Genomic DNA, 57,676 nt, shown 5'->3' on the forward strand with positions numbered 1-57,676 from the left:
TCCCAAGTGCTGGGAGGAAATAATTTTTCTGTGTTTAAATTTTATTATTCAAAAACTGCCAGGGACTGCATCAAAAAACTCTGTGGGTTTAGCAGAAATTTAGTCTACATTTTTCTCGCATAGTTTTCACTCTGTATTTGGATTTCTCTGCCCAGTGTGCATGGCGGGAAAATGGGTCAAGTAAGGAAGAGGGTGGGGTGGGGTGGGGTGGTGGGGGGGGCAGAGTGGGGCCCATTGGTCCCTCAACATCCTTGTGTTGAATATGAAAATATATTATAGCATAATGTGTTCAGTATGCAAGCTTGAAGGAAACCATATGAAAAGATCCCAGACAAAGAGCCCTCTGTGTTCCAACTGACCCCCCCCCCCCTCCCCCATCATCCATTTGCTTCAATCAGGAGAGAGGGAGAGGAAGAGAGAGAGAGAGAGCGAGAGAGAGAGAGAGGAGAGGTAAAAAGAGGGAGGTGTGTGTTCAAAGTCGTAGGAACTGAAAAGGGGCAGTACACACGCTCGCTGCTCTCACACAGCCAGACCCACCGGAGTACAGGTGAGCAGCATGACTAAACCAACACACACCAAACAACCAAACAGGAAGGAGTACTGAATCCTGGACTTTAAACTGTCACTGCTGCAGACTTTGTCACCTGCAGCCAATTATTTTTACGGGGTAAGACACTACCTTTGTTTAGAGAGATAGAGGGAGATGGAGCGGGATGGGGGGGGTGCATTGAAGTGAAGCAGAGGAGGAGGGAAACTTTGAAAGTCTTTGTTTGAGTAGATGACAAACATCTGTGGCTGTTGTTTTTCCCTCGGTGGTGCAGGCAGACTTGCAGAGGGGGTTGGCTGGCTACATTAGCATTGTGGTCACTGATATGTGAGCCTATTGTCCTGGCTGTGTGGAGCCTGCTGTGTAGCCAGGTTATAGACTTTACTTCACTTTGTAACATTAGAAGGTGTATCCAATTAAAGACCTGGCTGGAGCTGTATTAACTTACATATATAAGTAATTGCTTCCTGTTAACACAACAGGTGAGGCCCATTAACTGCTTAAAAATGGAGCAACTGTGGATTTTACTCTGCCATCTATACATGATACCTAGTTATACCCCTTTAGTTTGTGCTGACAGAAAGTGAAAACTACTTTAAAATGTAGAAAATAACAACGATGCTACAGCAATTATATTAAATGCTCACTTTTTAAATTCTTAAATGTGCTCATACTTTCTCCCTTTGATGTCTAACAGTTTTCAGATTACGACTCTGATTGTTTTAGACGTTTCCTCCCTCTTGGCACAGGATCATATGCACCTTCTTCAAGTATTTATCTTTGCATCTTGAAGTTTTCCACCTGTGACTATGAGAGTAGGATGAGCTGCACATGAAGCAGACTCATCTTTACAACATTTTTGTCTGCGTGTTTTGTGAAAGATAGAAAGATTCCTTAAAGTTAAAAGAGAAATAGACGAGGAGGAGAAAGAAACGTACTTTTATTTCATTCTCAGCCTTGCAGTGTTTCAGATGTCAGTCATCAGCCAACACAAGCTGAGGCATGTCGAATATCACAGACTCCCGAGGAATTATAAACCAGGAATGCCAATTTTGGAACACTACCCAAAATTATTTCGTAGTGCTGCAAGGACCCTTCAATGGCTCTTTGTCTGAGTGCGAGAGAGTAAAGGGCCCCACTAAAGCCTTTAACATTTACAGCTGAATGATTTTACCAAACCATGCAGAATCCAGGCAAAAGGCAAGAAACTGCAGATACGTAGCAGTTCTGCCCTTGAAGTATTTAATCATAAAGGCATGCCTGTCAATGTCATGAACAGATGCCTCATTATAAGCCCAGGAACTGAAACATTTTTAAGTCTTACAGTAGGTGGAATGCATGCTCACCTGACATCCACACATCTGGCATACCTCAACCCATGTGCGCCCAGAGCAACCGATGATGTACAGATGCCATGGCAGAGGTGGAAATGCATACAGTATTTGAGTTATTAGGTGGCTGACATGCTTTCTACAAGTTGGCTATTGATAGAGATGTAAATAGACAAGAGAACGGCCATAAGGGACAAATGAATAATTACAGTTTCTATGGCTGCCAAAGACATTTATTTTATGTGTCATCACCATGTGAGACATGCTGCAGAGATGTGTTGGATAGATCCACAAATGAATCCATCACATGCTGATGATGTACAGGAACCCTGTGATTACACACTGAAGTGGCCTACGGGCCAAACGGTAAATGATATCCTTGGTTCTAATCATAGAGGTCAGTGGGTGGCACAGGAAAACTGTGCGGGGGCGGTGGCTGAGCTGGACAGGTGGGCCCTGTGAAATACATTTTTGAACTTCAAGGTAATTGAAGGTTGGAGACATGACATCAGGCCTTAGGTATGGCAAGAGGACGCATCAGATGGAATGGGGTAGATATCACCAGTATGTTTGGAAGAAACGCAACACTCAAGCGTGCTATTAAAAAGCTGGGACCAATGAAAGAAAAAAAAGAACAGATTGTGGCAAATGAGGATTTTCTTAGAGGAGTCCATATGTGTTTTGTCTTTTGAACCAGAGTTAAGTCTGTGTCTGCATATTTAATCATTCTGGTACAACAAAAACAACTGTGAATAAAGAGAATGTAGCAAGAGCAGGTAGTAATGTAAAAAGACAATGTCAGTCAGTCTTCAAATGAGCTCCGGATTGATCCAAACACATCTTGGAGAATCAAAGAGCTGTTGTCACAGTGTCCAAACAATAATGTCCTTCATCTCCTCTCACTTGACACAACCATGCCGGTACTCTAAATTGTGGAGGATTTTTGTTGCTTTTCCACAGAGAGGCGGGGCAGAGTTTTGTTTGGGTTTATTGTGTTCAGGGGGAAATGAGCAGCCCTCCTGCAGACTGTCATGACTCAGCTGTCATGTCACAGAGTGTCTCCACAAAACACAGTTTTCAAGGGATGCTAACAAATTCATGGTGCTTGCACACCTTCAGGAGAGATAAATGTGAGCATGCTTGCTCTGCCTGTATGGAATCACAAAAGGCATTTCAAAAATAAAGACTGCATGTAGTTCTCTGCACAGCCGCCCCACTCCTGAGTGTTACAGAGGTGACTCTCAAGCAAAAACAAACCCAACTGCGATTTCAGGGACAGGCAAGTCTGATCAAGGACATGAACGTGAAAACACAGGTTTATTATTACAAACTTTGCCAGTGGGTCGTATTAGCTTTTACAGGGAAACGAGACACTTCGGATCTAACAAAAATTGTTTATCAGATAAGAGGGAGGGATGCAAGAGCCTTGATATCAGTATAGGACACTCAAATCTGTGTTTGTCTCTGGTTAAACAGAAAGCTTCAATCCACATTCACTTTGTGAGTGTTCTGCATCAAAATCACAGCTCCCAAGGCAGAGATAAATCTGTTTTCTTTGGCAGGTTAATACAGTGTGTCTGACCTAAAAGCCTCAAAAAATTGTTGCCGTCCGAACTTCTTTGGAGACAAGATTGAGTTTATCACGTTCATTTCCTTTTCCACCCCTTTAGCCCAACTACAGTTCAAAGAGAGTCTTCATCTTTGAAGACAGAGTTTGGGGCTTTCATTGTCCAGAAACTGGACATAGTTTGAGATTTATACTTTCTGGAAATAAACCAGTGTTCATTACAAGTATTAGATGAACTAAGCCGAGTATATTAAAATATTCTTCAAGCCGTTTTCTCAAAAACCCATTTCAATTTGTAAAAAATGCAGACTCCATGTCAGCACAGGGGTCAGGTCTTTTGGACTGCTTTCTTGAAACCATTATGCATAATACTTCAAACCCTGTACAGAGCAGAGGATTGAAATTTGTGCCATTACACAAAGGGCAATGATAGAAAATCGAGTAGGATCCTTGTACCAGCTGTTTGCCAAAGTTGCGGTTTGCCAGAGTTGTGGGTAGATGTAATATCCAGCTGGAATTTGGGAGTTGGAAGGAAATGATGATTTTCAACCTGCATGTATTTCTTTTTCAGGTGGTTCTGGACAGAAAATGGACATGGAGAGGCATTAGATAAACTACAGCAACCTCTCATTCCCTGAGCAGTCCCTATGTACAGCTGAAGCGCAATCCACCAAACTAAAACACTGACAGATTTAACTAACTTTAATTAAATATATTTGAGCTCCGGATACAAGCAAGTCTCGGGAATGACCTTTCATGAGTGAGATGTTATTCGTCACATGCACCCAACAGCAAGAAGCGACCATATGCACCATTGCCCTTCACTTCACTGTACAGTTATGATCTCCAGGATAAAGAGCAGATCCTCTCCTCTCAAAGAAAAGTAAATTGTACTTTGGAGATTGAGATGCAGCTTGTTTTGGTGACTAAAATAGCAGAGGAGAAAGAGGAATGTCTGAGAAAAAAGGGAGTATTAGAGAGATGCAAAGGAGAAGACTGGGCTGATTATCGTCCCTCGTTGCCAGAATTTTAAGAGAACACAACAAACTTGTGCAATTTTTATGGCGCCTGTCCATGGGAACACATCCAAGGCACATTGGAGCTGACCCTCCTGGGAGGTCCTATTAGATAGATAATAATACTTCATGAATACCAAAGTGAGAACACACTTCTTCCATCAGATTTCAGCTGACTACAGGACAACATTTGGAAAGATTATTGCTGAAGGCTGAGCCGTGACCGGAAGAAGCATCTTGGAAAACTGAGCTACTCCTTTCCTTGTCCCGTTTTGCTTTCTTGTTGCTCTAAACCTATTCACAAACAGCCAGTAAGGACTAAATCTTCCATCTTCCAACTGGACAGGCAGTTTCATCTTATCAGAAAAAGATTGAGCTGACTGGAAACATTCGCATATCCTCCTTCTGAGGGCTTTTGTTTGTGCTGCTGCGCAAGCATTTTACTGTGGGTAGCAATGGAGAAGGGACATACGCCTATCAGGAGAGGGGTGAGCTGGAGTCCAGGAGGACTGAGGAAACCTCTCCAGGCAACGCAAAACATGCACACTCCTGGGACAGCTTGCAGTGCATCATGGGAGAAGACAGGATTCAACAAAGAACAGATGAGTCGGAAAACAAGTAAGTGTTTGTTTATCTATCATTTTCTGTCCTTATATGGAGGCAGCCCAAGCTGCAGCAACAAGGTGTATTATTACTGTTTTGCTTCCTAACGGAGAAATGTTTTTGTGAATACATTTCCAGTGGTTTGTTTGTGGTGCTGCCTTAATGCTACAGCATAGCTTAAACTGCATTATCATAAAATCTATAACTAAATAAGCCTCATCAGTGCGACTTGACACAGTGAGGTTCTCCATGAAACATCTGTTTCTATGCCGTAAAAATACAGGCTGCCCCAACAGCAGCGGAAATGCAATCATGCATCACTGCTAAAGGGTGGACGAGCTGGGATGTGTTGCACCAACAGGCTAACTTGTGGTAAAAACTTCTTGGAAACTTCGTCAGGACTTTCTATATGCTTTCACAGCTGTCAGAGTATGAAAAAAACAGGAGTTCACGTACCACCATAACACCAAAACAATAGGCTGCTAAATGCGGAAAAACAGAAATAATACTTAACTGGAAAGATAATTACCTCTGGGCTGTGACAAGCCTGTCAGACGCAGTATTCAAAAAGAGAGAAAAGACATTGTGCTGTGAGGAAGCATAACAGAAAGGTCATGGCCATCAGATAATTGTCCCTGATATAGATCTAGCCTCTGTAGCTCCAACACTGTTCTCATCACTCATTACTCACTAATTGGTTTCCTCAAAAGAAAGAAAGAAAAAAAGCACTGTTTATAGTCAGCTACATCTCTGCAGAGACACAAATGACGAGCAGCAGGACTTGGTTTCAACCTCTGAGCTGGTCTTTTATTTCCCCCACGGGATCCGCTGAGAGTTTAGGTCACATTCAGCCCAGTAAGATCCCAGGACCTCTGTTAATCCTTGTCTTTCCATACCACTTCACACATCACCCACAGGGGCCGGTGCTGTCATACCGCTCACCCCACAGCCATCACCCAGAGAAAGATAACATCCGACAGGGTAATCTGACCTTTGATACACAAATGCAGTGTTGGCCCCCTGACTTAAATCCTCCCTCTGTGAGGGAGTTTAAGGGTTTCTCTCGCCCACACGGTGATGAGGGGATGGGACAGAGGGCAGAGGGATCAGACAGAGAAAATTATAGGTAGGAAAACTGGTGGTGGACAATGAGATGTGCATCATTAAAGAGGGCAGAGGTTTGTCTCTGCTGGGCGACAGGAAATTCCTATTCTGCCTTTGCAGGTTGGAGCTTAGGGCTAAGAGGGTTCAGGGAGGTCAGACTTAGGGATTGTGCACACACACTCTTACATTGTGATATCCAGACACACATGGAGGGCAGCAGAGGTCAGGTGCTGGATCTCTTGAGTCTCAGTCAGTCTGGTCTGATCCATACACAGACAATCTGGAGTATCTCTTGTCTCCCTTTCCACTTCAAAGACTGCAACAAAATGTCAGACACTTCCCTGCCATCACAAGACATCAGACAGAGATAAGCCGCTCAATATTTGCCATTGACTGGACACCTCTGCAGAACTGTCAAAACAAAGTGTGTGCTAACTGCTAAAACATCAATACTTTCGCAACAGATTCTCTGAGCTCCTCTCTCAGAGGCAGGTCTTCGTCTTTAAAAATTAGTGGAAACACTGTGGAGGTGGTGGAGCACATTTGAAAAAGTGAAACAGAGCTGGAGGCTGTGCTGTCTGTCATTCAGCCTCCAGCTACAGACCTCCTCCCTCCTTCCCTCCCTCGCTGTCTGCCTGTCTCTGTGCTGGACTGCAGAGAAAAAGAAACCCGATCCCTTGTCTCGCTACAGAAAGGGGGTGTGAAGCTGTCAGACGCAGTTAAATTGAAAACTCTGGTGGAAGTACTAGAAAAACAGCGGAGCTCTGAATTTGACACAAGAAAGGTAAGAGATTAGTCATTAAAGCAGATCCAGAGAGTTAATTTTTTTTAAGTTAACTCATAAGTGGTTAGGAAAGTTTATAGCCCTCAATTTAAACTGAGGAGGAACTTAAGCTTGCCTGTTTTGTGAAGAAAAACGACTTGTTTATATTGTGATGTTTTGTACCTGGAAACTCCAGCGAGACTACCGACCATAAATTAGGTCATTTCTTCCTGATAAGGTAAAGAGTTTCCATTGAACCTTTAGCCTTGCCTTGTAATCTGTACTTTATGAGCTGTGTAATATGTGCTGTAAATCAAAAAGGACATTAATAAGAGCCTGATTTCTTCATCACCTCTGTGTATCCTTTTGTTGGTTAATGATTAGAACATGTTCAGTAGGTTCATATTATGGGGAATGTTATGACTGGTGTCATTTAATCAGATATTCATCAACGTTTGTTTCACGTTACTAGAAGATTCACTGAGAAACAAAAAAAGAATTTCACAGAGTATCATTTGATTTCACAAAAATGTCATGACATTGATCACTGATGAGATTTGCACCTGCGTGTTACTTGATGCCAGTCTCGTTCCCTCCAGTGCTAAGATGTTTACAGCGAAGACGCTTCATTTCAAGCCTCACTGCTCTGGCTCTGGTATATTCATGTAGCCTGAATTCTAAAAAAAATAATAAATAAATAGCTAATAAAAAATGTCATTGGGGTCTGCGCTGGTATTCCCACCCATATTGACAACCTTGATAAAAGGCACTGAATTTAAGTACCTGTATGATAGGTTGGTTTATTTCTTTGCAGCATTCTATAAAGGAAGACAATTTATGCTTGTGTTAATAGTTGGGTGAGGACTGCTTATGTTTTAAAGGGCTGTGTGATGTTTTCTTCAATAGACTGTTGTCACAAATATGGAATGATGGTTGTAATATCAACCTTTTATAGTCTCACACCCTGTCTTTTCCCTGTGAGTGACAGTTTGACTGATTTACCACAGTTGTTGCTGACACTGATGTATGTCCCTACAGACATAACCACTGCCATCATCAACAGATATTTTTATTGTAAATTGGCTGCAAATGCTTATAATCCAAATCCTCCCTATAGTCCTTCTTTATATATTAAAATAATAAGACAAAGATCATAAACTAAAATAGGTTTATGTAAAAGAAGGTTATCCTACAAAGAGTTAATTCAATTACTGTGAGGGTAGTCTGTAAAATCAATGACAGATGGATATTATTCCTTTTACTGGGGGAAATGATCATGTTAGCTTTATTCTCTTTGCCAGGAAAAACTGCCTGCAAAATGAGGTCTATAGGAAAGCTTTAGAAGTGATTGATTTATGCATAATTATTATGATTGGCACATGATTGTATCAAATAATGTAGCTGTCTGGTTCCATCACCTTATTAAATGCAGAAAGTGTCACGATTGTGCCAGCTGTCTGAGAAACCTCCTGGAAGGACGTTAAATATCTTCCACCAATCGGACTTACATGAATCAGATGAATAATCTACCAGATGTGTCACTGCAAGTTATTCCCCTTTAAAAGTCTATCAGAGAATATATGATTTAAGCTTTTTATTCTGTTAAAAACGTAACAAGTTTGCTATATTTAAGATGTGTACACTTGATTGTATAGTATGTTTATAGACAGCAGTCAAATGTTGTCATTTTTGGAAGCCAAAGCTTATAAAAATGGTCTATCAAGGGTTGAAGCTGCACTATTGCACAAATTAACTACAGAGAGAAACCAAAGGCATGTTGGAAGCTCAGGCAGGGAGTTTTCTCAGTGGTGGAGGAATGCTCAGGGAGGGACTACTGCAGATGGCAGAGGAAATAGCTCCACTGCCTGGAATGAAGCTCTTAAGCTCAGAAAACAAACTGTAATTTTAACACAGACGTGTCTTATTTTATGATTTTAAGGTAATTAGAAAAAGTGCAACATCAGTGGTGGGAAAACATATTTTTGATATAGACCTTTTTTATTCTTATTAATTTTAGTCAGCAAGCTTTTATGTCTTTCTTGTTAAAATGTTTATTTAAAAATTTTCTGCACCTGTGTCTGTTAGTCAGTGGTCTATAGCTGCGATCTGCTGAGTCAAGTGTCCACAAAGCTGTATTTTTCTTACTGGACTGTAATAGAAAGCACTTCAAAGAACAATCAAAACCATATGGCGCTGAAACAATTATGTGGGTTTTAAAGAGAATATTAAATCCCAGACTTGTTAAAAATTTGTCCTTGCTGGTTCTCTCGATTTGTACATAAAAGCAGTGTGGTGAGCTTTAATTGCATGTTGAGGAGTTGTCTGTGTTTGAACAGTAGATGGAGCACACTGCTAAGTCTCCCAAAGATGGGGTCTTTTCTATTTATCATTAATCAAACAACATCTCAAAAAAGAAAAAAATCCCTTGTTTGTGTTATTGATCGAGATGTCCATTCTCCCCATGTCTTTCACCCCAGATCTTTCACGGAGCGCCAGTTTATCAGAGAAGGAACTAAAGGAGGCTCGTGTCAGGAGTCAAATCATTGCTGCTCAGCTCAACATCCCTTCCAACTCAAGCTCCAGAGGTGTGCAGCTCTTCAACCGGCGCAAGCAGAGGGTTAACGCTTTCACTCTCGAAAGCTGTGGAGAAGGGTCAGGGGAGGACAGAGCTGAGAATGTGAAAACCGACCCTTCATCTAACAAACTAACATGGGCAGAGAGGAGCAGTGAGGAAAAGGACAGAGACCTGAACTTTAAAAATAGTGCTACTAAGCCACTGTCAAAACCTGGGAGGGTGCTTTTAGTAGGTGAAATCACGGAGGACCCAGATAAGGATTTCCACAAGGAAGATAACATGGAGGACTGTGTTATCCAAGAGAGACATTTCCTCCCTGTCAAGGAAGAGCAGGAGGAAGAGGAAGAGGCAACAGATAACATCTACGAGGAGCCTGAGGACAAGGTCAAGGAGATTCCCCCTGGAAGTAATAATACTGATCCAGTCCCAATTGGACTTGCTGAAGGTGAAGCAAAGATAAATGGGGGCCACACAGGGCCAGTTCCTGCTGGAAAGCTTCTTAATGGCAGCCGCAGTACCTCTGGACCCGAGAAAGTGTCTGTGTCCACATCCAAGCAGACAAGCACCATTATCAATAGAACTGCTAGGCCCTTTTTCTCTCCACTGACAGTGCAGTCTCCAGAGGCAGTTAGCCCTGTCATGGACATTCCCCCTCCTCCTTCTTACGCCACTCCTCCTCTTCCTGCTTTCACTGCTTCCCAGCCTGTGGTGCTCTCACCTCCACCTCCTCCTCCATCATATCCCACACCTCCTCTCCCAGCCTTTACAAACCAGCCCCCGCAGACCTACTACTCCAGTCCATCTCCGATCTCTCCCGTCATGTCCCCTTCATCCCTTCCACCACCTCAGTGTCCTGTTGCTTCTCAATACCCACCCTCACTCCACCATGGTCCTCCCACAGCTCCAAAGCCCTCCACCTTTGTTCCTCAGTCTGCTGGAGAGAGGAAACCAATAACACAGATTAAAACAGGAATACTCGAGGAGGGCGCTGCTAGAAGGGCAAATAGGAAGTCAATGTTCACTTTCAAAGAGAAGCCAGTGGTACCTCCAAACCCCGAGCTGCTCTCTCTGGTTCAGGGAGCTGATGAAAGGAAAAAACATGGACAGAGGTCTGTGCCTGAGCCATCATCTGAGGAAGAGTTGCTGGCTTTGGGTGCAGAGGCCTCCAATTTCCTTGCCAAGGAAGAGGACAGGACCGAAGAGGCAAGAGCTCCAGAATGGGCCTCTTGCCTCAAGAGCTCCAGGACCCGACCAAGGGCAGAGCACAGACCAGAGCAGACCCTCACCAATGTTTCAGGAAAGGGGGCTGAGCTGTTTGCCAAGCGTCAGTCCAGGATGGAGAAATATGTTGTTGAGAAACAAAACACCGGACAAATTAGGTCTCCTTCTCCCACAATGTCTCTGCCTCCATCTTGGGTGTACCCATCAAATATGCCTGGCAGGGTCAAGGCTATTGCTAAAAACTCTGACATGAATGCTCAGCTTTCACAAAACCTTAAGACCCAACAAGCAGTCAAGCAAAAACCAAGGCAAAAAGCTCCAGCACCAGAACCAGTTCCAGAGCCTCCTCCTTTAGAGAATGGTTGCTCCAAGATAGAAATGGACCTGTCAAGGCACCAGCCTTACCAGCTTAACTCTTCCCTGTTCATCCTTAATCCAGTTAAGGACCCGATCAGTACCCTCCCCAGAGGAGCACCTCAGCCCAAGAACCAGATTTCTACCCAGCCATTCTCTAGACAGACTTCCTTACCTAATCAGGCTCCTTCTCATTTCAGTACCCAGTGTATGTCCCCACAACTGTCTCTTAGCCCTATGAGAGGAGGATCAGAATATCCACCAAGTCCAGTATCTGGGCAACTGAGGATCAGCTCTCCCACGTCTGCCTTTTCTCCAGAGCGAGTGTCCTCTCCTCGGTCAGGGGTCCAGGCACCAAGGCCCACATTTTCTGCCAAGAAGGCAGGGATTGCACCACAGGTGTGGAGACCCTCTCTGTATCATTTTTAGAAAATATGTTTACATCAGGGTGAGGGGGTTCTTTTGTAGGGATTATACACATGATTGGAAAACTAAAACAGAGATTTGGTAGTGTCAATATTTACAGAATATTTAACTTTTTTGTTCAACTTGTGCCTTTTTCTCATATTATCTCTTGCATTGTAGGTAAATTACACAGTAGATTCTTTTTATGTGTGAAATGTTTTTATTCTCACATGTATCAGAAAAGAACTGATCTACAAGAAATGCAATAGTAATTGCATCCAGACCTTGCAAAATGATCTAAGAGAATTCATCTTTATTGTGTAGTGAATATACAAATGTATTTTTTCCAGAGTAACAAACAGCAGTAATTGCCATCAGATAAAATAAAAATTCAGCTTGATGTAATCAGTTCCATGCCTAAAGCCGCTAATCACGTCAGCACTAAAAAACTCCAAATTTTAGGATGCTTTAAAATATGATGAGAAACAACCTCACATTTTTTCCACTTTGTCTTCCAATTCTGTGGGCACCAGGGTGATGCTGTTTCACAGAGCACTATAACAGATGGTCTGGCATCTGCTTTATGATCTATGATTTGCAATTTAATGCTGCTTACTGACAAGAGCAAAAGAACTCCTTTTATGTCTTAATGTCTTCAGGGTAATTCACTGTGCTTTAAAACATTTTTACCTAAATATATCATGTGTGCTCTGATTCTTTGATGTTCCAAATCTGCATGCTGCATACTAATTTGGACCTACATATATTGTTTTTGTGACTGAAAGAAGTAATTCCAGAGGAATCACAGGACATCATCAATCACTGTTGTTTTAGACTGCAGGGTTTATGTATGTTTCTATTCATAAAGCTTGTTTCACTTCTCTCTTCTGTTGTTATGCTGTCTGCTATGATTTGTGTGTGTGTGTGTGTGTGTGTGTGTGTGTATGTGTGTGTGTTAAAGTGAATCTTTCTTTCTGTAATTAAAGCTTTATGCTAACTCTCTTCTCTGACCTCTTTCTTCTTTTTTCTTATTTCCAGACTTCACTGGCTTCTTTCAACCATTAATTTCACTGTTAAGTGTTTGTTATTTCACTTTCCTGCCTTTCTTGCAGAGGCATGCCCCCTTTAAGTTCATAGATAGGTTGCCACAGTAGACATGTCTATTTTGGAACACAGTATGTGACAGTCCAGAAGTAATTATTACAGCCTTACACTGCAAGACATTTTACATTTAACAGTTTGCGTTGTGTGTATCATGATTAGACTTGACCCTTGAGACCTCAATACCTTTGCCTTGAAGGGCTCAGACATTCATACAAATCAAGTGACCCTTGACATGACTCTAGCTTCTTTCAGAGATGCCCTGAACTGTGGAAATATGACCAATAACATTAATCTTAAAAGACCGGGAGTTCTCTGGTTACTGATCCAAGTGGTTCCATCTATAACTCTAAAGTCAGTCTTCATATTATTATCACATGTGGAGATAGATAGCATGCTCTCAGTTAATATGTGCTTAAGATGGAATGCTACTCTTGCTTTAGTCAAGTAACTTCATATCCCTGTAAAGGTTAACCACCTCAGGAAGACCAGATGACAGTAACTCGAGAGAGAAACTAAAGACTAGACCTATGTGTGCTGGTGGCTATGCTTACTTAAGAAAAACACAGAAGAAAGGAATACACAGATGACCTGAATGCCACTGGGTCTCAGACTGGGCACATAAACACCCAAACAAACTTGCTTGTTAAAAACCAGACTGTTATAATTTTAGATTAGGAAGGCATTTATTTATTCCGATGTTCTATAAGTACAACAACTATAATCTTTTATTTTGCAAGTTTGAGTTATGTTTTTGTGTGTATGTTTCCAAGAGTCTAAAAATCATTATTTGTCATGATCTAACAGACACCAAAGGCCTCCCCGGTTGAAACCCCCAGTGAAACTCCACCTCCAACCAGGACATCCAGCCTCACCAGATGTTTCAACAGTCCAGAGGGCCCCACCACTGAACACTGGGCTCCCAGCCTCCAAACTAATTGCCCCTCCACTTACACCCCCACATGCTCAGTTACTTCCCCTGTATCTTCTCCCAGGGGTACAGGATGCCAGTCCCCTGTGACTAGTCAGAATATCCAGTTTTCCACAGTAACCTCCACGGCAACATCCACACCCTCCCAAACATCTACAGCCACCACTTCACGTTCTCCTCCTTGGAGTTCAAGGTGTCAGTCCCCAATGATGAGCCAGAATACCCAGTCTTCTGGCATCTTCTCCATTCCTAGTTTCAAACCTGCCCAAACTTTTGTGACTACTTCACCTCTTTATCCTCCTTGGGGTTCAAGGTGCCAGTCTCCTGTAGTAAGCCAACACACCCAATCTTCCCCTGTCTCCTCCACACTCACATCCAGACCCTCCCAGAGCTCCACAGCCACATCCCCATGCTCTCCTCTTTGGGGATCAAGATGCCAGTCCCCAAAGGTAAGCCAGAATACCTCTACTGTTGTCTCCATTTCCACACCCAGACCAAACCAAACATCTACAGTCACATCTCCTGTCTCTCCACCTTGGGGTTCACGTTCCCAGTCTCCTGCACTTTCTCAGACCAGTTTACCCTTCTCCACTACTAGACCTCTGCACACATCCTCTGCCACCTCTCCTGTTTCCCCACCAAAAGACAGCCGCTGCATGTCCCCCATCATTAATAACCTAGACTCTAAAGCTAACCATCGCCTCCTGGCCAAAAACATCATCAATGCAGCCAAACGTAAAAACAGTCCCTCTCCTGGAGCACTAAACAGTCACAGTCTCCCCATCTCACCTTTGGGGAATTCCCACCATGGTTATGACTGTCACAAACCACCTATCAGCCCTTTCCAGTCGCGGTCATTGGGGGCTCAGTCACCTACCTTCACCAGCCCTCCTCCCACCCCAACGCAGAGGATCTGCTCCCCCGTGAGGCTCTACAACACGCGATCCCTCACTGACTCTGATGCATCTGTCGAGTCTGAAGACTCAGGCCTCCGATCACCTGGCCTGCACTCCTACAACACTTGTCCCCGCGGCTGGGGTGGTAGCATGAGGGTAAAGAGAAGCACCGTCTCCACTGACCTGTGAGGATTCTCCAGCCAATTAAAGCATTATTTAACTTTTCATAGGCCTTTGTGGCATTGGTTCAACCAGTTAAAGAGTTTCTGATGGCGGTTTATCAGACCAATATTAGATAAGTTATCTTTCTGTAACTTTGAAAACTGATCTTATTGTGTCACAGTAGAGTTAGTATTTCATATGACTCACATTCTTAGTATGGACTGACAAGAACAAGCTTTTACATGCTGTGGCTTGTACGCTTCTTACATACCAAAAAAGTGCGAAAGACTCAAAATAACCAAAGATTACAATGAATGTTATACTTTTTATATCTTACACCAACAAACATACTCTCATAGCCACTGTTCTAATTAAGTAGAGTTTGTGAAAAGGGGTATTGGTTTTAAATATTATTAATGAATTGTTATGTTTGCTGGTCTGACGCAAGTCAAAAAAGGGAGAGACTTGAAGATTTTAAGGCATAGAAGGGATTCATGGAATGAATAATCCATAAATATGTAGCACAATGGACTGTGCACTGCTTTGGTCTCTTTGTACTGTAATAGTAAAGGATCAAATTTAACTATACATTGAACACTGATTTGCATTGGGTAAAACAAGTTTTTCCATGACAAAAAACACAGCGGTAGGTGGTAAACATGCTATTCATATTATCATACATCGTCAAACAGACTATTTCGCTTTTTAATCAATGGAAAATAAATCATATGCATAATTGTTGCAGTGCAATAATCAGGATGTATATACTTTGCTTTTGTGTACTGCATTTGCTAAAATGAATGTAAGTTTTACAGGCGGAATGACAGAATGACGAAAAAAAGGGAGTGTTGAGTATGAAGAGTTATGTCAAGGTTGGATGGGGCATTGGCGCACCTGCTCAATTGAACACTGATCACGTTCAAGACAAAAAGATTTCAAAATTTTTACGAGTTGGACAACAAACAAATATTAGCTGTTAATGTGCAAATTTAATGGTTCATTGACTGTAGTATTCATATTAGCAACTGATGTATGTATGCCAAAGTTTTGTTGCTTTTGCTGACCACAAACAGTGACTCTATTCCAAATAAGTAATGAGGAACAGATTAGCATATTTTGTGGCTGTACTTATTGTACAATGTGTCTGTTTGAATGAGGTGTAGAAGCAAATGTGTATGTGACACAAGCAGAGAAGGTACAACAAAACGTTGTTAAACTTTCATAGCAAAAATAGGGTAGATGAATGTTGTATGTTTTGAAAGCATTTGTGAGAAAAGGATCAGAGGAATGGATTCTATTTTACATTCTCTTTAACTTCTAAAGGTTTTTATACTTGATTTGCACTTGTGTTAATTCCATTTCAATTGTTTAAGGCATTGTTTAATACTTGATTTGCTCAAGCAGGTGTAATTCATAAATAAAACGTGATAATGTAAATCTCAGAACATTCCTGCACAATTCAACATGTTGACGTGCTGGTGGATATTAGCAGTAAACATGACTGCTGCCTGCAAACCACATGGCTTTCTGTTTTAAGTGTGGGCTCTTTGAAAGCCATTTTATTCTGTTCCCAACATTCCCAGTCCTGTAACAACACACACAAAAAGTCATTCCTTCACTACCTGACATGCAGGCCAAAAGCATCAGCACATTTCTAAATATTAACTTCTGTGTGTCATTTGAGTGACAGGGACACCTGCTACATGGTGACCTGGCTCCTTCAGCAGAATTTAACCTATCACTGTCATAGATTGGTTTCAACCGGGGTCACCTCTCGACAAACCAAACACTGCTGCATCAAATGCAGAAAATAATCCTTTGCTGTTTTAAATTTTGCAAGCAGGTTTTGGGGAGCTCAGTGATTGCATATCTGCGTTTTTGAATACAGCTAATTTCTCCTCTCATTTCGCAAGTGTATGATGTCTGAAAATTAAAGTGTTGATGCACCAATTTAAATAATGTGTCATTTGTCATTTGTATTATTTTTATTATTATACTTCCCCTTTCTCTCATATACCTAAATGAAACATTAGTGGGTGATGGGATGCACATACACGACACATTTATCCATTTATATAGTTTAATTAGTCTTTTGAACATTTCATTAATTTACCATTATAGTACATTGTAAATAATATAATAAGAGACGTTAATGCTGTTAGTGCTGGGGCCAGAAGGGGTAAAAGTAATTATTTCTGATCTGGAGTCATTCAACTGCAGGAAATTTTTGGACATCCAATACTTAATTTCAACAAGGCAGGACATAATACAAGATACACTGGTGGTACCAGGCTTTATTGGCACAGACATTTGCAGAGAACATTGATATTATGTCTACACATGATTTGATCTAAGGTTAGCATATGTATAGTAAATAGGAGGGAGGGGACCCAGAACAGACTAAGGGAGCACCAAAGAAGACTGAGGAGGAGAAGCCGTCGTCAAGCCTAACAGGGAAGTACCTGTTTAAAAGATTGGAGATGAACCAATCCAGAGCCATGTTACTGCTGCTTAGATTGCTGTAATAATAACTGTAATAATAACCAAAAGACTAAATTCATCACTAATAATATACTATACACATGCAGCCTAGAAAAATGTATAATTTCCCCTGTTTTTAATGCTGCTTGGCTTTTGAATATGCTTACAAGTTCAAGTTCACTCAAAGTCCTAAGTTGTGTACAAGATAAACCTCTGCTGCATTTGAAGACATATATCTTTGGATTAACAGTCTTTACAGTCTTGTGTTATGCTTCAAAGTCAGTGCAACGTACTACATATTTGTGGTGATAGTTAGGGGACCAAAATGTCCCCAGCAACAACCCCTCAGGGTGAAAAGAAAACCAAAGCCACATTTATCACAGGCTCATAGACTGCCATCTGTAGGACTCCAGACAGAAGTTCAAATGAATCAACAGTGAGTGAACTGATTGTGAACATGGAACTGTTTCTCAAAATAAATATGTCAAATACAGTCTGTATGTTTTTTCTTTCCAAGAATTTATCACAGTACTGAAATCAGGCAATTTGTCCTGAATGAAAATGCTGTGGATTAAACTGTGGAAATGAGAAACAGTTTCACTTTAATGTTAGAATTAAACATGTGTTTTTTCTGCTAAGTGAGATTTGTATTGTGAAACAATCCTCAATAAACTCAATAAAACCAGTATCAGTGTCATGACATAGATTATGCTTACACTAACCTTTCATTTTCTTTCACAATAGTGTGAGCAGTATACAGTCTCCTGGTCATCTGAATCTTTACTTATTACATGCCATCGTTACAATGATTGCAATTATGGCAGAGCCACTTTGTAGACATATAGCATGTATCATTAAACTTAATTATTTGTTATTAATTTAAATTAAATGTTTGCATAAGACCTGTAAATAAGGTGGCATACAGTGAGCAGCTGCACAGTAGGTTTGGGAGCCTTCCTTCACAGACTGAACAATTTTCCTTGCATATCCTTTCTTGTATTTATTTGTTTATTTATTTAACAAATTTGAAAATTGTTATATTGTTAAATATTACTCATTTGCTGTAGATGGGAAGAACAGTGGCGAACAATGTTGTCTGTGAACCATGTAAATAAAAAACCGCATGATCATTTTTTTCCTTCATTTTTATATGAATTAAATTACAAACAAATAGCTAAAAATTTCCCTGCTGCATATTTTAGCTATGTCTCCTATTGATGTCCATCCAGTAAGTGAAAACCTTTATTGAGACACAAGAGGCCGCTCTTGAGGTGAAAAGGGCGAAAGCCAGTGTAGTAGTTTCTTCGTTTGACAGCAGGGGCTTGTTTTACATCACAAAACAACAAAGATGAAAATTTCAAGCGACGATGCGGCAATAGAGATAATCCAGGAGACGTTCGGGTAGCTTATAGTTCATTAGCTTTAACTCTGTCTCCCGATGTGCGCTACGAAATCAGCGCCAGACAACTTGATAATCGGCTGAACTGCAGATGAATGTGCCTGAGTGCCCCAGGATTTGTTGTTGTTAGCTGCTAATGCTAACCGTAGAAGTTGTGAGCTAGCTGGCCTAGCAAGCTAAAGGTTAATTCGGGGGAAAGACAATTAGCCGCATATGTTTGATTTACTTAATACTGTCCAGCGAGTAAAGTTGGCGTTGTGTAGCTGATGGAGCCAGCTAACTTTGGCTTCAGTAGTTCAAGAACAGCAGTTTTTGCTAAGCTTTTCAAGTACCAGCTTTAGTAGTTGCCTAGCTTGCCAGTTAGCCACCACCATCCTTGGAAGAATGAGTAGAAAACACCATCATTTTAAAGGAGCAGAAGTCAGCTGCTGCGTGAAATACTTCTTATTTGGATTCAACATTTTATTCTGGGTAAGTGAATTCAGACTTGTACCGTTTGCCTCTCGATATCATCAGAAGAAAGTTAATGTTGCTTACTCAAAAACTCCTTAGATGAATAATTCTGTAAAGTTAGCTTGACGTTAGCACCTTTAATGTCGAATTTAAATGGCGAATTTAAACCTTAAAGATCATTGACCTCTCTTCGGTATGGTAATTTAAGTTAGTTGACTGGACCACTAAAAGTATTGCATTTTTCCTCCTGCCATATAGTGTTTTTGGGTTGGTGGTTGTTGTTGTTTGTGTGTGGCAATTTGCATAACAGATTAGCTTGTTTATCCTAGAGAACGTAACGTTACAACATGAGTAAATCCTCGCGTGGGACAGGAATCTGATGTGCTATAGTTAAGTTTATAAACTTAACAAACAAAGTTAACATTCTTGTCTTGACTTTATATTAAAATTTAACCTATATTAAATTATCAGTCACTTGAAATACTTTATTGGCTAAGTAAATTCACTGTCGAAGAGTAAAAGCACCTGATTGTCTGTAAAAGTATCGGGTAGCGATGCAAACTGCAGATAAAAATCATGACTGATGTTCGTTTCTTTCCCTACTCTGTGTTGATAGTGAGGATTGGTACCATTGTGTTTGAGTTTGAGAAATGGCAGTCTCGTCTGTATTGTTAGGCCAGTGGTTAGTGAGCCCACATCTCCTTTACAACGCCCCCATCCATTCTTATCCCTCTTCAGTCTGAAAAGTTCCTCTGTTCAGCCTGCTTCACCCCTCCCTCCTTACCCGTCTGTGCGGCTGGTAGATTATAATGTCTGTGGGTGAAGGAATGGCGTGTCTGTGTGCCCTGGAGGGTCTTCCCACACACTGTTGCAAGGAGAAAGGCCACACGGGCCTGAATACCACTCTGCCCTCCTCTTTTCAAGCACTCTTTTCACCCCCTGTACCATTATAGTGCCCAGACTCTGCAGGACAGCATTGTTTCTCTCACTCACACACCCACAAACGCACAAAGAGGGATGGTGATAACAAAGACATAAGGGGGGGACCGGGTGTGATTCTGTGTTTTCTGCCCTCATATGTTTGTTCTGACACAGTCATCAGGCACATGGCATCCGCATGCAACTGCATCCCTTCCTATCCCTACTCCTTTCAACACCAGTTCTTCATTCTTCAACACTGTGTCTTCAAAGTAATAATACACAAAATGTAGTATTTCACAAACAAAAAGTAAGCTGCAATTCATTTGGACTGAGCAATCAACCGGGAAATATTGAGTCATAGGGCTATAGTGTTGTGTCTGATTCATAATGTGCCTTCTCAGACTGTTTGACACTCAAGCCAAGCTAACAGTGCTCTGTCTGAGCCCTTTATGAAACTGTGGAACAAGTTCCAGCTCGCTGGCTGTTTCCGTTAATAATCACTAGAAGATGTTCTTGTGTTGTCTGTGTGCTGTGAAACTGGATTTGACAGACAAGCCAGTGCATTGCCAAAATAGAGAGAGATGGGGTTTATTCTCCACAAATCAACCCATTTGTCTTTCCTATAGTGATCTTGTCAGGCTTGAAAATGCTGCCTAAATTGAGACAAAATGCTTGTAAAGCCCTAAATATTGTGAACAAAATGGAACAATAAAGCCTAGTGCCTTCTTTTCTGCCTCAGCCCTTCCAGCACCCAAGCTTGCTGTTGACAGCCAAACATTCTCACCCAAGAACAACATACCTTCTCTCGTTCTAACAATAGAAGCAGTCTTCACATCCACTTAATTAATCATATTTTCTGCTTGAGCTGCTGAAATGTTTGGAAGCTCTGCATGCTGTAATTAAGAGCTTGTTAAGCTGTAACCAAGTTGCTGAGGTGATTGTGGCAGACTGTGTGTTATTAGCCAGCTTCAGCTCCAAGTGTGTGTGCACGCACAATTTCACATCATTTTGGACCATTGTTATAGCCATATCCATGAACAAAAATTTAGGAAGGCTAGAGCAAATAACGAATAAACAACAGCCAGAAAGCTTGAAGATTTGCTAAAGAATTTCACTGTGGACCAACTAACTAGCTGAGGATCATTTAATTAGTTTTGATGCACTGCACATTGATTTTACATCCATTCGGCTTAGGTGGTGCCCAGAACAGCTTGGGTGCTGCACCAAAGCCTTTTAATGGTAACCAAAATCCTGTTTGGTGAACACATCACACCTGTAAAGAACCAGGTATGAACGCATCACACATTTCTCATTAATAACAAGCAGTATTAGGCAGCATTAGCTTTCTGTTATGTTGTTGTCTCTCCCACAGTTCTTCCCAACAGTAATGTTTTCCTGTAAATAGTATGCATTCACGTATTATTGGTTCTATGCTTAAGTGTTAGACATACTAAAAATTTCATGAACTATTATAGCATATTAAGTAGCATGTTGATGAGGAAATTCGGACTGAGTCAGTGGCTGTTTGTGTGTTGACACTGAGTGTTTGGAAATACCAAAAATGACCTCAGGTTAACTCCAACTACAGCTTATCCAACTAGTTTATCTACAACATTATTATTAGACATTAATGAAGTTGTCAGTGCCTGGCTTAAAGTGTTGTTGTTCAGGGACATTTCAGCTTTAGATTTTGTAGTATTGCCGAATTTTGTTAGTAGCCTTGAAAGTACAGATTCAGTTTTTGAAAGGTGAAGGTCACTGTGGTCTCACAAAACACATTTAGTCCCAAGAACTCATCGGTTAATTATGGCACAATTATATAGAAAATATCTTGAAGGATAAAATGATGAAGTGATGTTTTTTTACAGTCCAAAAAGGTCAAAGGTCAGTTTCAGTGTGACATCATAATGTGCTACAGAAGTGGAGATTGTGACCGTGTTTCACATTTTTTCAGACACTGAATTAGTGACACCTCATCTTGGGTTCCTTGAAATTACCGTGGTGACTGTATAGATAACTAACCATTTTGTCATGAACTACACTTGTAACGTTTTAATAAGCTCCTTCAAAGTCTCTGCGTATATGAGTTTGAACAGACATGGATATAACCTGTAACTTGACTGGTGCGCTGAGGGAAATGTAGGCTGCACCCCCTAGTGTGTATCATGATAAACCTCCTAAAACACGAATGATGTCAAACAACGACACTTTTCCGACTACCACGTCTGAGGACAAGTGTGTATGTTTTGCCATTTAGTTGCATTTGCTGTTTCCCACTGATAAAAATCAGATGTGCACAAAGAGGCAAAAAAAACCACACACAGGGATTTTTCTTTTGTGATTCATTCTGATTTCTATTATGATACTCTTGTCAACTGCAGTCTGTCTCAGGTGACTCTACACAATATCTGGATATACCTGGACAGAGGATAATAGCTTTGAACAGGACCTAACCTTCTCTTGATTATAGCCCCAGTCTGTAGTGCTCATTGTCGATTCCAGTCAGATACATTTCAGCCCTGAAACGTGCTTAAGTTACATGCTGTTGTAATTCATCTACCAGTTTGATACACTGAATTTGCAGTATCAAGAGTAGTGAAGTCTGAATGGAAAATTCGTGTGTTTCCTTGCTGCAGAAGCAGATGAGCTGTTGGTGATGACGTAGCAGGCCACATTTTCAATTCAGCTTTTTGGCTAGTCATTGAAAGGTCAGTCACACATGAATAAGTCTATACCCTGTGCATTTGTGTGTGTACTTCTGTGTCCAGGCAGTCTGGGCCTTGGTTTGCTAGTTAGTTGAGGTTAATGGGATCAGCTGGCTTATGGAGGCGTCCTCTCAAGTGTTGATAATCTCTCTCTCTTCACAAGCAGAGGAACCCCTCGCTCTGGGGCACACGTCTTATGGCTGCGCTTGACAGAGAAATAACCTGGACAGCCTGATTTCAATAATGAGGTGGATGCAAAGACATCTTGTTCCAGACTTTGTTTGTTTGTACAGTGATGGAATATGGAAGTACAGTGATAAAAGCAGGAGGCTAAAAAAATAAAGATACCGAAGAAAAGGAACTACATTGCTTATCAGAGCAGATGAGAAACATGCTGAGGGGCCTTTAAAATGAAAACAGAAACAGAAGATAAGAGATATAAACTAAGCGCGATCAAGGACATAATACCGAGTTTTTCTTGGTTTTATTGTTTATTATCGTAAAATCAGCATTTTATGTCTAATTTCCACTTATTTTTTATCTACTGCTCATTAAAAAGCACTGATTACCTGGGGAACAGTTTCGTCTCAGGGTGACACTGACAGAGTTTAACGCAGGTAGTGTGTTTCAGTGGCACCGACTGACCTGAATTTGACTCTGGCTGCCCACATTAAACGGTGGTAGGAAAAGTTAGATAAAAGGAAATAACCCAAGCACTGTACAAAGGCAGATTCAGTTCAGTTTCAGTGTACTGATTCAGTCAAATTCACTTCAATTCCAAATCTAATTGTCCCACAAGGGAAGTTTGTTTTGCAGATAAGGTTTTAAAAAAACAATCACATAATGTGCTTACAGAATATGCTTACAGGCCTAGATAGTGTGCTGGGTTTAACCAATGACAGATACTTCACAGTACAACTTGGTGATACCATGGTAGCAGTTGGTCAGGTCTCTGTAGTGAGATCAAAAATAAATGAAATTCTGTTCATCTGGAATTTTAGATTTAAATTCACATGATCAGCATTTTGTACTCTCCACTCAATTGCAGTGTATACTATAGATAAGTTTAAGTAGCTAAATTACATTTTAAGTATCCACTGACCGAGAAAAATCTTCAGAAATAATAAGGCAAAATAACAGGCCTGCATGATATTGGGGAAAAACTGACATTAAAATAAATATCTTTTTGCAATCTCCATTTTTGGTTTCACATTTTTGACACTTGGAGAGAGGTTTGGAAAAACTGCACGTTTCTTAATAATCTTTACAAATGGACTTGTGGTCACAACAAGTTTTATTTGTATGTAGTTTGTTATTTCTAACAATATCACTTTGTGCTTAATTGTTGTGGTGGAAGATAAACAGACTTAAAAGATGGTAGAATTGAATAAACATGGAAACTTTGTGAGCTTTCCTTTTGTGTCAAGCGGCAAGTTGTAACATGACATTGTAGTTTGAGTTAATTTGCCGTACTTGACTTTGCATGTCCCGCAATGTGACCATTGCGCATGGGCACAGAGCTTTGCTGATGTCGAAATGATTTATTGAGCAGCCCTACAGGGCACTCGGCATGGATACCTCATAGCTATCTCACTTAATGTTGCCTTTGAGGGCGCCTTAAACTGTGGTAAGGGGAAATGCAGCATGGAGTGCATTGAAGTACTTTTGACTGGAAATAATAATAAAATTGTCCATATAACTGGGGTATTTTTCTGGTGTCTGACAGCACCAGAGTGAAGAGGCATTTTTTTCATTCTCTGTTACTGGATAATTCAGAGTAGAGATGGGAAGAGAGGGTATGAGAATGGGCATCCTGTAATTGATGCAAGCAGTGAGCCAGAAGTAGTTGTATTTTTATTTTAAGATCCTATAATTCACATGGAATACTGCATGATAACCAGCATAACACATGACACCAGCCAGGATGGATTCTTTGCTCTTGTCCGCTAAATGATGCATTTCTGGTATCTCCAGAAAAATGTGGTTTGCCCCCCCAAATTCTTGAAGCACTAAAAGACAGCACTTTTTTCTGATTGTTTTTCTCACTCAAGTGCAAGTCATTCCTAAACAAATCTGGCTAATTCTGATAAGTTTAGATGATGGTATATATTAACTCTAGTTAGAGAAGTGCAAGCTTCTTTGTTAGCAGGATTTTATTTAACAAAGTGTCATCAACTTTCATCATTTCATTTCATTTCAACTTTTCATTTCATCTGTTGAGAACAGAGCAGTGGGAACGAATGTGATGCCGGTGTGTTCGAGGGCAGGCATTCATTAGCAGATGGCGCTCTTCAGAAGATGTATACCTGTAAAGCCTACATCAATAAGCGACGTTAGTGGAACATCCTTAGTGGGACTGCTGCTGATAAGGGCATTGCATCCTTACTGATAGAGGCAGCAAATTGTCCTCCTTTTAACATTTGATGTCTCATGTTAGGGATGGGAGTTGATGATTATTAAGTTTTTATACCAGTCATGTTCGGCGTTTACTGCTTAGTATCAGGTGTTCCACTTTGCCACTTTGTTCCCTGTTTTAGGGCAATTCTCCAATGATGACCTCTGGGGATTTTAAACTTAGTGGGTTGCTTTAATTCAACATTCACTTTGGGCGCTGTGCAGCTGGATCATCTCATTTGGAAAGAAGGTGCAGGTTCAATTTGGCCTTCAGGTTCTATCAAGGACACTTTTCCATGGGCTGTGTCCTTAAAAAGCTCCAGGACCTGAATTGTAAAGGGAGGAGGAGTCGGAAATTGGCAGCCAAAATGTCGCACTGTATGAGTAGCACACAGCCACGATTGTAAAACTGTTGGAAGACTGTGTAAAACGTAATTGAATACTGAATGTGCAAATGATTGTCAAATTCAGAATAAGCATATATTTACAAAAATTAGTTAAGTTGAGGTAAAATACAATTGTCTTTGTATTGTTTTCAATTGAGTATATGCCAAAAATGCTAAAACTATTGGCAAAACAACACAATGCCACAGAGATTAACATGCAGAAGTGTTTTTTCCCTTTTTCAAATTCAGATATTAAAAAGTCTTCACAGGAATTCCAGCAAGAGTCCCTCTCATTTCCACGTTAAAGTTTCTGTTTACCTTGTGATTCAATGGAGCATGAACTAACTGTTTTTCAGCATTCTAACAATAATAAAGCCTGTCTGAAGCTAATCTTGATAGCACAGTTAACAATCAAGGAAACATTGGCAGCCTTTGCAGATTTTCTCAACCAATTAACCACGATTTAAACATCCAGTGTGTAGGATTTAGTTGCATCGAGTGGTGGAAGATTGCACCCAGTTGAACACCTTTACTCTCACCCTCCCCTACAGCGACCACTAAAATCGTGAAAAATGTGAAAGGCCCTATGAAGATCCAGGGTTCTGGGCTACTGTACCTAACATGGAGATTTCTTAGTTGAACAATATTATGTTACATTTCTGCCCCTAAATCCTGCACCAAGGGCCTTTAAGTGTTCACTGTTGGTGTTTATCTGTAGTATCCAAGGAACCACTACTTTTACTTTAGCTGGAGTTGTGTAATAGTAGTTTCAATGCTGTACATCGAAAGTGGTTTTCTTTGTCAGTTTTTTTTTTTAATCTATGTGGATTATTTAGAGTCAGAGGCTACTAAATGGTTTAATGCTTTCACTCAGTCAGTCTAATCTCTTCTATGTGATCTCCACTTGCTTACCTTGACCCTGAAGGCTCCACACCCTTTGCCACAGGTGTTTATGTAACCGCCAGGCCAACTCGTCAGTGTTGTTGTTTTGGCATGTTGTCACATTCGTTAGTATTGTTCTGTGTGCTGATGGATTGCCACCAATTTGCCTGCTTCACTCGATTTATCCCAGATTCAGTGGAGCTGTTATATTTCAGGCTCTGCCATTATGGTATGCCTCAGTTAAGTTCATTCCCATTCCAAATCTCTTAGGAATGACATTTTTTACATGCTAAGTGGTTGATTAGAAAATAACATTATAGGAGTAAAACTTACACACACTACACAGAAAGATGAACTGCATCTCCATTATGTACGGTACTTGTTTTGTTAAATATTGTATTTTTACATCTGATGGCTCAGCACCGTGGTTCACTCAGCCACTCAATTTTTTTTGGGCATGTTTTAAACTGTGAGCCCTACATACATCCTTCATGAGACGAGAGGCTAATACCTGAGGGATTTTCCTTAACTCTAAGCATATCGGATCTTCCAGGCTCTTAAACAGCCCAGCGTAATAACTCTAACCAGCAGATTTAATTATGCACTCTGTCCACAGCAAGTTAAAGGACATATGAGAAATTGGTTTAGTTTAAAGTCTCTAAAAGTCAATTCTCTCAATTAAATGCACAGTTGTTGGCTTTAGATTAATTCTGTTTGTGTAGATTTCTGTATTTGTGTTTTGACTGTGCTCTTCTCACATACTTGATGTGGGTGAGGCTATGATCACTGGTTTAACATGTGAAGGCAGTTGTTGGGTTAAATGTTGCCAGAGACGCCACCATGAATCAAATGTGATCACATCACACCCACACATTCTTGATAAAAGGTTTTGAGTGTTAAATGTTTAATATATTTGTCATTTATTTGGCATCTACCCTTAATTGATACTTATTAAGTCTCCAGTGTTTCTCCATTGTTTCATTGTTGCTTTCCGTCTTACAGCAAAGTCTCTCCTCTGCACTTTGTTTTACAGTTACTAGGAGCAGCATTCCTGAGCATAGGCCTGTGGGCATGGGCGGAGAAGGTAAGTATAAACACATGCACACAAACACACATCATCTTTGCAACACCATATCTCAAGTTCCCCTTCCATATTCTGGCGGGAATAAGCTGGAAGTCCAATGGGCAGGGGAGAGGTTAGATGAAAACAGAGCTTTTGAAAGAAGTGATGAGACCTGTAATGCTTTGTAGCACTTAAAAAACAGATAATGGTAAACATTTCTTTGTTGTGTTAGAAAATTAAGTTTGTTGCTGCAATTTAAGTGAGATTTTAAGTGATTTCATTTGAAAATGCTTTTTCAAAAATGTAGAATTTAACAGAAGCTAGAAAAGGGCACAGCTATTTAAAAATAAAAAGGAACCATAAACAAAATTACAAACTCATTTAACTCAGAACCACCAGGAATTCAGCGTCTTTGCCCGCCACATAATGAATGTCTCAAATTTGCATGGGAACTGGTTACTGTTTATTTTCCACAGTATACTAGCAACAAAGGTTGGATGCTGCCATTAACCTGGATAATGGATTGTAGCCACGTTTAACACTCCTTCCAACAGAGTTAAAAGTCAATTTGTTCATTAATTATCTTAAAGTTGTACCAATTGGTTCTGTAAATGCTGCACCAGCGTGAAAGCATGTACTGATTAGTAACATCTGGTCATGAACTCTGTGCAAATAGGCCTGCACTGCAGTACCTTGGTGGAACAGCATGAATAATTTAAAGGGGTTAGGTCAAATGATGAATAGCAGGTACTGGAAAGGCATAGTGGTGACTTTGGGTCTCAAATGAATAATTTCTAACTTGCTGTGTTCAGCCTGACTAGTTTATTGTTTCACTGCCTCATTCTTAAATTCAAGTGAAGGCACTTCATTCTGCACCAATGCCATAAAAACACAAGAATTCAGTTATGCCGCGGTCCTGTAGTTGTCTCTTAGCTCAGTGCAGTGCAGAGCTTAACCTAAGCAATATGAGAGCTTTTGTGGGCTTTAGTTGCAAGGATTTGACATGTGCACTATATGTGACAAGCAAACAACAGGATGTCAGAATTGAGAGCAGTTGCTCACACATGCAGACCGTAATGCTGGTAGCATCGCTTCAGCATAGTGTGAAAAACAGTGAGATGTCACGTACAGAATGAACCAGAACACACATTATAGGTATGTGTTCACAAGGTGCACCTCCTTGTAATGTGCTACCCCGTCACATGTTCCAGTGAGCCCTGTCTTTGGCATCGAGGTGTAATTTCTGTTTGAGAAATTTGTCAGTGTGAGGTATGACGCAGACCAGAGACAGACAGGAAAACATGCTGGACACACAGTGGCCTCGGGGCTGTGAGGGCAGGATATGAACAGAGGAAGGACAGATGTCTGTTTGTGAATGCATGCTGAACTTCTGATAAGACTCGCATGTTTATTAGGGGTGTGACGATTCTGCACAGTCATGATTCTTGAGTTTTGATTTTTGATTTTATGTATTTGTTTATTTTTTCCCAGCACTGACAGCTTGCTATTGCTGAACTATTATCTGGATTTGTAAAGATCAACAGATCATTGATTTTATGACCTGATAACTTTCATTTAAACTCTCAAATTCTTCTTTAAAAAGAGAGGGGTCTTTTGCAGCTTGACTTTATCCACAGGTTGTTTTGCAGGTTAGGGATTGACAAGTTCAAATAATATTCACTGAAAATAGAGAATCCAGCCTCAATACAAAATCGTCCCACTGGTGTTCAGCAATATACAGTGAAAGACAGAAATTCATTTTGTTATGAAGTTTGAGATTTTCAAATCTGTCCAAAGTAAACCCTTTTTCTAAACAAATCAATAAAAGATCAGTGTTATCACTTCTTTCCTCATAAGTATACCCTCTGCATAAACAAATCAAACAAAGATTTCTGTAAAACAAAATAGAATAAAACACCTTTTTTTTCAGAAAAATACTGGGAGAGTTTTGAGTTTGACATTTTAAATTCAAAGCTCTTTTCGATTGCTATTTAAATTGAAATTGTGACACCCCTCCTTGTTTTATAGTGTGGACAGACATCTCTACCATTCTAATCAAATAACAGTATAACCTTTTAATAGATTTTTCTGCTGTACTCCTGCATGTCTAATCAGGGCAACCCCAAATGTCCTCTTGACTATTTTTTTTTCCTTCACAAGCTCTTTTTAGAGTTAGATATTCTGCAGGGATCTTGTAATAGAAATTTGTTTAAGAAGTATTCCAGTCACAATTTTAAGCAATCTCTTTTGTTTTTATTCTTTTCTTGCAGGGAGTGCTGTCCAATCTGTCATCCATCACAGACCTCGGGGGCTTTGACCCCGTGTGGCTCTTCATCGTTGTAGGAGGGGTGATGTTCATCCTGGGCTTTGCTGGCTGTATTGGAGCGCTCAGAGAGAACACCTTCCTGCTGAAATTTGTAAGCCAACTCCCGACTTTCTGAGCACAGACACGATTGTAACCACTTCACGCCCACTTAAATCTGTAGTTCACACCATAGCTGAAGCTGTCAGTGCAGCAGCTGTCGCTGACACGGGTGACTCACCCAAGCCAAATGCTATGGGAGGTAGCATGGCACAGATATGTGTTATCGCCATCACTAAACCAAGTCCTGTTTCTTCAGAAAGTAATAATCCATGCCCCATAAGCCACCAAGACATTTTCTCTGTGCCAAGTAATATTGTCCTCACCCACACTCCTTGCGTTTGTCTTTTGATCTGTAAAAAAGCTGAGGTTTCTTTTTAGCCCAAAGTCATGACAACACCATTTTGGGAGGTTTATTTAGGTTAATTTGTACTGACAACAACATGTGCTGATGGAAACAAACTCGTTGTTGCTGGCTGTGATTCTGAGTAGCTATTAACCCCAGCCGATGTCCATTAGGAGCTGTAAGCCAGGCGTCAGAGTGAGGAGCTAATGTGGCTTTTGTGCATTTATCGTTAGCCCCGTCTCCTCTCCTCTTACATTTACTGTAAAGGGATGATATAATTGTACCTGTGAGACTGCGGTTTTTGTTGCTACGATCAAACTCAGCAAATCAGGACAGGCCCTTCAACCAGGGCCGGGACATTACTTCAGTTTTTTTAACAAGAGATGTTAGAAAAAATGTTCTTAGTGTTCTGATTCTTGTTAAAACATGATTTTCTTTGGTGTGTCCATATTCCCCAATTGAAGTGTCAGATTTATGGTTTGCTGTTTGTGTGTTTACGTGTGTTTACTGTATACATCATGTGCTTTCTAGTTCTCTGTGTTCCTGGGTTTGATCTTCTTCTTGGAGCTGACTGCGGGGATCCTTGCCTTTGTCTTTAAGGACTGGATCAAAGACCAGCTCAACTTCTTCATCAACAATAATGTCAAGGCGTACCGCGATGACATCGACTTACAGAATCTCATTGATTTTGCCCAGGAATATGTGAGTTCACACCTGCTCACTGAAATTAAATGTCACCAACAGTCAAAAAAAAAAAAAATTCAACCTCATTGAAAGATTCATGGCTCTTGGCTGAAGGAAGTCACTCTCTTTGGAAATGCCGTTATTTTCGCAAGTCTCTGATCACTGATCTTGAGTCAGCCCAGATCTGGGCAGAGAGGAGAATGAGTCAGCCACTGTATTGTCGATGAAATGTGAGATTGCTTTCCTCAAATGGTTATCTAATTATGTGAACAAAACAGTTTAGATAATTGGCTCCCATGTGTAAACACTGGGTTCTGTCATAATGTACTGTTAGGCGATTAGGTCCGCTGTTTCTCGTTATCTGAAGTCTCTACCATCACAGTAAGGTGGCTACCCACCCAAACTGACCTGAGCCAGGCTCTAAAGAGCCGTTTTCTGACCAGATCAGAGAAAATACAGTGTGTTCATTAACCAATGTTGACTGTTTAGTTTCTGTTGTTCTGCTGCTGCCTCAGTGGTTGTGCTGTGGGGCTCACGGACCCGATGACTGGAACCTGAACATCTACTTCAACTGCACAGAGCTCAACCCCAGTCGCGAGCGCTGTGGAGTCCCCTTCTCCTGCTGTGTCAAAGATCCTGCAGTGAGTTGTTCGGCAGTCATACTACGTGATTAATCGTGCAGAATTCACTTGCTGTAACCATCGGTGGATCAATAGAGATTAATTGGCAACTAATTTAATCGCATATCTTTTTGGCTTGGCACCATTGGTCAGACCAAACAAGACATTGAAGAGGTCTCCTGGGACTGGAAATTATAAGGACCATTTCTGTTCTTCTGCTTTTTTAAAGATGAAATGATTGCTAGAGAAAATGATCAACATATTAACTGATAATGAAAGTTAGTGTCGTTTTAAAATGGCAGTTTTTGTTTTAATTAATTTATACTTGTAGAGCTGATTTAAGTAATTGAAAATGGGCATGATAGAGCACTAAAAATATTTTAGGCTTTTTCAGACATATAACGTATCTAATGCCCAGCAATTCCCGTAGTTGTTATTCTGCAGACATTCTCAGTTGGCCCATTGTTTATCAATAACTTGATTTAAAGTTACTTCCCAATGTGCTCACTTAATTTGTCTCTGCTCTTGTCACACAAACAGTTAAACATTCATTCAACTTCTCAAACACTGTGACCAGTAGTTGAAATGAAGTGGGTTTCACCTTTTTGTGTTGTTCTTGCAGGAGGATGTCATCAACACACAGTGCGGTTATGATGTTCGGCTTCAAGGGGTTTGTATCTCCACCACTTTTGCAGATCTCTAGACCTCTGTGTACTTCCCCCACAACTCACCCCATTTTTCAGGACATGGCTCTCTGAAAATTAATAATATGCTTTGTGAAGTAAATCTAAAAAGTCTGATATAATGACAGCAGTTAAACGGAATCAGCTCCCATCCACAGTGCAGTCTCCGGCAGGAGCAGAGCGTGATTGACAGCCAGTGCCAGCCTTTGTGGTTAAAGTGACGCAAAGCTGCTGGGTGGAATTACTGCTGAGAGCGAGTTGACTGACAGACTGCAATCTTTTTGATTGAAACAATCCAAGCTGTTGTTAAAGGTGGAGTTGTAATCAAGCTCATTGGTATTGGGTTTGATCGCTTGGCTCAGAGCCCTAGTAAAAGGGATTAGTGGTTGAAATAAAATAACTTTAAATGGGACCTATAAAATTTATATTTTATAGCATCTTTACTTAGTTTTCTTGTTAAAGTCAAAGATGTTCCTTTCAGATAAAAAAAAAAAAAAAGAAAACTGTTAGCAGCACATCAGACGCAGAGCACATATAGAGTTAAATAGCACAGAAGCTCCTCTGCGTGCTTCTTGCCTTAATAACAGATTGTTCTTCTAACGGGGATAATTAGGCTCCAGTTATAGCCTAGAGAGCAGCCTTACTACACTCTGTAATTGGCGATTCAGTGGGTTATGCCAGTCCGTTCCCTTTTCCTCTGTGTGTGGGTGTGGTGGTTACAACTCACTGCACTGCAGTCAGAGGCATTGCTGTTGCTAGGCACACTGCAATACAGCAAACCACCTGCCACTGAGTTGGTGTGAATTCATTTTTTTTCTGAAACTATCAGTGATGTGCAGCAAGTTTTCTGAGCAGCTTTTGTATGAAGTGCAGGCTGGGAGAGAGGAAGAGCAGGAGACCCGGGGAGGACAGCAGCACAAGAAAAACAGATGGCTGAAATAGCTTCAGAGGAAGTTCCCAGCTAGAACAACATACTGTTTCCTGCTTTTTTATTGGCTCCCAAGGATGCTCTCTTTATCTCTCATTGGTTGAAAGCTAACTTTCAGGTTTTGCAAGAGAACAAAGGGTTTGCCTGGTTGACTTGTCTTGAAGAGTAACAAAGAGAGCATTATAAAGAGTCTTGTTCACACCCATTCTCAGCCCCACTCTGGTGTCTTTGCAGCTCTAAATTTCACCTTTTTATTTCTGTCTTTGAGTAGACCACGTACATCATTGACTGAATGTTAAAACACAAACAGCCATCTGTCCGGTAACAGGAAACAGCTTCTGCCTGTTTGTTCAGTCCCAGCAGGGTTCCTGCTGTGATATTCTCCATCATGTCCGGACACTGACTGATTGTAGCATAAGAGTGACTCAGCTATCACACACTCCCCATGCCCTCCTGAGTCGTGAAAGAGTCTTGGGAAAATGCTATCTGTTAAACACAATATATTCACTCTTCATTTTAATTTACTTTGGTCTGTTTTTGTTTTTGAAAAGGAGCTAGACCGGCAAAAATACATCTATACCAAGGGCTGTGTGGGACAGTTTGAGAAGTGGCTTCAAGACAACTTGATTATTGTAGCCGGTATCTTTGTTGGTATTGCACTTTTACAGGTGAGTCTTTGTTTGTTGACTGTCTTTTTTGCAAACATTTAGATGAGGAAACTCAGTGTATTTGAAATTAGATGTTGCCCAAATCTATCAATATAGCTAGGCTCTGATTTTGTGTCACCTCAGCCATCTAGTGGTGACAGCAGGTAACACCAAGAAAACTCCTGCAACATAGCAGTCTGTTGTTTTTTTTTGTTTTTTTTTCCACTAGCATGCTGTATTCTGATATCATTTTCTGTGTGTAAGTGTTTTTTGACTTAAAGTCCTGTGTGGTTTTACTCTTCAGATTTTTGGGATCTGTCTTGCTCAAAACCTGGTGAGTGATGTCAAAGCTGTCAAAGCTAACTGGTGACAGGAAAGGTGACGTGAGGGATGCCCACCCCTCAGGCCCAGCTCGGTCAACACGGCACAGAAACTGTCCCATACTGCTGCGGACGAAGAGCCAAGAACATTCAGTTCTAGCAGCACGTACACAATCTCACACTTAGCACGCGTGCGGACACAGAGGGTTTACTTCTTTGTTCATCAGCAACACTTGAAAGGGGCAAAACAATGTCCCAGTGACCCAACAGTCAACATTATGTTTACCACTCAGCTGGGATTTTAATCCAAATTACAGAGGACTGTCCTGTCTACACTAGAAGTTTTCTCTCTCTTTTTTTTTTTTCTCTGTTTCCTCTGATTTTTGGACATCCTTTGGACAAGTGTATTTATGGGGCGAAGTTGCACAAGAACTTCCTTTGACTGGGAGATTGGAAGCCATGGATTTAAGTAAGAGGAAAAATAACAAAGGAAAAGGGATAATAAGTCTCTTTTTTTTTTTTAAGGTCAAGCACTACATTGTTACAGATCCTCTCCCCACCCAGTGAGGGGTTGAACATCTCCTCATGCAAACTGCCTGTTCTTAACGTGCTTATCCCCACATCCTGCAGCAACGGATAGCAGGTAGCTGCCCGGCCAGCCAACAGACACATTGGTTCCTCTGCGTGTCATTTTTCTCCATCATGTCCTATTTATGACCACTGGGAAGGCTCAGCACTGGCTGGTCAAATCTGCAGCTCCAAATCATTTCCAGAGATTTTAAATTCTCTCTCAAAATGTATAAAGTGCCATTAATTTCCAGTGATATTTTTTTTGTTTCTTTACGTGGAATTTCTGCACCCTGCCCCACAATACCTCAGGGCCTGGCCGAAAATATATGCTTTCTGCCACCATTTAAAAGCATATCTATTTTCCCCCGTCTATGTCAAAACAGGGACACTTCCTCGAAAATCACCCCGCTTACCCTGCAGTGATTGTATTATCTGTTGATTTACTGAAGGATATTATATTATATGGAACAGCCTGGTGTAGTTTGGATTGTAGGTCTGTGCTATTCAGGGACAGGGGTTTCATGATAGCTGAGATTATTTATCTCTGAGCATCCCTCAGGCACATGGGGTTGCTGGTTTGGGGCCTTTTTACCTGACCTATGTTTCCACATTTGTCTTACGATTTGTCCATTGCATAGTGAAATATAAATATTTGTCTTTTCAAGGATGTTTTTTTTTTTTAAATTCATGCTTTAGTTCCTGTCCATCCAGAGATTTTTATTCAGGATTCATTGTTTGGTCTTACCAGGCACCTATTTTACCTCTCCAAAATGGCTTCTTATTGCTGGCATTGTTAGCAGTCCTAATGCAGACCAAATGATATCAACTGGCCACAAGCTAACTGCCAAGGTTTTGTGTGGCTGCAGTTCTCATTTTAAATAGCAACAAAATAGCATTTTTTAGTTAGCCAAAAATGTGAATTAATTGTCTCTTTTATGTGGGAAGTGCCAGTTGAAATTTAAAAAAACAACAAAAAAAAAAAACAAAACAAAGAAAAAGTATAGCTTTTATCTTTTAAGTCACTCTTGTGTCTTTGTGTCTTTTTTGTTTAGACTGTTTTTTTTAAAATAGAAAAGTAAATACGTGCTGTTTCCTTTTTGATATTAGCAACAGCCTCAATATAACATGAATGCTGCTTTAACTTTGAATAGATTACTGATATGTAGTGCAGTAACCAATCTAACAAGTCTCACGAGATTTCATTTTAGCAGTTTACCATATTATTTCCAGGCTGAGGGGAATATTCTGATGTTTTGTTCTTTCTCAAGTTTACACTTTGTACTCAGCTCGCGTTGCCCCGTGTTGGTCTTTATAAAAACACTATAAGTTGCCTCGGCAACTTTTCATCCAGTCTATGATCCACACAGAATGTAGTTTGTGTTATGACCTGATTCACTTGATATTATTTTGTGTTTCTGTCTGCAATCTACATGTAACCACTACTTTTGTTTCTGCTTTCGGCATTCAGACGCAAAGCACAGGCAGGATTTGGGTGGGATTGACTCGACCGTACATACACACAGGTCTATATATATATAAACACACACAAAGACATGTTTTGAATTGCAGTGCACACAAGTTGGAAGATGGGTATCATTAATATTCCAGGAACAGTACACCATAACTTCTCCTGCCTCACAGACTCTGTCTTTAGAATATCTATGAGCTCATTCAGTAACGGCACCTTATGATCGCCTGCTGTGCGAACATGTCACATGTTGCTTTCACCCACCCGCTCCCTTCTTGAAACACTACCTGATCTGACTGCACCTGTTTCAGAGCCTGTCATTTTGATGTATTTTTAAACACTGGGCTCGTTGGAAAAAAGCGAAACAGAAGACAGAGCAACACTTATTTGATTTAAGGATCTTGAATAGAATAGATCCAGCGGAGCACAACACATCTGCACTGGAGTGACAGAATCTTAATGACTTCTTTCGGTTGAAATAGATGAGCTTGCCGAGGAGAAGCTCATTCATCTCAACACTTGAGGTGTAATTAGTTAGAGCCTCAAGCTGTTTGAGAGAAAAAACAATTTTTTTTTCCTCCTGTTCAGATAAAATTTGGAAACATTTAGAATAAAACACAGCTCACAGCTCTTGCAGAGTCTCATTTGCCAAGTTTTGTCTGATGCTGTGTGATTTCATTTCTTCATCCTTTCATTCTAAATACTTGTGGGCCTCCTTTGATTTCACTGACTATTTTAAATCAACCTTCCCCACTTGAGTCCAGAAGATCAGGATGAAACCAGCGGGGTTTTTTTTTTTTTTTTTTGCTCTCCCCACCTTTCTACTATGAAAAGTGGGTTGAAACAGATGTGTGATTAATTAGTTCAACACATCTTTGAAGTGTTTTCATTTTTTTTCTTAAGTCACCCTCTATTGGAAGTGTTTACTCAAGGACTCTCCTTCCCCTCAGGGAAAAAAACCAAAACATCTGCTTATGCATGCGAGACGATTCCGTGCTGTACATGATAAAATGGAGGGCCGATGCCTCTTGAGTGATCCTGAGGTTGTGGCTGAAGGCAGATGGAGGCCATGGGTGTCAGTTCTGCTGCAGCTCTTAAACAAAAGCACTTGTCTCTCTGTCTCTCTCTCCCCCTCCCTCTCGCTCTCTCTTGCAGCCACCGCTGTCTGGATGGATATGCCAATAATCAGACAGTCACCTTGGTAATAAGGACAATAATGCCATAATAATCAGTAGTAGCATCGTGGCAGAGCTTTAATATGCAGACTCCACAGAGGTGACTTTCTGGACTTTTTTAACAGCTTTGGGTAGTTCTGGTTAGGTATTCCTTTAATGTAGGAGAAAGGGGCAGGGAGGAAACCAGGCTTATTATGCTTTGTCCTTAATCAAAATGGCCTTTCATCATGAAACTCTCTTTTGATCTCTGCTTTCCCTGTTGGCAGTTAAATCATTCCAGAGGAGGAGCCTCAGTTATGCTGTGTAAGTCCATAAAACAGAACTATTTCACAAATTCTTGTGACGCTTATGCACAAGACAAGTTTAGAAATGCAAAATAAAGAGATGCCATTCATGATGTTTTAAAGTGTAGTTTACACTTTTTTTCATTGGTTAGTGAAGCATGAAAGCAGAGCATTCCATTTGTGTGTGTTTGTGTGTGCACGTGTAGACCTTCATGGAAATGTTATACGCAGCCATAAAGTATTTGAATCATTTAAAGAATGTCTTGGTTCTCTCTTCAGTAGCTGTAAACAATGTGGATGATTTCTAAATAACCTGGAAATCATCACCTCTATCCAGGTTTTGGTGATTCAATATAAAAGTTCTTTTGGTATCCTTCCTATGCATATATGAATGATTTAACAGAACTATTTTCCTTTATGCATTTAATACAAAGTGACTGTCATCATGACTGATAATCTCTCTTTTAGTCTTTTTGCTGCAGTCTGTTAATGACTTGAGATATGTCTGATGTTGCATAGGAAATGAGCAGCACATCAGACATCAACAAGACTTAAGGCCAAAGTGTGGGCGGAGGCTGGTCACATCGAGTGCAGAGAGGCAGCATAATTGACTTGTTTCTGGGAATATTAACTGCAATATCACAGTTGGCAGGACTGACATTTCCATACCAGCTCGTGACATTTGATAATGACACAGGCGTGACTGGAGCATCAAAGCATTTTAAATTACAGATTTGTATACAGTTGAAGAATTTGGCTACAATAGTTAATGATCTAGAGATATATTTTTTTTTCTCAGTTGTGCTTACACTTTCATTGGTTTTTAGTTGTGTGTTGATTGCAGCAGAATACAACAAACAAAACCAGTCTAAAGTTCTTTCAGTTTAGACCGGTCTACACAGGTGGGTAGCCTTGTAAAGAAATGATGTATATGAAAACTGTGGGACATGGTCTGTTACACTGTATATTGTGTTAAAATATGCCTCTTTCATATATTAAAAGATTTATGATAACAGGAGTGGTTTTTTTTCTTTAACTCAAGAGACCATGTACACTTAGTCAAGTTGTTGTATTTAAGCTTGATGTAATTGTAGTAAGATATTTTCTAGTGCTTAATATCTCTACTTCAGCACGTTTGAGAGAGACTGTGGGCCTAGTACTTTTTACTCCACTATGTTTACTCTATTTGACATCTGAGGTTACTGGTTAGTTTTCACATTAGGTATCCAAAAAATGACACATAGGATTTGTAAAACACAATGTTTTTGACCAAAAACCACCAAATGATAATTAAAGTATGCATAGTGTTTTTATATATGTATTATTACAGCAAACAGTCATTTGAAAGGAATACTCAAGGCAACATTTGAAATAAACATTTGGAAGATTGATTGTGATACAAATACAGTAGGTTGGCCAAGGTACATGCTAATAAAAAAAAATACATTTATTCTGTAAGAAAGTAAGAACATTAGAAATACAGTATTAAGACAAAAGTATTGGGACATGTGACCGTTGCACCAGCAGTGAGTCTAATGACATCCCATTCTAAACATATGGACTTCAATATGGAGTTGGTCCCCTCTTTGCAGCTTTAACAGTTTTCAATCTTCTGGGAAGATTTTGGAATGTTTCTTTGGGAACTCTTGTCCAGTAGAGCATTTGTGAGGTCAGGCATTGATGTTGGACGAAAAGGTTTGGCTCACAATCCCAGTTCCAGTTCATCCCAAAGGTGTTGGATGGGGTTGAGGTCAGGGCTCTGTGTGGGCCAGTCAAGTTCAAGCTCTTCATCACTAAACTCATCCAACCATGTCTTTATGGACTTTGCTTTGTGCACTGGGGCACAGTCATGCTGGAATAAAAAAGAACCTTCCCCAAACTGTTGCCACTGGAAGTAAGGGGCTGAGGCCAATCCCTGAAAAACAGTCCCATACCATTATCCCCCCTCCACCAAACTTACTGTTGGCATATTGCAGTCAGGCAGGTAATGTTCTCCTGGCATCTGCCAAACCAAGGCTTGTCCATCTGACTGCCAAAAGGAGAAGCATGATTCATCACTCCACAGAACACGTTTCCATGGCTGCAAAGGCCAGTGGCAGCGTGATTTACGCCACTTCATCTGAAGGTTGGCATTGTACTTGCCGATGTGGGGCTTGCATGCAGCCGTTCAGCCATGGAAACCAATTCCATGAATCTCCTGTCACACAGTTTTTGTACTGATATTAATGCCAGTGGAAGTCTGGAACTGTTCAGCTGTTGAATCAGCAGAGCGTTCAGCGGTAGGTGACCTTACTCTGTGTCTTTATGTGGTCTTCTGCTTCATGGCTGAGTTGCTGCTGTTCCAAAATACTTTTACTTCCCAACAATACCACTTTCACTTGACTGTGGAATATCTAGTAGAAATTTCACAAACTGACTTACTGCAAAAGTGGCATCCTATCACAGTACCACGCTTGAATTCATTGAGCTCTTCAGGACAGCCCACTGTTTTCACAAATGTTTGTAAATGCAGACTGCATGGGCAGGTGCTTGATTTTATACACCTGTGACAATGGGCCTGATTGAAACAGCTGATTTCAATAATAAAGAAGTGTGTCTCAACACTTTTGTCCATATAGTGTACCTAAATATTTAAAGAATGTTTTTTATTAAGTTCATGCCTCCACACTGTCTGTTTAGACAAATGTCACTGATCACCCCTGCACTGAAGAAAGATAATAAAACAATTAATTTACTACTGAAAATATCAATAATTTAAGTAAATTAAGACTGTTTGATAATGCAACAGTGTGGCGATGCAAGTGAGAATGAAAACTTCGACAGCCAGTGAGCTGCTAGCTAGCAGTCAGTGGATGTAAGTGGCCATCCAAAGGGTCACACATAAATTAATCTGTTGTTAACATACGTTTGAATTTTGACTTTGACAGACAGCCTTTTCAAAAGAAGAAAGAGAACTGTTCTGAACTTTTACACTTTGTACACAGTACTTTTACTTTTGATATTTTTTACATTATTTTATTCTGATTTTTATTAAGGATTTTCTTTGACCACAGAACATATGTATGATCTGTGGATGAGTCAGCCAATAGAGGGAGACAAATAGTTACTGAGTTCAGGCAATGACTCTTCTCCCATGACTTCCTCTTTGGGCAGATGTATTTATATTCTTGCCATTAGCAGCTTTTGGAGACCAGCTAGAAGCTCTACTAATCATTCAGTTACCTGCTATTATAGTTCTACTGTAACATCTCAAGAGCAAAAAGAAAAACGCTTTAACAAAATTAATCCATTCACTTCAGTGACTATTGACATTTTCTTTTACTGTGTATCTCAAGGATGAAGCACTCCATTCAAGCAGGATGTACCAAGTGGAGCCGTTTGTTTGACAATGAACATGGACACCAGCTTCAGTGCTCTTACAGCCTTTATGCTACAGTCTCCTGCCACAGGAAACAGCAGCAAATGATAATTTATAAACCTTGCCAGCCTTGAAAATGTATGAATTCAGTGTTGTGCCGGCTTACATAAAGCATGCAGGGCTTCATGGCTGCACTTAGTACAACTGAGGTTTCTCTTCCTTGATTTGATTTAAAGCAGTCACTACCACGTGCATTAGCTGTCCAATAAATGATGACCGGCCTTGTGTTCTTATCTGCACTGGAATATCATGTACAGTAGGCAGCAACAATTAGCTCTCATTTTCTCCACACAGCAATTCATTGTTCAAACCAGATTGTCTTATATTATTATTAAAGAATACAATTCAGTGATATCGCTTCTAAAATCAGACCATTTCCTCTAGAGAAGTCAAGTACAAAGCAAAGAATAAAAACTTATCCACCACACTGAATCATCAGTCTGCATGGTCACATCAGATTCTGCTGCCTCTTTACTTTACTAGCTTCTCTTACTGTGTTCTGCTTAAAGTTGTAGGAAAGCACAAACCATGCTAATGCATCTGACCTTCACTGTAGATGCTGTTCCACTGGTACCTTGTTGTTTCAAAGTCCTGACTGAAGCCTGAATCAGCGTATCGTTGGCTTGCAGATCTGTGAGTTTAGGGTAGAGTCGGAGAAAAATCTGTGTGCGGCAAAAGTGTCATCTCTCTTGAGGATGTAATCTTACCCAAAGGATAGATTAATGTCATCAGCTGACAGTCTGTTCTGTGGATGAATGAGCAAGTTGATGTGTGAGCCAAGTGTCAACAGTGTTGTGCTTTAAATATTTGGTTTCACAAATAGTCCTGTTGCCTTAAAGAGAAGAAAATTGTATATATCCATCCATTTTCTATACTGCTTATCCATCAGGGTTGCGGAGGGGGATGGAGTGGACTCCAGTCAATCACGGGACTGACACACAAAGACAGACAACCACAAACTCTCATACTCACACCTAGGGGCGATGTGGAGTAGCCAATTAACCTAATGTGTTTGGGATTGTGGGAGGAAGCCGGAGAATCCGGAGAAAACCCACGCAGGCACAGGGAGAACATGCAAACTCCACACAGAAGGGCCCAGACCAGGATTCGAACCTGGAACCCTCTTGCTGTGAGGCGACAGCGCTAATTCTCATAAGCGCAAGTGTCAGTTTTTGATATCAACGGTTCAGTTCGTACTGGTGTAGATGTTCATTGTGGATTACATTACAGATATCATCAATAGAAGTCAACAAAGTGTAGTGGAGAGCGCTGTCGCCTCACATTGAGGTTCGATTTATGGCAGGTGTGTTTGCACTAATGTGTGTGTTTGCTCTGGGCACTCCTGCTTCCTCCCACTGTCCAAACACAAGCAGGTGAAGTCAGTTGGTGATTGCCCATAGGTGAGAGTGTGAATGGCTGTTTGTTTCTGTATGATGAAATGGTGACCTGTCCAGAGTGTACCCTGTCCCTCACCTGATGTCTGCTGGGACTGTTATTCGCACCAGTGAAAAAGTAATTATGGATATTTACATTCAAAGACGGACAAAATGTAAGTATTACATGTGAAAATATATTGGTAACATGTCAAAACTGTCTCACGGATAATTAACATTTAAATTTACATTTTAACTAGTCAAAATTGCATTTTGACATGTCAAAATGTCATGTCCACCAGTGAAAGCTAAATTGTTACTGGACAGCCCTATTGATTACATGTTAAACAGGCTTGCCAGATTATCTTTGTGTGTCCTTTCTGTAACTAAATAACTTGTGCTGGTGTTAGTAATGAAGTATACGTATCTTGCTCATTGTTACAATAGTTGATTTCTGTTGCGCCAGATAGTTGATCAGTTAATAAAATCTTAGTGTTAAGCCTGATTCAGAGAGAAATTAATTGTGCATTTTGCTATAAAATCTAAAATCTAACATCTGATGTATTTAGCTAACAGATGGTACAGCTGCAGAAAAAAAAGCCCAAAGTGTAATACACTGGCTGAAGGTGGCGCAAAGGTCATACATGCAGCTATTTTTACTTTGTTCGGATTTACAGTTTGTGATGACATCGATATCTCTATTTCTGCAGGTATGAAACAAAATGCTGCATGTGAAATTGGGCTGACTGCACAGCTCTCCCTAGTGGAGAGTCTTCAGCTGCTAAAGGTAGATAAGAAACTGACTTTAGCTTGCTGTCCAGTAGAATTATGACATGTCCTTATTCTTGTGAGTCTGGGCTTTTGCTAATAACCTGAAGGCTTTGTGTAGCTCAGGCCTTTCAACCCTCATGAAGTCTGCTGAGTTTCTTACTCTGCAGAATTATTAGTGAAATTTTCTGCGCTTCGTTGCACTATATTGACCGGGGCTTGCAGCCCCACAGCGTCTACACATTTGCGTTCAGGATTCCACCGACCTGTTCTGGTCTTTAGGCGAGCGACTGTGTTGGCTCCACCCGGTCTATATATCAGTGTAAGAGTATGGCATAGAAGCTGACTGGCCTTCATTTGACCCTCAGAGAAGAAAGGACTCTTGTTCTTGAAGGGGTGTCACTCACTCATCTTGAATTCCCTTGTTTTTGAAATGGAAAAAGTCAAAATGAAGTAAATCATCACCAATATCAAAACATCGCATATGATTTAAAATTGTGAAGATAAGACTTTTGATTTTTAGATTAGCTATTTGAATTTCTGTAGTTCAGGTTGAGCATGATACATATAGTTGATGCAATATAAATGCAATCCATGCTGGAAATAATCTCATGTGCAGCATTTAAGTCCCTATTTTTTTCTCCTTCTGTTTATGGCACAGATTGATCAGACAACTCGTATCATAAATATGGTTATGGCACTTTAGCAAGCATAGAAATTCTTTTCTGTTGAAAGAAACCCACAACTTTGGAATATTAAGTCGCTACCAAAACACCAATTGATCCAAACAAGCAGTCAGTCATTGAGAAACACTAACTTATTAAGTGACAGTGGGAAAAGGGTTCTTCATGAAAGTAAAGACCATGTCAGCACCCAGATAGGGCTTTTAGTCCCACTGGAATGGACTACAATTGATCTTACTGATTCATTCTGCATGGCCAACTCTCCTTGAAAAACTCAAAGGCGCCCTTTCAGTAGTGGGTGATATCACATTTGCGTCAGCTAACTTTAATAACTTGTTCATCACATGACAGTACACAGCTCCTCGCCTTTTCATGTGGTGTGTTAGAGGCACTTTTTAAGAGCAGCTAGGGTGGAGACTGAGGAGCACAAGGGAGTTATTGACATGGACACTGATAGAAATACACGTCTTTGTAACATTTGGAAAAACCTGATGCACTCGATCTTTAAAGTTGTGTGCTCCTTTCCGTTAATTATTGACTCAGAAGAACTTATATGAGTGAGTTTGATCCACATTAGGAGGAAATGACATCCTCTCACACCGGGAAGACACGTTTATTAAATGATGTCGTGATGCCTGAGCTTTGAGTTGTTTGTTGACCTGACGGGTTAATGGTTGTAATCCAATGAGTTTCAGTAAATACCTGAAAAAGAGTGATTGAATCAAAGACCAGTTTAATTAGTGACGAGAGGACTTATATATGTGAAGCACAAAACTATCTATTCTCAGTCTGCGGGGACCTCAGTCGCAGGATTGGGCCATGGGGCCAGGCTGAAGGACGGAGCTTCATAACTCACTGCAGTGGCTCTGCTTTAAAGACAGAATCACACAAGAGCTAATTGCATGTCACCTGCTTTAGCTGGAATATTTATTTTCATTAGATATACAGTATTTAAAGTGCTTCCAAGGTGCTCAACTAGAAGAGCAGGATGTCCAACATATGTCGGGTGTGTTGCTGGCGACAAGGCCACTTATGAGGACAAATTTTTAAATAAAATCAGTGATTTTGGGTTGTTGTGTCTAACTAGGGACAAATTGTGTTTCAAATTTGTTTCAGTTACAGCTGCATTTATAAAACATATATGTTTTATTGTAGCCATGGTGAAGACTACAGGAATGGTTAAAATAGGAGAACAGCCTCTTGAGAATGAGCATAACATTGTGCCTTTAAAGAATAGTTTGTCATTTTGGGAATTGCTCTTTCACCAGACTGCTGGTGTCCCAGTAACCTCAAGACGATGACAAGACCCCCCGAAAATCACAGTGCCCGATCAAAAAAATAGCACTAGTATATAATAATCCAAAACGAACCCTTTTTACACTTTGTTTACACCATGAGCACTATGATTTATTTTTTTTTGTATTGCAAAGTAAGCTTTCAACAGCCTTGGAAATTACTGATTGGTGAGACACTTTGAGACCATACAGACAAATCAGGGTTGTATTCAGATGAGTGGCGCATTGTTTATGATTTTATGTTGGGTTGGGTAATAACAAGTGGGGCACAACATGATAATCATCTATGTAAGCCCTGAAAGCAAACAGAACATTAGCACTACTGTTTTAGGTATCGTTAAACCAGGACAAGTTGGTAAAATTGTGGCATTTGAGACTTTCACAGATAATTTTCCAGACCTTGGACACCATACTTGGACAATTCCATCTTGTCTCTGAAATAAACATTCATGTTACCCAGTAATATTTTTCCTCACTTGGTGTTTCATAATGCTAGCAAATCAGAATTGTCCAATAGCCTGGTTTATGACAAATATTTGGCAACTTATCCCCTGTGTAATTTTTCAGCTTTTCCTTTCCTTTCTTGTCTGTTGTGTGTTTCTTCCTTCCCGGTGTGTGTGTGTGTGCTTGGTAGGCGTGGCCTCCACATCATCAGCACCTGGTAGTTCTCCACACCTGCTCCCTATTTGCTTCCCACAGACACTCACATAAATACTCAACCTCGACTCGTTGCCCGATTGCTCTGGCAGCGAGGTGGTGGCTCTTGGCTGGTTGCTCCTTGCTGCTTGACTTACGTTCTTCTTGACAGCTTAGCTAAGCACATCTTTATTCCCAGGAATAGCATGAAGTTATTGCCTTGGGCACACAAATTGAGATGTTCCTTCTGAGCACCTAAAAAGTTTCATTTCTATTCAGAAATACTGAAATTCAGAGGCTTTGAAAGTTGCTAATTAACAAGTTAATAGCCGCCTCTCTGGGATATTTATTACATCAAAACCCCACCATGAAGGGATCAGCTAATGGCTTTCTGAAAATGGCCAATTCCTTACACCCCTAATGTATCAGAGTTTAAGCTTTATTTAGCATGAAATGTGAAATCCTATCTCTGCAGAGACATGCTCATAATCATGCTATCCCTTTACATATAATCAAAGAAAGCTGACTTCACATATGTAGCTGCCAACAAATCCTACTTAATCATATTAGTGTGAAGCATTCTTCAGTACCTACGACTTCTTTCTCACCCTCTTTAGTGCTGTAAATCTCCCACTCTAATATCTATTGCTGCAAGAAAATTCAGTCACAGTCCATCTGAGTTTGGTTTAAGTGAAGTCATGGACAGATAGCTATTCTCACTAACCAAGTTTCTTTTCTGCGAGTGGGAAAGGCACCCAAACACTGTGGCAAACCTGTTGAAAGAGAGCTTTGTAGTTTTCAGGAATGACAGAGGGAGTCTGCAAAAGCACATGGAGCTGCGACTGCACGAAGACATCCACATGAACACACGCGGACACTGTGCTACTCAGCCACACAACAGTTCTGGCCTTGATTTTGCATGTAAGTGAAGGAAATTCACCAACAAATTCAGACAACAATTAAAATCTCACTCATTATTTGAGAAAATGGTGTCACCACAGGGGCCATTTAGTGGCTGTTCTGAAGCTTTCAAGTCACATCACATCATCTTCATCAGTAGAGTGGGTAAGCTCTGTTACCAAGGACAAAAATTTAAAGTGCTCTGCAATAGCAAAAAGGCAAACTCAGAACAGCTACTAAGTGGAGCTTTTTTCAGTTTTTTTTTTTTCAGAACACGCTGAGCCTCATTAAAATCGAATACATTAATATCTAAAAATGAAAAGCAGCAGCCATTTAAGGCAATTTTATAAAACCTCTCAAAAAAGTTTACTTTTCCCATTTGTCAAGTTCAGCTGTACGTTCACCTGTCACAAACACATCACGAGAGAAGTGCATCTACAGACAACTACATTTTGATTCGGCACCGCTAAAGCCGCACACACCTACCACCCAGCTGCCAAGGCTGTTTGAAGGATGTGTGGTTAACAATCTGTGTAGTAAGAGATACACTGTACTCCGCATACACATCAGCCTTGGCCGTGCATACTGCTGGCCGTATTTATTCTTTGAACCTCTGAGCAGATTTGTGTTTCTGCACCTATTAAACAAGTCTACAGGTTTTAGCTGCCAGAACTCTCATCTTCCGGCCTGTTATTGCCTCCTGAGCTCTGAGCCAATAGCTTAAACCTTATTCTCCCCTGCACGAACAGTATGTTCCCTGGCAAGTACACTGCAACCACAGCTATCAGAGGATTCTTCATGCAGATAAGCTTGCTGTCTATAGTCTTATATTATTAAGATTAGAAATAAAAAAAAATCTTTATCACACATCCTCAGCTGCTAAGATTTCTGAGGACAAACTGAAGTTAACCTTTTTATTGCTGTATTTGCTTTAATAAATCTATTCCTGACTTTTTGTGGTGGTCAGACAACATAGGATCTGATAGAAAACACAAATAACAGCAACAAACTTTGCGAAACATGTGTTTATTGTCAATAAGGGCCTGGTCTTTAAGTGCACACTGTGTGTAAGGCCTCAGCAGGAGTCTCTCTCAGCAAGACAAACACCCCTGAGTCTGGCTGTGCGTATGAAAGCGTTAAAGTGTTTTTCAGTACCGAAATTGACTGTCAAAATCGATGTCCACATTTAGTTTTGATATGGCTGAGGGTTGTCATATCACATTAAGATGGATACCTCGTGGGAGGTGTTGTGGGGAAGTGTGATGAGTAGGATCCCGTCCTGCTGGAGCAGCTAATCAATATGCCTCACAGACACTCTCTTTTTCAATCTGAGCACAATTTTTTTCTTTTTTTTTTAATGCTGCTAACACAGTTCAATCTAATTTTGTGCTGTGGAATAAATAAAAGGCTGGATTCAGTGTATGGAAATGTGCTCTAACACATTTCAGTTCTTGTACACTCAAGCATATCCCCCACTATTTAATCTACGTCTCACACCTTCTATAAAATAGATGATCAAAACAATTAAGTTATGATGCATCCAGATTGGGGCTTGAATGTGACCTGATTCCACTCTCATAACAGGGTATGTGTGTGTGTGTATGTGTGTTTGTGTGCACGCGCATGTGCCTGTGTGTATTTGTGCATGTGTATTTATGCATGTGTGCACACTGATTTAAGACAAACCACACTTGGCGCGGCGTGGTTGCATCCTCTGTCATCACTCCATCAGCCGTGATTAGGAGGAGACAGAACAAGTGTGGAAGTGATTACATTGAGGTGCCTCAGGGCTGAGGCACCTGATCAATATTCAATTTCTGTTATTTCTCCCAACACTACCATCCCACGCAGGGCTGCTCGATGACTGGAAGGCCTGACACTGCTCATTGAGACCGAGAATCACTTAATCAAAGAAAGTAACGAGATTCAGTGGCATCGATAAGCGCATGTTAGCTAATTTGTTTAAAGCAGATGGATATTTTCTGGTGAGTGCAGTATGACAAATTGAGGAGTGTTCTGGATATGAGACAAATCATTTTCACTAGTTGGCCCCGTGTGTGTTTCCAGGTGTACATGTGTGATGTATTAGTCAGCTGTGAACTGTTTTTGTTTGTTTGTGGATGTAGTTGGTAAGTGGATGGATGGATAACAGACACAGAAAGCTTGCATGGAAACTCGCACATGTAAGATGTGTCAAGGTGGTGTGCAGTTGATGGTGGTGTGTGTTTTTTTAGAACTTTTGAGGAAAGGAACATTTGGGGGAAATTTTAAAACTTAAGATGGTTTTTTTTGGTAAGATTTACATAGAGATGAGGGTGCATTCTTGACCTTAGACACAGCAAACTGACAAAAAAAATATTTTTATGTCAAGGTCCACTTACTCTGGATGCTCAAGAGATAGATTTAGGGTGGAGAATCAAAATAAACTGGTAAACTGGTAACCCACTTAACATCTATTAAATTTCAGTCCATCTGATTTATTAACAAATTAAAGGGATCATTACTATTCCAATTTTCTTCTCAGTGTCGTGTGTAGGTGTGAATGTAAAAAGTTTGTGGTTTGCACCTTCGTGAAGCACATAAATACCATCTTTGATTTGCTTATGACTGAATGAATAATGAATAACAAATAAATCTTTGTTACTTAACTGATCTTTTCCCAGGTTACAGATCACCAAGAAGATTTCTTATCATCTGAAGAGTCTCACTACCCTTACTGTAAACCTTGGTTTGTAAGTGCTGCCTAACCCACTGCAAACCCTGATTAATTCACTTCTTTATAGACCGACAGTCATCTCACAATGTGAAACTAAGAGGTGTATCAAAAAGAAACAATCTTTTGAGCAAATCAGCATAGAAAAACATGAGGGACCGTGATAAGCAGTGTAACAATCCTGGACTGCAGAGGAGCAGCTTGGATTCCTGTCTCTGGATCATTTGGTAATCTGAATTCCCTTTGTAAATTCAATTTTTGTACAATTTACTGCAGGAATGTGGTCTGCAGGGAGTTGGTGATGTTTTTGAAACCTGTGGGGCTTCCTTGATTGGTTATCCCTTGACTTGGTCAATACAGCCCACTTGATTGACTTGGCTTGATTTTGGTTACGGCATCAGAATCATCAGCATCAGAATTGTCCTCAATTTGTCCTCAATTTGTCCTCAATTTTTATGTAAAAAAATTAGGTTCTGCCAGGAATTTAAAGAAGGAGTTTAACATTTTGGGAAATGCATTGTTAGTTTGAACAAAATATCAGATTATTTCTATCTGCATCATTTTCAGTTCCTACTCTCTTTTATCGCTTTATAAAAAGACTAATGTAGTACAATCTCATATAGAGACAAACACAATATCAACATGTTGGACCATGACGTATCTAATAAAGTGTTTACTTGACCTTTCCAGGAAAACGCTGCTGAGAATTCTTGCCTAACTGCTCACTATGTGCTCGTAAGGAACAGAGAACGAGAGCTCACACTCGAATGATTTTAATCAAAAACCTTCATGAGACCACAGTGCACTTTGACAAAGTCATGTGGGAATTACACAAAACACTCTTTCTACACAGACTTCTATATTCTTTTTTTATTGTTCTAGAGTGCGTGAAGATTGGATACACATGTTTTGCTGTGTATCTGCAGGATCATTTTGGGCAATGCCTGGAGGAAGGTATTTGTCAGTACAAGGCAGGTCATTATGTCTAAGTGAACCAAGGGCAACACTTTGAAGTTTGTTGTGAGCCGAGTTCAGTGCGCAAATGCGCTTCCAATGGGGATCATGAATGGACGCCATTAGCCACATACCAGCTGCTTTGTCAATTCCCCCTTCTAATCCCAAAGTAATGTCTCATATCAACTCTCTGCCAATCACACAGTCTTTCTCTGAGGGCATTTTTAATTTCTGCTAAGAAAGAGAGTTTTTTTTTATTTATCACTTTAGTGATCTCTTTTTGCTGGAGGAAGGAGGAGGAAGTAAGTGCACATCAAGCCTATATGGTTTCTTTTTTCACTCTTCTGTGGCTTAACTGCCACTGCTGTGCAGCTAAGTATACACCAATCAGCCACATTAAAACCACCAACAGGTGAAGTGAATAACATTAATCATGTGTTTACAATGCAATGTTCTGCAGGGAAATCTTTGGTTGTGGCAATCATGTGGATGTTCTTTGACACACAAGGACCTCAACAATGACCTGCAGACGCCTCGGATCTCAACCTGATAGAGAATCTGTGGGACGCGCCAGAATAAGCCAAATCCAACCTCTCAGTGGGTGGAGCTTCAATGCACAGGACCCAAAGGACCCAGCATTCCGATGCTGGTGACCACAAAAAATCAAACAGGTGGTTTTAATGTTGCTGCTGATCTGTGTATGTACTCAAATAGTGTATTTAAGTACAATTTTGAGGTACTTGTACTGTATTTGAGTATTTCTATTTCCTGCCTCTTTATACTTCTGCTGCATTACATTTTACCGCACAAATTTATTTGACCACATTTTTATTTGATTTCACTTGCTTTCTGACAGAAGTCATAAGACCTCAAGCCCACTGAACATCTCTGGGAACATTTGAGAAGGAAAAACATTCAAACATCACAAGACTGTCTGTTGGATGCTCTAAAAGAGAGCTGGAATGTAGACTTTCACATTCAGAAGAGCTGGCTGAGAAAAAAAAAATGTGTGGGAGTGTGAGCTCTGATAGTGATACAGATTTCTGAGGGCTTTTTGAAGACACATTGTCACTGTGGCAGAGTTGCAGAGGACACATCTGATTAATGACCAACCGCATGCAAAACACCTTTGTAAGGTGTCATTATAAACCCTGAAAAGTTCCCTATTTTACAGCCTTGAATCATCTAACAACCAAACCATAAAGATAAGTTAAAGGGTAAAACCTGTGTTGTGTGTTTGGCCATACTGAACATGAAACATACGTGATCACACGGAGTTGGAGATGTCAAAAAGCTTATTTAAGCAGCCGAGAACACACACAAAATCTCTAGACTTGTTTGTAAAATTGTGTATTATCTGACCCCCACCCCTGACCATGCAATGGCTGCAATACAAAATTCTACTGTTTGTAATGTCTAAAAAAAATTACAAAAAAAAATCAGTTCATTTGTATTCATAAATCAAAATTCAATCATGTTTTCTTCCTATAAATCATACAAGCTTTATTTTTCTCTCTCTGATGGATATTGCTATGCCTGTTTTCAATATTCAAACCAAGTTCTTTCAACGTGATGTTCTGCATGTCTATCTTTTCCCTCTGGAAATATTCTGAAAATGTTTCATTTAAATGTCATTTTCACATAATTTCCCTGCTTTGTTAAAAGTAAAAGGGGGAATGTGTGGCGGAGTGGTTAGTGCACTCGCTCCGTGTAAAGCGTTCGAGTCTTCCCCCCTCGATCACCCCACATTTTCTGTCACTCTCTCTGACAGTCCTAACATTTAAATGCATAAATGCCTAAAAAAAAAATTCAATTACATTTTTTAAAAAAGGAAAATAAGGACTAATGTGAAAACACCTGGATGACATTAGAGGTGTAAGAAGAATTTTCAAAGGGATTAGGTTAATGTGGACGTTTGGGTGCACACACACACACACACAAGTTTTGGTGAGCTCATTACTCAAGTTTTTGTGTATTAAACATAGTCACCAGTGTGGTCTTGACAACAACACCAATGTTTTTAATTTTTTTCAGTGCATCAGTCTTAAGAAGCACCTCAGTCACAAGGCTCTGGGGTGTTTTTGATCTGTTGACTCATTACATGCTTGCAGTGTGTGGTGCTTAAGGGTTTTAGGTCCATGTTCTGAAGGCCTCCGAGTGCCCTTATATTTAATTTGTACTTGGGTGGAAACAGTTGTTGGATCAGCATCAAGTCACGCACGGGTCTGCTTTATATTCACATCTAGCACTTTCTTTTACTACCACGTCTGCTGCCACAGGGTTTAACATTTTGGGAAATGCATTTATTCACTTTTTTTTTAGAGAGATAGAGAAGATTCTTATGCTCCCGGGATTGTACAGCTGCAGTCAGCGCATATTTTTAGGCTTTTGATGGAGCAGGCTAGCTACTTCTCCCTTTTTCTAAGCTAAGCTAAGTGGCAGCTGGCCATAGCTCCGTGTTTACCCGACACACAAGGGTGATATTCAGTCACAGCTCCTCAAACAAATTTTTTCACTTCATGAGAGTCAAAGTAGAAGTCACTGAACCCAAATCACACCTTCACTGTATTTCAGTGATGTTCTACATCTATATGTGCATGTGTTTTGTTTTTATCTCAAGAGGAAAACTGTGCATTAGCATCACATATTGGCTGTGTCAGTCTGATCCAGTCTGAAAAATCAGGATTGTCAGAGGTTTATTTAAGGCAATCTCATCAAACAGAAAATTGTGAAGATACAGTTAGGCCACCATGATAATTTTGTCCAACTGTGTCCAAAGATCAATTACCAAAGCATGTTGGCCTCATGACAGGAAAAAGAATCTCTCATTCTTAAAACTGCTGTGACACATTCATGCTTGATACAATAACAGAAGAAATGTAATACAGTTTATAAAATCCTGAAGCCTGAATTTGCTAACAAGACAGTCACACAAGAACCACGGTCAAGGTTGTGTTCTCATTTAGTGTTATTTAAGTGGATTATTGTTTACTCTTTGTTGGTTGTGCCTCTGGAATAATTCCTGTTGTTAACCACTTTTGAGGTCGCATCAGCCACAATATCGGAAAAACCTCAGGTCAACGGACTCCCAGAACGTCATAAATGGCAGCACTTCTTTTTTTCCTTTTCATGCAGTTCTTTCTGCTGCTTCATTTGGCATCTCCTTGCAGCCTGTTACGGTCATAAATAGCTAAAGAGCTTATGAAAAACACTGTAAAAAGATAAATCTTAAATATTACAACTGTCAATTGCCCACTTTGCCCCAGCTGCTAATCCAACCCTGATAAAAGTGAAAAAACACGTACAATCTTTGCACACAGCACAAAGAACCACATATGACAACATCACTTCTGCTTGAACATAGTGTTCTGTTTACTTGACACATAATGCATCACATTTAGTGCTATTGTAAACATATTTAATAACTCTGCTGACAAAACACCATGCAAATACACCAATCAGCCACAACATTAAAACCACTGACAAGTGAATAACATTAATCATCTGTTCACAGTGCAATGTTCTGTGGGGAAACCTTGGGTTCTGGCAGCCTCGAAAACAGCTCAAGGACCACAACAAAAGCCTGCAGACTCCCCAGATCCTAACCTGATTAGGAATCTGCGAGATGCACTGGAATAAGCCAAATCCACCCTTCCACTCTCAGTTCACAGGACCCAAAGGATCCAACATTCTGATGCCGGTGACCACAAAATACCCCGGAGGTCCTGAGTCCCTTTTCCGGATGGGTCTGAGCTGTTTTTGCAGCACAAAGGGAAGCATACAAAATACTAAGCAGGTGGTTGATCGGCGTATATCTTCTTGCACACTGCGCTACACCTTTCAATATGCACATGTATATACAATAAGCAAAATGACATGACACAGTGCGAGGGCACAATATATCCTTCAGGCTGCCTTTGTTGTCTCTGCAATAGCACTGTATCTGTAAGACCATTAGGAAAAAAGCTCTCTGTCACAAAAGATACACTTCAAAGCCCAGATGTAAATGCAGCTCCTGAGCAGTCTGAATGAGTACAGGTTTGTCTTACAAAACACAAACAACGATCACAGTCTTAACATCACGACAAATTTTGCAAATTAAGACAACCAACACCATTGAAATCAGTATATAACATCAATATACAGTATCAACTTTATCAATGATACCAGTCTTACTGAGCTTCTCCCAAATAAGAAACCTTTCAGTACTAATTTGTCCACTACTGTGTGTTTAAGCCTTGTGGAAGTTTTTCTAGGTGACCCGCACCTGTTAACACTTGGTGACACGTGTAGCTTTAAATCCATTCCAGAAAGACTGTAATGCATCCACTGAGATCAAGTGGCTCACCTTAGGACTATCATGGCAATCTGAAACATTCTGATTTGTCTTTATTTTTGTTGCAACAGTGTTTCATAGTGCAGACAGAAGTGGACTGTTCTATAAATAGTAAAATAACTACCATTGAGTCTGTGCTCATGGTAGTAAAATAACTTCCATGAGCACAGACTCAATGGTAGTAAAATAACTTCCAGTGAGTCTGTGCTCATGTTAATCAACCAGAAAATGTTTCATCACTCGTCATTGTTCAGCTCCATTATCAGGTACAGCATGTGAAGTGCATTTTGTTGTGGAAAAAAGAAAATCATGAGATACAGTCCTTACATTCACAATAGTAATAGTTATTATGTTCAATTTGTATCAATGAATTCTTCATTATGATTCAGTGACATGATAATGTGTGATTGTGAGCGAGTATTGCATTGTATACATTGGAAACCTTTGACATTACTTGCATTTCACTTTTTGTGTTATGGTTTATGCTGCTGTTCAAACCTCACACCCTTTTTTTTTCCATATGATGTCAAAATCCGACTTAATTATTTGAATAAAGAACGTTACTAACACCATTGGGGCTAGCAGGAAATCATTTACATGTGTATATATAAAAAGACATCTTTCTGATTAGATGACAGTACAGCGGTGGTTGGGGTCATTGGTGGTGCTGGAGCCATCTGTTTTGACCACAGTCATCTTGGATGACTGCTGGGAGCTGTGTTGTGTGTTCCTGTGACAAAGACGTTCGCGGTAGTTCTGGGCAAAGATGAGCAACATGAGCGGGTTGATGCAGCTGTGGGAGTAGCTGAGGCAGATACTGATGTTATAGGCGTAGATGAAGGCAACGGTGGGGGTGTTATTGGTCAGGTTTATCACCTGGATGACGTGGTAGGGTGACCAGCAGATCAGGAAGAGGGCGATGACCATTAGGACCATCTTGGTGGCTCTTTTGGCCCAAACAGACTGCTTACGTTTGACACGACGGATGGAGCTGAAGACGTGGTACAGGGTGAGTGAGTAGAAGGTGCTGATGATGATGAGAGGGATGATAAATCCCAGGATGGACTGGTAGAGGGTGTACCAGTACATGTCCTCGGGCCCATCCAGGTACATCATGCACACCTCCAAATGCTGCCTGCGCACAACCTTAGCATACATCATGACCGGGACGGTGAGGAGGAAACTGCCAAGCCACACCAGCATGTTGATGATGATGGTCCACTGGATGGTCCTCTTCTCTGAGGTGGGGTGCACAATAGCTATGTACCTAGCAGGAAGAAGTCACTTTTTAGAGCTGGGGTGCAATCTGGCACACTAATGATAGAAAGAGCATTATTTTTGCTTTAATTTGATCTTAAAACAAACTCTGAGAATGAAATCAGGTAAGAGGGAACGATAAAAACAAGTTCTAAGTCAGAGATACACTCTTTATATATTATGTGCTGAGTAAAGTGATGACTGCAGAGACAAATTGATAAAGGTTAGACAGGGTAACTCGAGGTTTGATTGTGTTTCAATTTGAGAAGCTGCTCGGCTACTTTAATCAAAATTGATCTCCATCTTCAGGCAAGAAATAAATGTCCACTTTGTCATTTCTCACCCCGAATGTCATTCAAGTGGAGCAAATTGCATTTTCAATTGGTGTCTGCAGGTCACTTGCTGGTCGTGCCCGGTGAGATGAAACAGGCATGTAAACTATTAATATGTCGACGTACATCCTTCAAAACTGCAATCACCATCTTGGATCAAAGATCAATGATTTAGCGTTCTGATCATTGACACAAGCTGAAGCTAAAGTTAAATAAATATACTTTTAGTGTGTTGGTTGAATCAGTAAGTGCACATCAGTACCCACTCCAGACACTAAATGTTTCTTGTGCTGCAGTTGTAGATACGGCTCCAACTATCAGTTTACGTTTATAAACCGTAAGAAACAGCTGAAGTAAAAGGCATAAATTATATAAACCACATGTGTCTTGATTATTGATCCCTTAGTGTAAGGAAAAGCAGCTTTAGAGCTAAGAGATTCAGGTTAAAAAATGTTTCTTTGGACAGCATCCAATTGAAAGTGGGCATTTACCTGGAATTATCTATTAATAAAGTTTAAATATTTTGTGTGTTCCTATACAAACCCTATATAAAGTTGCTTTTCAACAAGTATTGAATAGGTGTTTTTAACTCTGTTGTGATTTGGAGACTGTCATGATTACATAGAGTAGATAAAGTGGAACAGGCAGAAATAACTTTGTCCTGCGTTGATTTAAACAGCCCTGTCTTTGTTAGCAATAACAGAGGAACACAACCAAAACCATTATGCCAGTCTGGAGTGAGAATGGTAAGATAAAAAAGTAGAGATTTGAGTCCTCAGTTAATGTTTCTAATAGATAAAATTTGGCAATACTGACAAGTCAATATTTTCACTTTGCTTCCAAACTGAACAACTAAGAAAAACTTTTTGAATGGACAAACTCAAATCAAAATAGTTTGTGTAATAGGATGACAAACTAGACATTTAACAGGCAGCATTAAATGTTTTTAACACCAGAATCATGTTTCTTTTTGTGTTTTCATTACTTTATTGAGGTGTCATACAAGCTATAGATTTTTGTGTGTTTTTGTGATAAATGTTCCAAATTCTCTCTCCTTTTTAACATGAGAATGCAGTCTTGTTTTGAAGGATCAGATTAAAAGGGCTTTTTGATTTTTTTGAGTATTTACTGCAGTGAACCCCTTTCCCTAGAATTGTTTAAAGTTAATTGTTAATTGTTTTGAAGAATATTTCTCATTACTGGTCCTGCTGCTCATTAAAACATCCTAAATAATCTCATCGCAATGAACCTCATCCAGTGGCCCTGTAGAAATGCATTAGAGAAGCTGTGTGACATCATAGCTGAGAGTGTATAACAACTCATTCTCGGGTGATGGTCCTCAAACGGAGATGTTTGTAGGTCCAGCACAGGGCTTAAAGACTGAATGTCCTCTGTGTGTATCATAAACTCGACTCGAGCATCATTTATGCAGGGAACACTGTGTCTTCGTGGACCGCTGGGCACGTGATTAACCCACCACTTTGGTTCATTTTTAGATGCAGTGTTTAGTGATATCCCCTAAATAATGTCACCTGGACAGACACTGGGTAACAGTAGAAAAATTATACTTTTAGCTAAATTATGAAATGAATTATTAGTAGTAGTAGTACTGTTACTGCTTTTGTTGTTTTGATAAAACCCGTGATAAGGAAGTATTTTCGACT

The 57,676-nt window shown here is 40.3% G+C and overlaps 3 protein-coding genes across 4 annotated transcripts in view; 2 read left to right on the forward strand and 1 right to left on the reverse strand.

Annotated features, from left to right (window-relative positions):
- Positions 1-487: 487 nt before the first annotated feature.
- LOC124068201 (synaptopodin) lies at positions 488-16,532 on the forward strand. 2 transcript variants are annotated; one of them, XM_046406214.1, is made up of 4 exons: positions 488-547; positions 4,017-5,079; positions 9,409-11,480; positions 13,395-16,532. In XM_046406214.1, the coding sequence occupies exons 2-4, from the start codon at positions 4,917-4,919 to the stop codon at positions 14,601-14,603; spliced, it is 3,444 nt and encodes a 1,147-aa protein (XP_046262170.1). In that variant the 5' UTR covers positions 488-547; positions 4,017-4,916; the 3' UTR covers positions 14,604-16,532. The 2 variants fall into 2 exon arrangements, with proteins under 2 accessions (XP_046262170.1, XP_046262171.1); XM_046406215.1 differs by having other exon boundaries at positions 544-667.
- A 1,791-nt stretch (positions 16,533-18,323) lies between these two features.
- Positions 18,324-38,360, forward strand: tspan17 (tetraspanin 17). The gene is made up of 8 exons (XM_046406136.1): positions 18,324-18,927; positions 27,231-27,281; positions 29,531-29,677; positions 30,500-30,670; positions 31,168-31,293; positions 31,895-31,942; positions 33,435-33,551; positions 33,835-38,360. Exons 1-8 carry the CDS (start codon positions 18,841-18,843, stop codon positions 33,898-33,900), a joined length of 813 nt encoding a protein of 270 aa, XP_046262092.1. The 5' UTR covers positions 18,324-18,840; the 3' UTR covers positions 33,901-38,360.
- Positions 38,361-54,658: 16,298 nt separating this feature from the next.
- LOC124068251 (melanin-concentrating hormone receptor 2) overlaps positions 54,659-57,676 on the reverse strand; it is a 3,821-nt gene continuing 803 nt past the window's right edge. Inside the window, exon 2 of the mRNA XM_046406322.1 lies at positions 54,659-55,690. Coding sequence (XP_046262278.1) covers positions 55,051-55,690 — 640 coding nt within the window. The 3' untranslated portion in view covers positions 54,659-55,050. The remainder of the gene's footprint in view (positions 55,691-57,676) is intronic.

The sequence above is a fragment of the Scatophagus argus genome, chromosome 12, assembly GCF_020382885.2.
Source record: "Scatophagus argus isolate fScaArg1 chromosome 12, fScaArg1.pri, whole genome shotgun sequence".
NCBI lineage: Eukaryota > Metazoa > Chordata > Actinopteri > Scatophagidae > Scatophagus > Scatophagus argus.

What these genes read in the sequence shown, in the direction of transcription:
- tspan17 (XM_046406136.1), top strand. Translation starts at nt 18,841, where the DNA reads ATGAGTAGAAAACACCATCATTTTAAAGGAGCAGAAGTCAGCTGCTGC. An exon ending in ATGATGTTCGGCTTCAAGGG is followed by an intron (nt 31,943 to 33,434) that starts GTTTGTATCTCC and finishes GTTTTTGAAAAG; the next exon opens with GAGCTAGACCGGCAAAAATA. An exon ending in TTGGTATTGCACTTTTACAG is followed by an intron (nt 33,552 to 33,834) that starts GTGAGTCTTTGT and finishes TTTACTCTTCAG; the next exon opens with ATTTTTGGGATCTGTCTTGC.
- LOC124068201 (XM_046406214.1), top strand. Translation starts at nt 4,917, where the DNA reads ATGGAGAAGGGACATACGCCTATCAGGAGAGGGGTGAGCTGGAGTCCA. An exon ending in ACAGATGAGTCGGAAAACAA is followed by an intron (nt 5,080 to 9,408) that starts GTAAGTGTTTGT and finishes CTTTCACCCCAG; the next exon opens with ATCTTTCACGGAGCGCCAGT. An exon ending in AGGCAGGGATTGCACCACAG is followed by an intron (nt 11,481 to 13,394) that starts GTGTGGAGACCC and finishes ATGATCTAACAG; the next exon opens with ACACCAAAGGCCTCCCCGGT.